This window comes from Theropithecus gelada, chromosome 7b (genome assembly GCF_003255815.1).
Source record: "Theropithecus gelada isolate Dixy chromosome 7b, Tgel_1.0, whole genome shotgun sequence".
NCBI lineage: Eukaryota > Metazoa > Chordata > Mammalia > Primates > Cercopithecidae > Theropithecus > Theropithecus gelada.
This window is the reverse complement of record NC_037675.1, coordinates 37,341,722-37,413,810: the sequence shown is the minus strand read 5'-3', so window position 1 is coordinate 37,413,810 and position 72,089 is coordinate 37,341,722. Positions and strand designations below refer to the sequence as shown.

At 36.9% G+C, this 72,089-nt stretch overlaps 1 protein-coding gene across 3 annotated transcripts; it reads left to right on the top strand.

Annotated features, from left to right (window-relative positions):
• Positions 1–47,991: 47,991 nt before the first annotated feature.
• On the top strand, positions 47,992–70,108 carry MBIP (MAP3K12 binding inhibitory protein 1). 3 transcript variants are annotated; one of them, XM_025392903.1, is made up of 9 exons: positions 47,992–48,220; positions 51,888–52,007; positions 53,787–54,011; positions 54,091–54,187; positions 56,696–56,761; positions 56,995–57,147; positions 60,554–60,651; positions 67,855–67,893; positions 69,481–70,108. In XM_025392903.1, the coding sequence occupies exons 1-9, from the start codon at positions 48,092–48,094 to the stop codon at positions 69,583–69,585; spliced, it is 1,032 nt and encodes a 343-aa protein (XP_025248688.1). In that variant the 5' UTR covers positions 47,992–48,091; the 3' UTR covers positions 69,586–70,108. The 3 variants fall into 3 exon arrangements, with proteins under 3 accessions (XP_025248688.1, XP_025248686.1, XP_025248689.1); XM_025392901.1 differs by having other exon boundaries at positions 69,478–70,108; XM_025392904.1 differs by lacking the exon at positions 60,554–60,651 and having other exon boundaries at positions 69,478–70,108.
• The last annotated feature ends 1,981 nt before the right edge of the window (positions 70,109–72,089 follow it).

Genomic DNA, 72,089 nt, shown 5'->3' with positions numbered 1-72,089 from the left:
AGCTGCCATAGCATTTATCCACTGTATTCAAATTTCCTTTCTAGACTGTGAGCTTCATGAGGGCAGAGATATTGTCAACTTTTCCATGGTTCTTGCCCTAGTAAATACTGTAATCCCTATATAAAATAGTTGGTCAAGAAATATATGGGTGTGTGTGTGTTTTCTTTTGAGACAGGGTCTCACTCTCTTGCCCAGGTTGGAGTGCAGTGGTGTGATCAAGGCTCACTGCAGCCTCAACCTCCCAGGCTCAAGTGATCTTTCCACCTCAGCCTCCTGAATAGTGCCTGGCTAAATTTTGTACTTTTTGTAGAGACAAGATCTCATGATGCTGCCCAGGTTGGTCTTGAACTCCTGGGCTCAAGCGATCTGCCTGCCTCAGTTTCCCAAAGTGCTGGGAATACAGACATGAGCCACCATGCCCAGCCAAGAAATAGATGTTGAATAAATGCATGAGTAGGTTTACTCACCTTATCACACTTAATCTTTATGGTTTCTATTATATCTCATTTAACAGATAAGAAAACTGAGACTTATACAATTACATAAACATTTCAAGGTTATAGGGGTAGTATACAATTTAGAAGGAGGTGTTATTTGAATTGGACCTTGAAGGATGAGTAGAATTGCAACAGGTAAAGATGGAAAAATGGCCTTCCAAGTAGACATAAGCACGTGAATATAAGCATGGAAATAGCAAACCATATGGAATATTTGGGGACTGGTTATTACTTGCTTTAATGGTTGTAAAAAGGTTTTGCAGTGATGTAGTGAAAGATAGGGCCAGAAATGGTGGTTGGAGTAACAGTGGAATAATAATAAGAGTAGATAACATTTATGAGTATTTGATACATACCAACACTATTCTAAGTACTTAAATGTAAAAAATAAATTTACAAATAGCTAATATAAAACCATGGTGAAAAAAAAAATTAAAAGAACAGAAGCATATGGAGTGAAAGGTAAGACTCCCTCTCATGCCTATATCTTTCCCTACCTCATTTCCCATTTCCTAAGGCAACCACTGCTATACTTTTTGTATATCCTTCTAGAGATACATCATATTCTGTGCATATGCAAACATATACATGTATATGTTTTTACACAAGTGACCATGTACTAATATACTGTTATACTTCTTGCTTTTTTCATTTTCAATGTATTAGAGATCAGCTCATACTGCTATTGTAGAGCTGCTTCATTTTTAAAACTGCTTCTTAGTATTCTATTCTACAGATGTGCTATAATCTATTTAACCACTTCCCTCCTGACAGATATTTAGAATATTGCAGATCTTTTGCTGTTACAACCAACTGTATTGAATATCCATATATGTTTTGCTTTGAATTCATGTGTGAGTATATATGAAGTTAATTCCTAGAAATGGAATTTATGAGTTAAAAGGAATGTGCTTTTTAACTTTTCACAGATATTATAAAATTGCTCTCCAAAGAAGTTATACTTGCCTACAATGTACTATCAAATTTTCTGATCTTTGTCAATTTGATCAGTCAAAAGTCAGCTTTCACTGTTTTAATTTGTATTTCTCCTGTTATGAATAAAATGATCATTACTTAATGTATTTTAAATACAATAAAATTTCAGTTCACAAAACTATAAATAGAAATTTATAACAAATATATGTATTTAAATTAAAAGAAATAATATCAAAATCTTATTAAAATAATAAAAATAAAATAAGCATTACTTGATGTAGTTTTCTTCTTTTCTGTAAAACGACTGCACTTCTTTTGTTTTTATTTTTATTTTTTAAATTTAAATTTAATTTGAACTTTTTTAGAGACAGGGTTTCACTCTGTCATCCAGACTGGAGTGTAGTGGTGTAGTCATGACTCACTGAAGCTTGAACCTTCTGGGTTCAAGCAATCTTCCAGCCTCAGCCTCCCAGGCAGCCAGGACTACAGACTTGAGCCACCATGCCCAGCTAACTTATTATTTTTATTGTTTTCAGATATGGGGTCTTGCTATGTGGCCCAAGCTTGTCTTGAACTCCTGGCCTCAAGTGATCCTCCTGCCTTGGCCTGCCAAAGTGTTGGGAATACAGACATAGGCCACTGTGCCTAGCCATTTTCTCTTTTTAAAATGTCACTTTGTTGTTCTTTTTCCTATTGATTTGTTGGCTTCTTTATATATTAGAGAAGTTAGTCCCTTAGGTGTTATATATCTTACAAATATCTTTTTTCTTAATTTGTCATTATTCTTATGATATTGTCTATGGTTTTTAAATGCTTTATTTTTACTTTTAAATGTTTTCATCAGAAAATTTCAAACATATACAAAATAGAAAGAATAGCTTAATAAATTCTTATGGTCCAAATACCTACCCAGCATTACCAAAATATATAAAAAACTTAATTCATTTAATACCCATCCCCCACTCCCACCACACCGCTTCTCTTCTGCTGTCCTGTTGAATTATTTTAAAATAAATATATCATTTTGTATCATTTTTATCTATGATCATTATAGTCCTGTAGCAATTTTAATTTTGTGTAGTCAAATTTATTAAACTTTCATTTTATGGTTTCTGGTGTTTAGATCACCCTGAGAATATACATAGTCATGACAAACTTTTGAGGTGAGCAATGTCTTAAAATTGAGCCACAAAGAAGCTAGAGTAACTTGCCTAAGGTGGCACAGCTTATAAAGGGTAGGAGTTAGGACCATGCCCTAGAGTCTAATGTAGGGCTCCCTCTCTTGACCACCACACCATACCTCTGCCCAGGGAGGCTATAACGGCCAAGCTAAGCAAGACAGACCTCAGGTTGGCACTTGCATTCATTCATGGCTGCTGAATGGTGAAATCATGCAGAAGTCTGGCACAGTGGCTGCTTCCATAAACCTTTTAAGTCAGAGCACTTTGGAGGGGCAAGGGGTCTGTCATAGATCCCCTTTAGAATCTCAAGAAAGCTCCTGGATTCTGTCCATAGGAAGTATGCATATTTACACATATAGACACAAACACACACATGCACACACACACACACACAGAGTAACACACCAGGCTGCAGGGACTTGCTTATCTTCATTCTGTTATCTCTGTATTAGACAAAGAAACAGGCCTGGATTGGACACTTACTAGAGGTTTTTTGCCATTCAGTTCCCTAGAGAACAGTGCAGTTTGATTATATTTGTATTTGTAGGCAGGTGAGGATGACCTATTTAATCAATACATCTAAGGGCTAAGAGATAAGCTATATTATTCAGGTTCTGTAACAAAGCTTATGCTAATTTAACTTGACACGTAGCGTGTTAGGTTAATATGATTTAGATTACATGTATCATTTTTAGAAATTGATGTTTTTGTTGCTGGTTTCTCCTGACATTTTTGAACTATAATATGGAATGCAATACTTCTCCAACAAAGAAGGTAATTCTTACTAGTGAATGTAATTAATGGTTATCTGATCATATTACAGCATAGAAATGATGTTTTTGCCACACAATAGGTTTCCTAATTGGTGATCCAAGGATGACCACATTGATTTTCTGCCCATAGAGATTTCCCACTGTGCATGGGATTATCTCTTAATATTGTGATAGCAGCAAATAATGGTTATAGCCAGTAAGAAAATTAATTTACAATGCTTCAACAATCATTATAAAAGACCTAATAATGCTAATTTAGGTGTAGGATGAGTCATCCAATTAGTTAATTAAATAGAACCGTGCTGCCTGTCTCCTATAATGGAGCACACTGTGTTGTAGGTGTTTGATAGAGATGAGCAATGCCAAGGGAAGGTAAAAGAGTACACGCTGGCCCCCACAAACGCATGTAATGTTTATATTTATGAAAGCACAAGCAAAGGTAATCACTTTGCCGAAAATCAGAAACAGCCATTTTTTAAATAGTTATTTTGCTCTTATCTTATGAAGAAAAAATTTTGCCGGTCTATTTGTTAGCTTTATAACTTCCAAGAATGTTTTTAAATCTTGATTTGATTTCTCAAGTCCAAAATGCTCCCATAAATTTATTACTCTTTGGTTTTTCTTAAAGAAAATAATAAAATCACTGCCATTGGGTTGAACACTACCAATATCTCCATCTATTTAACTTTTTTTAGTTGCAGTAACTTGCATCTAATTTATAAAACTCGTATACCCATGTGGGCCATAAAAAAAATGGGGGCTGCAAATTTTAATTAGCTTGTCTAGCTGGTGGTCCCACATAGCTTGGGATTCAGAGGGTCTAGTTATTTCTCCCCTTTCAGCTTTTGTTATTTCACACTAATAGGTTTTTGTATTTTTAGTCTGTCTTCATGTGAGAAGTACCCTGCCCCTTCAGTGAGTTTAGCTGCTTTTTCCTAGGCAATACCAGATGTCCTGATCCTCTTTGCGGGGAAGAGGGGGAAAGCATTGGTTTAACCAGAAATCACATATTTCTCATTTGAATACAATGTAATTGCTCAGAAAGAACAACTGTCTCTACCAAGAGAGTGAAATACTCCTTTTCTAACTGCCAGCTTGGAATAATTAATTTTAAATGTTTTGTGCTATAACGCAGGAAATGTTTTTTGTTTGTTTTTTTTAATCAAAAAAAGATATTGAACATGATTACAATAAAAGTTATCTAATGATTGAATGGAAGTTCAACATTTTCTTGAAGAGTTTACAAACCACAATAGATTTTCTTCCTGTCAATTCAAATATTCATAGGTCATACAGGCTGGCCTTCTGCCACAGCGTACCTATAATTCTTTATTTTAAAATACTAATTAACTTTTAAGCAAAAGTCTTTTAGCTCTGGATACAGTACTGCCTATATGAAGGAAATAACATCACTGAGGTGAAGAATGGTGTTTCTTGGAATGGGTATTGTTTGCCAAGCTCTATCCAAGAGCCCTACAGAAAGTAGAAAAAGACGTTATAGAAGAGTAAGCAGACATTTTTACAAGGTCACTTCATTCAGACTGGAAAGTGGCCAGCACAATGTCATTATTTACAACAGGATCTGGGAACACTTGAGGAAATTACAGACCATTTAGTTTTGATTCCATTGTAGGGGGCAACGTCTTAGGAAGTATTTTAGGAGATTAAATGGGGAACACTGAGAAAAGCACAGCTTGATTAAGGATAGCCAATGCAGTCTCTGGAATGAAAAAGTCATGCTTCGATAATTTTTTGACTTCTTTAAGGAAGTAAATGCCAAGAAAATCAAATGACTGCCTCAAAATTCTCTATTCTAAATTTCCAGGAGGTGTTGGTTAAAGTTTTGCTTGACAAATTAGCACACACAAAGAAGTGGTTCGAGAAATGCAGGGGACAAAGATTAATTGTGCATTAAATTGTCTTTAAAATGAGATGGAATCACAGGACCAAAAGAATTTTACTGAGACAAAGACATTATAATAGTCTGAGTATTTATGATCAGCATCAGCATCAGCATTATGTTTTTGTGCCTTTATGATGTAATTAGAATTTTTCCAGTGGAAGAAATGGAAATCTTTGATTTTCAAGAATACACGGTCTAATAAAGATAACACTGATTCAGGTTTATCTAAGTAGACAGAGAACTAGGCAAACATAACAAAAATTTAGTAAGACTACCTCTTAGATGGCTAATAGTGAGGAAAACATGTTGGTTTTTAAAATTCAGGACAAGCATTTACAGAACTTCTCTTTGGGCAAGGGAGGCAAAGCTGCTACGTTTGCCAGATGGGCAAACCTTCTAACCATCAAAGGAACAGCACAGCAGGGCCTTTTCTGGGCATGAGAGGGCTTTGTCTGGAAGGTTATCCAGGTTCCCAGTCTAGGTGGCTGGTAGGAGGGTGACCGTCCCTGAAGGATAAGCTTCAACTACACATGAGTCAGAAGTTAGCTGAAAATGAAGAGGGAGTAGACCAAAAATGAGCAAACAAAATTGGGGTACTGGATTATAAGGCATCTAAGTCCTTTCCAATTCTAAAATACTGTGACCTCCCAGGGGATCTTCAAATAATCTTTTCAGATTAGACAGGAAAGATTTCCTGCTGAATAAAGTGAACTAGGGATGTACATAAACATCCTCTAGAAGGCAAGTTTGCTGATATAATAATAGGGGAGAAGAGTTCACTATATAGCTGACATTTATTGAGTACCTACTCTTTCCCAGGTGATTTGCTAAGTATTTAACATACATTATCACTTATTTTAATCCTCTTTAAAATCCTAACAATAGGTAGGTACTATAATTATCCCCATTTTGCAGTTGAGGAAACTAAATTAGAGAGCGGATGTAAGTTGCTCTTCATTCAGACTGGAAAGCCCCATGTGAGTGGGGGTTTCACATGGGGCTGGGCACGGTGGTTCACACCTGAAATCCTAACACTTTGGCAGCCAAAGCAGGGGGGTCACTTGAACCCAGGGGCTTGAGACCAGCCTGGGCAATATAGTGAGACCTTGTTGCTATAAAAAATTAGACAAGTGTGGTGTCATGCACCTATAGTTCCAGCTTACTTGGGAGGCTGAGGTGGGAGGATTGCTTAAGCCTAGAAAGTAGAGGTTGCAGTGAGCACCACTGCACTCCAGCCTGGGTGACAAGAGAGACTGGTCTAAAAAAAAAAAGAAAGAAAGAAAAAGAAAATATTCACATGGCCAGTTAAGTGTAAGTTACTGCAGCCAGTTATTTCAAGCCAGTATATGAAAGTGTTTCAATTTGCCTGATCATAAGACTTGTCTGAGGCGCTTGACAAAAAAACAAAAACAAAAACAAAACAGACATTCTAGGTCCTTCCCCTGGAGTTTCTTTCTAGAGTAAGGCCTGAGATTTAACATTTTTACAAGCAACCAAAGTGGGTCTTATGATCAACCCTATTTAAGAAACAGTGCCGTAATACCATAAAAGCCTCCCAGAAAATCAGAGTTGGGTATTCCAAAGCCTAGCAGATGCCGGCAGCTAAAGGCTATATGATAGAAGTCATGGAGTATCCACCCTCTAAGAGGGCCAGGAGCCTACAGCCCCCACAGCAGCATCACTCCATGAGGCTGCAGTCCTCCGTAGGCCTGCAAGGTGCACACACCCTTCTGGCATGATCCCATACAAGGAAACTCTCTTTGGCTTAAAACAGATCCTCTTGATAAACCACAGTTCAGAGAAACAGATTGCAACATTCTTTTTCAAATTCTTATACAATGTCAAGACAATAGGAAAAACAGAACCATGTGGAATTATCTAGGAAGGAATCACTTCTGATCAAAAGGAAAAAAAAAGAATATGAAACAGAAAACAGAAGATTTTAAAATATCTAATTTTTGGTTGACTAGAATTGGTAATTACTTGGAACACCTGTTATTTCTCATCTCTGGTATCTTTGTTAACCGAATACTTAAACAGATGCATAGGTCTTTTTTTGGAATGAACAATGAATACATTATAATATGCAATCTATTTTCTTGGTACAAGAACTCTAAAAAGATAACACATTTAATTAAATGCACCATAACTTCAAAGAGCTGCTAAGGTATCAACACACTCTTGAAGGGATCCATGGGGAAACTACCAATTATACATCCAAATAAACATATCCATAGCAGACTCGGGCTTTTTAGTGTTCACACTTTAATCAATTCTACAAACATTTATTGAGTACCCTACTACGTGTCAGGCACTACGATTCTATGGGGAATACAAAAATGAATACAAAAGCCTCTATCTTAAAGAAACTTACAATCTAATACATGAAATAACACATACACACAAATGACTCTAGTGCAAGCTCTATATGTGATGAAAGAATATAAGCATTCAATGAGTTCAGATTGCTTCCAACTCTGCAAATTTCTCAGGAAGGAAATGACATTTGCGAAAAGAATGAAAGGATGGGCAGGATTTGACAGCATATAACGTTCTCATTTTGAACCATTATGTTCTTAATTGTAAAATAAGGATAATAATAATACTCACCAGTGACTCTGCAGTAATGTTTACAGGGTCAATCTAACATCATGAATAATTCATCAGCAGGAATAGTTACTGCTCAAGAAACGTGTACACTTGCTACTACCTATTGCTAACTCCTCTTTAAATGTTTCCGGTGTCACCTTTCAGAGGACTTCAGCATGATAAAGCACAAGCCTCATGGTGGAGAGGTTACCTTTTGTGAACCCCACAAAAGTATACCGTAAGTATGAATGTGCTGTGCACCTGTGTATGAATCCCTGGTTATTTGTATATTGACTATGCTATGTGTTAAGGTGAACCAGGTAGGTAAGCTCTGTTCTGAGTACCCAGTAAAGAACCTATCATCCTCTTGGCTTGTTTAACAATATGCCTCTCACATCTATCTTGACTTTTCTGCTACCACTGCCCTAGTTTGGTTCAGGCCCTTATCACTTCACCTCTAGAGTACTGCACATTTCCTTCAACTGATCTCTTGGTGTCTAGGCCTTCCCTCTGCTGTTCTTTCACACAAGGCACCGTCAGGTTGATTTTCTTAAGCGGTGGTCTGTTCACATCACATTGCTCAAAAGTCCTTCAGTGGGTCTCTCCTGCTCTCTAGAGAGAATCCAGACTCCAAGGCCTGCAATTCTGAACTCTACAATCTGGACCCAACACACTTCTCTAGCCTTAAATCCCATGACATTCCTATATCTGTACCTTTGCTTTTGTACCTCTTGCTGACCAAAACACCCAGTCTGCATCTCCATATGTCACAATAGTAACCATCCTTCAGTGCCTGCTCTGCTCAACTCTAGCCTTCCATTGGCTTTCTGTATAGACTGCTTGGTACTGTACATATTTGAATACAGGGCTATATTTATCAAGGTAAGTAACATCAGATGCTTACAATACAATACACTATACAACACAACAATATTGCTTCCTGCACAGAACTTTGCCTACTTCAGGCACTCAATAACTTGTTTAATTATACACAACATTTAATAATACTTAACATTTATTAATAATAATACTTAATATTTATTAACCATGTTTCAGGTACCATTTAAATTCTTTCCATGCATTTTATCTTCTCAAGAACCCTCTGAAGTAGGTACTGTTATTATCTCCACTGAAGGAAGAGGAAATAGGTACAAAGAGCAACCTGCCCAAAGTTACATAACTAGTAAGTTGGACACAAGTAGTTTTACTCCTGATGCTCGTAATGAACATGCAGTGGGGACTCTAATATTTTCTAAGGTCTTTTACAATCTATAAAACCTCACATTTACATGATTTTCATTTTATCTTCACAACAAATTAATGCGGTTGGTATTATTTTCCTCACTTTCCATAAGTCAAAACTGAGGTTTAGCGACAGGCTCAAAGGTATCTGTTGAGTCACAGAGTCAGGCTTTGAGCACTAAAGGTCATTCCTCCTCATTGCTGTTCTGTGTCACAGCAACATGTCTCCTCAATAAAAAACCAAGGTAAGCACATGCCAATAACTGGGAATGTGGTCCAGATCCTTTTCAAGATCAATGTGTGGCACTGGTGCACTCCTGGTGCCAAATGGCCATCTGGCAATGTGACACAAGTAACAAAACATGAGGGCATACTCAATGCGCTCTAAGCTTGCCTTTCTAATCTCCCCTGCCACGATAGGGGTTTAAAAGGGAAGCATTTATTCCTAAACTTCTAGGAAATGCCTCTGTCTTAGTTTGGGTTCCTGCCTAAGAAGTATTTGGGTACAGGTAGTTTACTTGGGAGATGAACCTGGGAGGCAGGAATAAAAGAGGAAAGAGAGCAGGGCAGGGAAGGAGAAGCTATCAATAAAAGGTTATCAATGCGTTTGCTGGGCAAAGGTGGCTGGACCTTTGAGAAATTACACCTGGACCTTTGAGAAATAAGCAGAATGCCTTCCAGAATGGCCCACCCAGTGGCAGAAAGCTAGAGCATTTGTCCACTAACCTCATGATTCACTGGTTGAGAGTGTCGTGACGGCATTAACTCCCCAACTTCCAGGCTTCCCTTGCAAGTGGGTCCAGCAAGCTCCTGTATCTTTGGAGAAGACTCTGGGGCAGAAGGCTGAAAAACACACAGTGCATGCTTGAAGTGAGACACTATCAGACTAAGACTAAACTTGCATCAACTGTCCACCACAGTCATGGCTGAAATAAGCTGAGAGGATACAACATGAGGTACCAGAGGCTTCTCTTATACCAAATGAATTTAACCTGAAAAATTTTCAAATCCCCATAAGCCACCTAGGGATTTAATTATTTGGAGGGTAACTCTTTGGCAATATCCTAAATAATTCTCCTGGAGTGCTAATACTGTCTCTTTCTCATTTAAAAAGCATAAGCAATATATCCTATACCAAGATAGCTCAGTCCTAAAGTTACCAGTATGGATATGTCAAGTTTATTAGATTTTATGATAAATGCCCAAGGACACTATTAAAAGATGATGGTTTAAAATACATACATATATAAAATACATATTTATAAACAGATATATAAATACATATATACACAAATAAATATATATACATATAAAAACATTTATATATATAAATATGTAATGTAGGAAGCAAAAATAAGTTAATCAAGACACTGAAAAGATTTCAATTAACACTAATATTTTTCATAACTGTAGACTGAATTGTTATAGTAGTGTAGTAAGTAATAAAGAGGACAAGTTTTAAAGTGAAACAGACCAATTAACTGAGAGTATGATTTTTAAGCCAGTTTATCAGTCAGCTATTGCTGCAATAATGTTGTGTAACAACTCCAAAATTTCAATGGCTTGTGACAATAAGCATATATTATTCATTCACCAAGTCTTTGGGCGGATTGTAGTTCTGGGCTCAGCTTGGATTAGGTTGGTTTGGCTTGGCTTCAGTCTCTGAATTAAGTTTAGGTCTACTCCACATTTTTCATTATTCTCCTCAAAATAGTAGCAATACAGGTAGATTCTTTAAACGGTGAACAGCAGAAGCACAGGATGAAAGAAGCTAATTCACACAAACATTTAACCTATGGTTCACATCATGTCTTCCCACATATACTTAGTCAAAGTAAGTTACATGACCAATCTCAACATCACTGCAGTGAAGAAATAGCCTCTGTTTTCTCTTGTGGGAAATATTGAAAAATCACACAGCAAACGGAGGCAGTGAAGAATTGAGGATGAGAGTCTTATCTACTTGATCTACAAAGGAGGGATAGTTACATTTATTTTAGCACGTGTTGTGAGGATGGAACTAGATAAGTCACGTAACATGGATATTACACTTGTGGCACATAGTAACTGATCACCAAATATTAATTCCCGCTATCTTATCCCCTTCTCTAACCATTAGAAGGCAAAAGGAACCAATGCTTAATTAGCTCTGTCTACAGGATACCACATTATTTCTTTAATTAATCAGAAAAATGGTCAATCATGTTGTGCACAGTGTAGGAAAAAACAACATTCTCACTACATATTTTTCATTCTTGAATAATTTTATGTTACTTCCTATCACATTTTCCTCTACATAATCGCAAAACAACCATCAAAATCAAGAAAATAACATTAATATACTGCTACCATCTAATACGCAGACCCCATTCAAGTTTTTCCATCTGTCCCAAGGATCCAGTTCAGAATAATTAAATGCATTTAGTTGCCATATTACTGTAGTTTTGTTTAATTGGAACAGCTTCTCAGTCTTTCGTTGACTTTCTAACTCCATTCATTTTCTATACTTCATAACAAATTACCATAAATTTAGCAGCTTAAATGTATTATCTTAACTTTTATTTAAGATAAAATATAACACACATTCATTATCTAAAATTTCTGTGGATCAGGCTTGACAGGGTTTTATGTCTTACCAGGCTGAAGTCCCTGTGTCAGCCAGTGCTGTGGTCTCATCAGAGCCTTGACTTAAAAAAGATCTGCTTCCATGCTCCCTCAGCTTGTTAGCAGATACTTCTTTGCTGCTTCAAGACTAAAGTTTTAGTTTCCTTCTAGACACCACCCTCAGCTCTTACAACCTGTCGACATTTCCTGGTCATGTGGGCTTCGCCAACATAGCCGCTTACTTCAGGAACTTATTTCTTCAAGGACAGTAAGGAGTTGTCTCTCTAGCACCTCTGTTAGTAAGCTAGAGTTATATATATATATATATACACACACACACACACACACACACACATATGTGTATATATATCACTTTTTGTATGATTTTACATATATAAAAATCATAATGTAATTATGGGAGTGACATTTATCACCTATGCCATATATTACTGGTTAAAAGCAAGTCACAGATCCTGACCAAACCGAAGGATAGGAGATTATACAAAGGCATGAACACCAAAGGGCAGGGATCACTGTGGGGGTTAGGGAGGCAAGAGGGAGGAAAGACTGATCATCTTAGGTTTTATCCACTATAGTGGCCTTGACACTTTTGAATATTACCTTCTAGAATCTTCCTTAATTCAGGTTTTTGTAAAATGTTTCTCCATTCGGATTTGTCCAAAGTTTTCTCATGATTCCTCATGCCCAGGTAAAGATTCTTTTTCCAGAATACCACAAAAAGATGTTTAGTTCTTCACACTGTATGGTGGCTTGTAATTTCAGTTTGCCCTATTATGGAGTTCATATCTATTATTTAAATGAAGTATTATCTACCAGGGTTTACTCTTTTTCTTTATGTAATTAATAAACGTTTGGTAGAAATATGCTTTAAAACTGTTAAAATCCCATTCCTCATCACACTTCCAATCAATCAATAAAGTTATGTATTTAATCAGTGTGTGTTCATGGTTCACTATTTAATAGTTTATAATCAATTAATCAATTTTTTAAAATTTTGGTGGTCAACTTATCCCCGATTTATCCAGTGGAAGTCCCTCCAGTTTGGCTTGTGTGTTCTTTAACATACCTCTATCATTCTTTGAGCAATTTCTATTTTTAGGCACATTAATCCAAGTAGCCTTTGCTCTTTGTGTGGATTTAAATTACAGTCTGAGGTCACTTACTTTCAGCATGAAGAACTTCTTTTAGTATTTCTTACAGGGTGGTTTGCTAGCAACAAATTATCTGTGTTTTTGTTTATTTTGGAAAGTCTCTTTTATCTTGAACTTTGAAAGATACATTTGCTGAATATAAAATTCTTGGTTGACAGGGGTTTTTTTGAGCACTTTGAATATGTTCTCTTATTGCCTTTTGGCCTCCATTGTTTTTGCTGACAAATCAGCTGATAATCTTATTATTGGCTCCCTTATAATTGATTCATTTGTTTTATCTTGCTGCTTTCAAGATTTTCTCTCATGTTTAACTTTCAGCATTTTTTACTGTAATGGGTCTGTTTGTGAATCTCTTTGCATTTATCTTACTTGGAGATTGTTGATCTTCCTGGTTGCACAGGTTATTATTTTTCAATACATTGAGAGAGCTTTCAGCTATTATTCTTTGGAATATTTTTTCTTCTCTTTCTTTCTCCTCTCCTGATATTCTCATTACTTGTACATTGGCATACCTAATAGTGTTCCACATTTCTTTGAAAATCTATTCATTTTTCTTTTTTCTCTGTTCTTCAGACTGCATAATTTCTATTAATCTATATACAAGTTCACAAACTCTATCCTCTACCAACTCAAATTCAAATCTACTTCTGAGCACTTCTTCAAATTTTCATTCTTATATTTTTCAACTCCAGAATTTGTTTGGTTATTTTTTATAATTTCTTTATTGATATTTTCAATTTGATGTGCCATTGTCATCACACCTCCTTTCACTTCTTTAATCATGCTTTTCCCTGGCTCTGTGAACATTTTTACAATAGCTACTTTGAAATATTTTTTGTCAGAATTTGATATTAGTTTTGAGCCTAGGAGGTCTCCTCTTGGCTATCTTATTCATCCTTTTCTCCTACAAACTAGCCACCCTACAGTCTTGTTTTATCTTCATTAGTTTAACAAATCTCCTCATTACCTTTTACCACAATCTCTCCTATTCTTCAGATCATGTGTAGGTTAAATTTTTTCACACTCTCTTGCAAATAAAGTCAGTTCCTTTGGGAAGAGTTTAGGAACAATCTGGTTTATGGGTCTAACTCTCAGGCAAAATCTCTGAAACAGGACTTTGGAACTGCAGGCAGGGAGAATAGTGCTTCTCTCTGTTTTACACTCCTGCTGTAGGAGCTGAGTGCTTGGTGGTGGGGGTCAGCCTGAGGTCCTCTCAGGTTGTCTGGCATGGAACCACCACTTCAGGAGCCAGAAATAGGGCTATCAGGGTCCCAGTAGTCTCAGCATGCCACACACAAAGTAGAGTCTGTATCTGTGAGAGAAAAAGTTTAATTTTAAACTGCACTCCTAGAACTTAGCCTCAGCAACAGCTGCTAAGGAAAGGATGAGAAATACCAAAATCCTGCTCCTTTCAGGATGTAAGCACTCTACCTGAGACCCAGTGGAGAGAGAGAGCCCTGTGTTCTTGGCTGGAGTAGAGTTTCAGGGGTACATGTGTAGGTGTGTTACATTGATAAACTTGGGTCATGAGGGTTTGCTGTACAGATTATTTCATCATCCAGGTACTAAGCCTAGTACCCATTATTTTTCCTGATCCTCTCCCTCCTACCACCCTCCACCTTCCAAAAGGCCCCAGTGTGTGTTGTTCCACCTGATGTGTCCATGTGTTCTCATCATTTAGCCCCCACACATAAGTAAGAACATGTAATATTTGGTTCTCTGTTCCTGTGTTAGTTTGCTGAGGATAATGACCTCCAGCTCCAATCATGTCCCTACAAAGGACATGATCTTGTTCTTTTTTATGGCTACAAAGTATTTCATGGTGTATACGTACCATATTTTCTTTATCAGGTCTATCACTGATGGGCATTTAGATTGATTCCATATCTTTGCTATTATGAATAGTGCTGCAATTCACTCAAAACCATACAATTACATGGAAACTGAATAACCTGCTCCTGTGTAACTTTTGTGTAAATAATGAAATCAAGGCAGAAATCAAGAAGTTATTAGAAACTAGTGAAAACGAAGATACAGCGTACCACAATCTCTGGGACACAGCTAAGGCACTGCTAGGAAGGAAACTTATAGCACTAAATGCCCACATCGAAAAGTTAGAAAGATCTCAAGTTAACAAATTAACATCACAACTAACAGAACTAGAGAACCAAGGGCAAACAAATCCCAAAGCTAGCAGAAGACAAGAAATAACTATAGAGTTTATAGAATATTTGTTTCTTCACTTGCCACTTGCCCTTAGGACCATTTCCAGATATTTTGAATGGTTGATTTTTTGTTTGTCTTTAATTTTTTTTTTTTTTTGAGACGGAGTCTTGCTCTGTGCCCCAGGCTGGAGTGCAGTGGCCGGATCTCGAATCACTGCAAGCTCCGCCTCCCGGGTTCACGCCATTCTCCTGCCTCAGCCTCCTGCATAGCTGGAACTACAGGCGCCCACCACTGCACCCGGCTAATTTTTTGTATTTTTAGTAGAGACGGGGTTTCACCGTGGTCTCTATCGCCTGACCTTGTGATCTGCTCGCCTCGGCCTCCCAGAGTGCTGGGATTACAGGCGTGAGCCACCGTGCCCGGCCTGTCTTTAAAATTTTAACCAGTTTCACTGGAAAGTGGGTCAGCAAAGCTCCTCATGCTATCATGCCAGTTGATTTCCCTAACTCAATGCTTAACTTCTTAACTGGCTACATTCTTTTTGAATAGGCATGGCCCATAGCCCATATACATTTCAGAGTTTCTAAATATGAGAGTTATTTTGCATTATCCACAATTGCAGCTTTTTCAGACCTTTGCATTGTCTCTTCTCTCTGTATAGAACTGCCTTTCCCTAGACAGTCACAGGGCTTACTCTCTCTCCTCCTTCACATGATTGCTCAAGAATCATCTTTTTAGCAAGGCTTTCCCTTAACACCCTATTTAACATTGAACTCTATTTCCAAACCGGCACTCTTATCCTCTTTTGCTTTTTTTCCCCCCATTCATCACTATCTATGATACTGTATATTTACTTATTCGGTTTTTGTCTTTCTCACTCCAGCAGAATACAAACTGTGTTTGGTCAGAGGCTTCTTTCCCCTAATCTCTTTTGCTCACTGCTGAATCCTTAGCACCTTCAAGGGTCCTGCACATAGTGGGCACTAAAAATATATTCAATAAGATAACATTCTTGGCATCTTACATGTATTAACTCATCTAATGCTGACCTATGATCACTAATAGTAACAACAATCAATGAAAATAATTATTAATAATGTTTCCTGCTCTTCAGACATGGAAACTGAGGTACAGAGAAGTTAAATACAATCAGACCATGGTAGAGGCAGGATGTGAACCCAGGCCACTTGACTATTAAACTTTCATTCTCATTCTCCTCACTCCCAGAAACTGGTTTCTTTTTCAGAGCACTAACTCAAGTATTTCCAGTTTACATGTTATGACACTGGTTGATATTAGTTAGAGTTATTAACACTTCAGAGTACTCATATTTTAATAATGCAATCTTAAGGCTACTCAGGAGGCTGAGGCAGGAGAATGGCGTGAACCCGGGAGGCGGAGCTTGCAGTGAGCCGAGATTGCGCCACTGCACTCCAGCCTGGGCGACAGCGTGAGACTCCGTCTCAAAAAAAAAAAAAAAAAAAAAAAAAAAAAAGAATCGAATCCCTTTAAATATCACGTGAGTCTATTTTTTTAAAGTTGTATTTCAGAAAGGAGGTAAGGAGAATTGTTTTTTGAAGAAAAGGAATTTGATTGATGCTTCTTAAATAAGCAGTGGCCTATTTTCCCTGCTTATTGGTATCCAGCAATTAAATTAAATGAGGTATAATAGCTGTAAAATATATAATTAGTGCTCACTCTTAGCTTCTAGGAATTATGTTAATGTAGCTTGGTGTTGCATCAACCAATCTCAATGGAAATTATTTTTAAAAAAACCAATAATGTACTGAAAAGCATCTCTTGGAATTTAAATTGGAATAGAAACTCTATAATGCATTAAAATCAACATTCTCATATCTGCAATAAATAGAGAAATATAACTTGCTGGTATTACTGTTCTACCTGACATAAATTAAAATGATAAGATTATAACATGAAAGGGATAATAAATATTATCAATGGATATATGCAGATGATGGAATTACGAGTAATTTAAAATTTTCTGTATTTTTTATGTATTTAAAATAAATGTATCATCTCTGGAATCAGAAAAAAGTGGTTAAGTGTTAGAAAAGACTAAGGAGCCTTGTGCTCATGAGAAGAAGCTTTAATTGCTAAACATGTAAATAAACCTATTTACTGCCATGTTATGGATGTTTCTGCATATGTAAATATTTTAACAACTTGTAGATTCATTTTATACAGGTACAATTAAGTGGATCTAGTACTTCTGAAACTTACTATATAAAGAATTTAATATGATGTATTAAGTATGATGATAATACTTTCTCTTTAATTTTTTGACACATAAAAATTATACATATTTATGAAGTACATGTGATATTTTGATATATGCATGCAATGTGTAATGATCAAATCAGGGTATTAGGATACCCATCACCTCAAATATTTTCTTATATAAAGACTCCTTATTATAAAGTTTGAGTCTTCAGTACTAGAAAAGGCAGCAGAGGTTTAGAGCTTGGGCTCTAGGGCCACACATCTCAGGTTTTAAACCCTAACTTCATCATTCTTGAGCTGTGGGACAGTGGACAAGCTATGCACAATCTCTGCGACTTGGTATCATCCTTCATAAAAAGAAGGCAATAATTACTCCTGTTTTACAGGATTGTTGTGGGCCTTAAAGGAATTGACAAGTTAAACTTAGGGCAATACCCTGACATGCATTTGCTAGCATGGTTATACTAAACTGTAAGCCTCTTGAAGTTAAGGGGAGTTATTTTATTTACCTCTGCTCCTTACACATGGAAAAACATCAATAAATGATTATACAACTAATGATGGAATTCATTCATTTGAGAACTAAAATAAACATGAGAATTACACAATCATTAAAACAAAACTGATAATATTTTGTGGACTCTCACATGTGAGCTCTGTCAGGATTTCTCTTTGGCTCCCAGTTAAGAGCTCTAGGAAGAGAAAGTTCTATTTTTTCACTATAAAAGCTAGAGATTTTTCTCAGGCTAGATAAATAAGAAAGAGAATGTTTTAAAGCTACGACTTTGTATGAAAGTAATAGAACCTCAATTCTAATTAGTTTATGTAACAGAAAAAAGGAGACGTGCTTGGCTTATGCAGCTACAACACAAGGAGAGGCACTGAAGCTGGCCTTTGGGATAACTAGAATCAGGTTATCCCAAACTAGAATTTGTGTCCATCTACAAACAGCAGAGCCCAGCTGTTTCTTGCATGCTTTCTCTGTTGGTCTTACTCCTCACCCTTTGCCTCTTGCTCTATTTCTCTCCTGCATGTTAGCTTTGTTGTTTCCCACTGCAGGAAGTTTCCGTGTACCATGGGCGACATGGTTGCCAGCAGCCCTACGCTCACATCCCCAGATCCTCTCAAAAAGAGAGGAGAGAAATCTTACCCAATATATCCCATCATAAAACATGTCAGGGAAGGCTTTTTTTGGCCCTGCTTTGGTATTTTGCCCATCTCTGGATCAACCATCATGTCTAAGAAGGAGGATCACATAAGATACGTACTTTTCTCCCTGCTCTGGGTTTTGTTATTGTTATTTGCTTCTTCATTTGGACTGGCTAGATTATTTTAGTGAATTCCTTCCCTTCTATGCCCCAGTGTTCAAACTCTGACGTTGCTCTTCAGGGAGGAAACCTCAGGGTATGCCCACAGTCACTCTTTCCATGACCACACTCAGATGTTAAACTCCACTAATGTCTAGAGGTGGGGAAGAAGTGGTTCCCCCCAAGACAAGTGGCAGATAGCCCAGACAGGCTGTTGCAGAAATGCCAAGTGTCAGGCAATCTTCTCAATTTGTGCCTACTATATGAAATAACTTAGATTTGGGAAGTTAGAGCCTATGTTAAATTATGACATTACTAAGGCAGGACACAGAGGCTTAATTGAAAATATTCCAAAGTAGAAATGTCTCAGCTCTCTGTGTGGGTTAGATGCAGGATTTATATGATCCGTTAACCTCTCCAAGTTTTTAAGATTAATGATTATGGTTATAGTACCCTACTCAGAAAGAAGGTAAAGCCCAGCAATATTTCCAACATCACTTACTATCCCTGATTTTCTATTAAAGCAAAAATGTTTCATATTTTATTATTAATGCAAAACAGAAATGAATGTCTTTAGTCTCTCTAATTCCAGAGTCTTCTTGGATTAGCCTGGGAAAGAATGAAGATTTTAGATTAATTTTTGTGTGAAGCATGGGAAGAACTGATGTACCAAAGGAATCCTAAGTTACAGCTAAGGCCAACTGAATGATGGCTTAAACTGGAAACAGTGAAAGCCTAATGGCCTTTTCACTCTTTAAATGAACTCACCATTTAATATGGTGTAGTATTAGTTTTAAAATATACACCTAATACTTAAATGTACATCAGGACTCTTTACATGTATAACATTTAAATATATACCAGAACTGTTTCCACATAAGTGTCTAAATAATGGCCCCATAACCTTGGATATTTACACTGTGCTGCCAGGCACTGCATTTTTTTTGTTGTTTTTTGTTTTTTTTTGAGATGGAGTTTTGCTCTGTTGCCCAGGCTTGAATGCAGTGGCGCGATCTCAGCTCACTGCAACCTCTGCCTCCGGGTTCAAGCAATTCCCTTGCCTCATCCTCAAGAGTAGCTGGGATTACAGGCGTCCACCACCATGCCAGGCTAATTTTTTGTATTTTTAGTAGAGACAGGGTTTTACCATGTTGTCCTGGCTGGTCTCAAGTGATCCATCTGCCTTGGCCTCCCAAAGTGCTGGGATTACAGGCATGAGCCACTGCGCCCAGCCCAGGCACTGCATATTTTAAGTGCAGTGTATAGATCCTATTTATACCAAAAACCTTATGTTTTTTATCAGATAAAAAAACTGATTGATTTCCTAGTCAGACTGAAAGATCTTGTTTTATTCACAATTTAGTATTTTATGTGAAACTCTTGATTTTTAATTCAAAGTCTATTAACAAAATATGAGACCTAGATGAAAAGAATTAAAAATTTCATGCTAACCGTATTTTCCTTCTTTATGAAAATTGTCTTAGAATCTGTAGCTTCAATTAAAATTGGAGAGGTCATTTGATCCAGCATTTCCACTAGCAGTGACAAGCAAATAAATAATCATAGACTTGGGAAAAAAAATCTAGCTACATGCATATTCATCACAGTATCATTTATAGTAGCAAAAAATTGAAAGGTAAATGTGCACTAATAGGAAATTCTAAAATATGATAGAAATAAAGTATGGCATATCCATGCACTAGAATATTATGAAAGCACTGAAATTGATGTTGAGGAAGACTATGTACTAAAAAGACATTATAAATATGTCATGAGGTTTGTTTTAAAAGATTATAAAATAGTAAAATTCCATTGCTTAAATGGGATTTTATATGTATATAAATGGAGAAAAAGTAACCATGATACACACAAAAATACGAATAAAGTGATTTGAGCCTAGGTAGTAGAAATATGGATTTTCTTTTTTGTATTTTAAATGTTTCCTAAATGTTCTATAAAAAACAAATCATACATTCATGTAAGAAAAATAAGAAATAAAAATTATTCACAATTGAGACTTTTGGTGTTAAAAATACTTGAACATTACTAAGAGTGGGTACTATGCGGAAACAATTTGTCATTAGCAGATTACCTATGCTCCTTTGGAGTGATTTCTCTGTGACTTTTTACACTATTTCACAATTCTGTCCTAGGCTTTTTATCAAAGTCCATGGACATCTGATTGAAACAAAAATTAACAGAAATCTGCAAAAGAGCTATTAGGGACATTACTCTTGTGAATAGATAGTCAGCACTCTGGGGACAGACACTGTGTTATCTTTCTCATCTTAAATTTCACTGCTGGGCTTCATGCTGCTTTGTGCCTACCAGTGCTCAATCATTGGATCAACGTTGAATGACTGTTAAACTCCTTGATGTCAGAGTTAATTGCTGACAACACCCTACAGGGTTTGCTATGAGATATATATAAATTGCAATCTGCCAAAATGGGAACCCAAAGCTGCTTCTGGGGATCAAAATTAAGGGCAACCCATCTTTGCTTTGCTAGCTGTGAATTAGCTTTAAAAGGAAAAACAAGCAAACAAAAAACCCAGAGTTGATTCCAGAACGGAATATGTGTAAAGAGTTCACATCTGTTGTATCTTAGTTGGTATTCCACAATACGATTTTAAATAGATCCTTCATTTTGATCTCATCTGCTATGAACTAATGTGAGTAAACAGGTTGGATAAACTGTCACTCTCCTAGAAGAAGGAAGCAGTGTAGAACCAATGTCTTGATTTTAAAGTAACATTCTTTTTACCTAACCCATTGTCCAGTTGTATTTCAAGTGAAGACATATTTTCTAAATTAAATTTATTTTTTAATACTATAAGGAGTCCTTATCTCCAGGCATGCTTTTGTACTTGCTATCACTTCAATAATTTGAATCACCTACACAAGTTCAAGGAAAGCACTGTGAACATAACAAGTCCTTATCCAAGTCCAGGGTATTTTGTTCACCTAGTTTACTGCTGTACCATCTGCCCTTTACTTCTGGAGGACTTTCAATAAAGCAGGAGCCAAAGTAAATGCAGATACCCCACTGCTATCTATTTAACTTTCATTAAGTGAGTTGGTGCAGTGCTCAGGCGCCTTCTCAAAACCAGCCCATCATCTAAGAGTATTTACATAAGACTCTTTGCATTATATTCCAACCTCTGCAACACTAGTATTAACTACTGACATCTGCCAACTCTGACTGGTAAGTGCTTTACAGTATCAATTCATCCCAAGCAAAAAGCATTTCTGAGTGCTGCAGTGCTCTTGTTAATGCCAATAAGAAGTATCAAGGCTTATATGACACCTAGAAGAAATTAGTACCCACATTCAAAGAAAAGTCTTTGTTATTTTCCAGAGTATTATGTGGACTTTATTGAGATGACTGCATCTGACACCTGCTGTAATATAAAATGCAGCTATAATTAGCCAACTGATGCTCACTGCAGTTTAGGTCGAATCCCTTCTGTGGGAATTATGCTTTAAAATATTCAGAACTCCAAGTGGCTCTCATTACATTTAATTTTAACTTAGAATTAGGTGGTCTAGAAAAAAAAATTTAGGATTGTAATAGCCCCCTGCTGAATGCCACACAGCAACGTGAAAACCCATAGGGTTTTTTCCCCTCTAAAAAAAAAAAAAAAAAGAAAAAAAAAATGAGAGCAGCAGACTACACTACAGCCTTCAATTGAAGTCTGGCTTTGCTTAATTGTACTTTTTGCACTCATCAGTCTCTCCTCTTCAGAGCAAGCTACAAAAATTGCCTGAATAGCCAAAGAAAAGTTTCCCACAGTCACTGGCCACAGAAAAACACTATTGTCCTTCCTCACAGTTTGATGGACAACATTTCTATAAATGGGTAGCCAGGCTGTCAATGGTACCCTCGCTGAAAAGGCAAAAGAAGAGAACAGATTCTGCCAATATCTGACAAAGCATGTTAACACATAATCAGGCATTCACTAGTCAGGCAGCTGCCCCTGGGACCTTCATCACACAGGTGCCTTTAAGCCATTTCCTATTCATAGATAAAGGAAACAAACAGGAGATACCTGGGAAAGGAGCAGTCTATTATGATTTGCAAAATGTCCATCTTTTGGGCTGTGTAAAACTAGAAAGATGAAAAAAAAAACAAAAACCTGTAGTTTCAACTGAGAAATGATAAAACAGCCAAACACTTACAAAATCTTTATATTAAGCTGTGGAGTTTTTTCCTTTCCTTTTCTCTGTTTTTTTTTTTTTTTTGGAGGGGGGAGTTGATTTCTGTTTGTTTGTATGGCATAACAGCACTCAAGTATAACAACAAAGGCCATCTTTTCCTTGGTGGCTTATCAAACGCATTTGTCCAGCCTTAGTGTGAAACACTAAGGCTGAAATAAATACTTACCTGGTCCAACTGAGTCACAAAAGGGTTTACTTTGTCACTTGAAGCCATTTTTCCTATACACTTACACATTCACTCTTTCTTCATTTCAAGATCTGGGATCAGTAATGCCAGAGGGGTAAGGGGTGAATGATTCTCCAGGAAAGCAGAAACTCTGGACCATTTCTTGAGGAACCACCAAAGTAAATACTTCAGAAAAATTAGCATTTTTTATTTTTTCATAAGTGCTCAGACTCAGAACATTATTTCCACACTGTGGATTTCTATCCAATCAGAGGAAATATCAGACCTTAATACTTCATTATGCTAATGGCCCTATTACCATATATGACATTAAAATGTGCATACTGGTATATGGCTGTTCTTAGAACATTTTCAAATTAAAATTTCATGATTACTACCTTTAGGTTGTTAAGTAAGAATTTCTATTTTATTTCTTCATTTTCATTTTAGTGATTATCACACTGTCAATTCTTCTATATTTAAAGTGTAGTACACATATGAGGAAGGAACCAGGAAGGCAATTTTGTGAAGTGGTGAAGTTCTTAGGAATCTCAGATTGACTAAAATATAGTTGTTAGGATACAATTTGAAAATCGACACACTCAAAACTACAACTTTTAACCTAAAAGGCAAGTACTATAAAACTACTGGGGAAAAAGAAATCAAGATAGTAGTTAATCCAAACCAGTGGCAAAAGTTGAAACGACTGCTTTTTCAACTAACTTTGTAAATAAGCAATTATTATCTTGTATAGCTTCCCCATCTGCAAAATAGGAGTGTAATGCTTAACATTCCTATTTGTTGAATACAATGCTTAACAAATGGAACAAAACCAATACAGGCTCACGAATACCTCAGAAATATAACAATGTATTCTCTGACTTAAGCTTTATTTTCTTCTTTATTTCTTTTTACATATTTGTTTAATAAAATATAAATAAAATTATGAAGTCAACTTTAGTTAATAAATAGCAAATTAGGATTTATTAAGTTTATAATCCTTATAAATATAAAGACATTAAGAAACCTTTCCTTAAATTTAATTCAATTAAATAATATTTAGAAACTGCCTATATATAATCATCATCATTACTGCCAGTATGCCTATTCTGTGCTAAGTATTTTATGAATGTTTTATTATTTAATCCTTACAACAACCATCTGAGTCAGGTACAATTATTTTCCCTATTTTACAGGTAGGAAACTGAGGTTTTGGGATATAAAATGAATTAACCTTCTCTACTTTTCTACTAAGTTGCAGAGCTTGGATTTGGAGTCAGGTCTGTATCCTTCTAAAGACCATACTTGTCCGATGAAACCATTGTTTATGTTTTAATAAACAGAACAAAATAAATTTGTATTTATGATCTGAAAATGCAACATGCTCTTTTATTAGGTAGCATGTGTACATTTTCTATTTTATGATATATGTGTGTATTTTTATCATTATGACATAAGTTAAACCAACCTCTTATCTCCAGGAAAAATAATCAAAACTTTTTTGGATAGTTGAATTAGGGTTTTGTTTTTCTTAACTATTTAAAGTGAAAGAGTTTCTCTCCATGACCAAATTTACACCTGAAAATTTTCACTCAAAGACTAAACACTATCTCCCCAACCAGACTGAAGTTCTTCAAGGTTGAAAAGGAACCCTGTTTTCAACTTTCTCAAGATTTGTGACAAAACACAGCCTCTTAGGAGTCTCATCTTTAGATGTACCCCATAAAACTCCTACAACTTAAAACACTTTTTTATTCTGGCTTTGGTTGAATCCAGAGTTTGTCAGTGTTGCCTACCAAAACAAATCTTTTCTAAACATCTGAACTTTTTAGCCTCATGTTTCAATTCATAGAAAACTTGATCTGAATTGATATGCCACTTCGATTCTAATCTCATCCTTGCCCAACTGAGCAAATCTCATCTCTGTTTCTTCCTTGCTCATTCCCATTTCTGGACTCTTAAGTCACTGTGTTTCTGACTAGAAATACTCTCTTTTCTTCTTTCTATCAATCTAAATCTAGTCTTTCGTGTCTACTTAATGGTGTACTTTCTCAACAAAATGTTCTTAACTGATTCCACTTAACACTAATCTTTCATGTAATTTCATCTGTCCTTATTTTTTCTTTTTCTGAGATGGAGTTTCACTCTTGTTACCCAGACTAGAGTACAGTGGCGTGATCTTGGCTCACTGCAACCTCCGCCTCACAGGTTCAGGTAATTCTCCTGCCTCAGCCTCCTGAGTAGCTGGGCTTACAGGCACCCACCACTATGCCCAGCTAATTTTTTTTTTTTTTTTGGCTTTTTAGGAGATGGAGTTTCAACATGTTGGCCAGGCTGGTCTCAAACTCCTGACCTCAGATGATCCACCCGCCTTGGCCTCCCAAAGTGCTGGGTTACAGACGTGAGTTGTCCTTATTTTTCCATTATGTGGCCTATCACCATTCACTTGAATGATATGATGGCTAGCCTCACCCTCCTAATTGATTCATGGAGCCTAGACCTATATTTTCTACCAAATTATATCCTCCTTGTGTGTCTGGAATTGGTTCCTTCTGGTGGATTGCTGGTCTTGCTGACTTCAAGAATGAAGCTACGGACCTTCTTCCCGGTGAGTGTTACAGCTCTTAAAGATGGTGAGTCTGGAGTTTGCTCCTTACAATGTGTCCAGAGTTTCTTCCTTGCAGTGGGTTCGTGGTCTCGCTGACTTCAGGAATAAAGCCACAGACCGCAGCGGTGTGTGTTACAGCTCATAAAGGTAGTGCAGACCCAAAGAGTGAGCGGGAGCAAGACTTATTGTGAAGAGCGAAAGAACAAGGCTTCCACAGCATGAAAGGGGACCCCAGCCAATTGCTGCTGCTGGCTTGGGTGGTCAGCTTTTAGTTCCTTATTTGGTCCTGCCCACCTCCTGTTGATTGGTCCAGTTTACAGAGTGTAGATTGGTCCATTTTACAGAGTGCTGATTGGTGCGTTTTTACAGAGTGCTGATTGGTGCATTTACAATCCTTTAGCTAGACACAGAACACTGATTGGTGCGTTTACAATCCTCTAGCTAGACAGAAAAGTTCTCCAAGTCCCCACTTTACCCAGGAAGTCCAGCTGGCTTCAACTCTCACTTGGGGGCAAAAGAAAGACCATATAAATAAATGAATGAATAGTAAAACAGTTGATCCTAATGCTTCATATACTATTCTCTCATAAATCCTTGAAGAGAGTTATCATCTATTGTTATACTCCTGGAGTTCTACAACTAGAAAAGGAAGAAATTCCACACTGAAATCTGGCTTGAACTAAGAATGGGTTAGAAGAGTTGCCATCTCTAATCTTTCCTATGGAAATTTCCCGTGGAAATCATTAGTGCACTAAACATTCTGGCTTTTTTCCTTCTAGGCACATGAGGGGATTACTCTTCTTGACCCCATTTGAAATTAACATGGCCATGTGATTTGCTTTAATCAATTAGTGTGATCAGAAGTGACAAATAGTCATTCTAGGGAGAAGATTTAATAGTCTGTGTGCTATTTGCCATTTTACTTGTTCTTTGCTGCAGTATTTGTGGAAGAATGAAGATGGAGCCCCCTCCTCAACCAGGGTCCTTAAATGAGGAAAATGTAGAGCAGAGTTCCTGGTCAACTTACAGCCACCATGTAAAAGGAGTAAGAAACAGACTTGCCCTGTTTTAAGCCACCAACATTCATTACTGCAGCACAGCCTCTCCAATGCTGACTAATAACTTCTTAATGTCAAGGTGGGACACAGTATGCCAAAATGGGAGGAGACTGAAAAACAAAATGATTGGCTAAATTAAAGCATCTTCAAATATGATCCAGAAGTATATTAGATTAGGCATTTCATTTCTGAAACTGGTAGGTAAAGAATTAAGCTCTATAGATCCTTCAAACATCTTCTGAGTTGTTCACAATTACATTTCTTTCTCCCCTTTGGTATGCATCGCCCCTTCACACTTGGCACATTAATTTGAAATTTTAAAATTGTATAAACCCCACAGACTCCACTAAAATCTTAAACCACCAGAAAATTTAGTGGTAGATTTCTGTAACTTTTGCATGTAATATTTCTGATTGAATATTAAAATATCATTTGTGTCCTCATAGATGCAGCTGTAAAATTATATGCCTATTTTGACTTTATTTTGCTGTTGGTATGTCCATTTAGTCAAGATAAGAAATCGCTGGTCTGGCTCTGCTGATCTATTTAAGAGTTGTTTTTACCTATTTATAGCATAAATAAATAAATGTTTTCATGTGTTTCAAAAAAGGAACACATATCTAAAGTTTCAAATATGAAATATGAGAACCTACTGAGTATACTTATTTTTTTACTTTTATTCTCTTTTATATATCAATATGCTGACAGATACATTCCTCTATGACTACATCCTTCACCACACATAAGTACTGTATAGTTACGAATAATGAAATGATTAAAAAGCATAATGAAAGAATGGCACAACTGTTGTTTTTTTTTAATTTCTCACTCTTGAGGACTCATTGCAATATTTCCTGCTCCATATTAAACTTGAGAGCTTCTGAGAAGTATTCTTAGAATTCTGATCTTTTGGAAAGAATAATGATTCAATTAGGGTTTTTTTAATCACGATGATTACTTTATGATAATGATCTTACACGGCTAAGACGTTGCACTTACATTGCACTTAGATGCAGCATTTCATTTTAGCAAATTCCAAGAACCATTCACAACTTTATTATTGTACCTGATTTTTACAAGTTCTTTATCCAAGAACCTCTTCATTCTTAGTCAAAATGGGGAAGCTATTTGAGAGGTACAGTGATACCAGCACCAACTGAAAAACATAACAAAATGAGGAACATCAGAACCATTTGAAAGCAAACCAGAAATCCTCATTTGTAGTCTTAAGTAATATGTCTTGGAAGTGGTTCAGAAATCAGTCTTTCAGAGGTCCTTTGAAATTGTCTTGAAGTTTTATTGGATAAATTGAGTCTTTTGTAACACATATTATATTAGACATTAGTTTCCTCCCACAATAGAAGGAAGGAACTAAGATGATATCACTATCACCATTTCTAACAATGTCTGGCTAGCTAAGACTGAAACTAGACAAATTTCTGAAAACTTCATTTGAGTGATAAGACATGAATAGAAATGGCATTTAAAATTGTTTGTTGGAGTTATTATACAAAAATATGTATATTGTAAAACTTTAATCATTTTTTTCTTTTGCCATTCTCATTGAAGGTATTCAGTTTATCAATGCTCATTCAACCAATATTTATTGAACCCTGATTATGTTAGGGAAATGAAATCTATGACATTGCATGGAAATAGAAAACAGATGCTATGGTTTGAATGTCCCCTCCAAAACTCATTAAATTTTAATTGCCATTGTGACAGTATTAAGCCATGGGACCTTTAAGTAGTGATGATGCGTTATCTCAGGAGTGGGTTAGTTATTACATGAGTGTGTTAGTTATCTCAGGAGTGGGTTAGTTATCACAGGAGTGGGTTAGTTATCTCAGGAGTGGGTTAGTTATCACAGGAGTGGGTGGAGTGGGTTAGTTATCATAGGCGTGGGTTAGTTATCACAGGAGTGGATTCCTTATATTAATAAAACAGATGAGTTTGGCCCCCTTCCTGCTTGCTCTTGCTCTCACACTCTGTGCCCTTCTACATTCCACTATGAGATGACACGGCAACCCCTCACCAGATGCTGAGAAGATGCCAGTGCCAGCCTCCAGAACCATAAGCCAGATAAAATTTTCTTTATAAAGTACCCAGTCTGTAGTATTCTGTTATAGCAACACAAAACAACTAGGACAGCAGGTAATGATATATGTCATAAGAATAGCACAGACAATGCTAGCTCTCTCAAGGAAGCTTCCAGTTACGAGGGGGCCAGAGAAAGCCTGGTGGAAAGGGTGAGTCTCAAGCTGAGTCTTAGAATAGGTGAGATTTTACCTATTTTAAATATGAGTAATAAAACAGAAGTAAAAATGCAGGGAGACAACATGGATGGCAAGGAAATGAGTATACTGTAGAAACTGCAGACAACTTATGCAAAATAGAACTATGAAAATAGGATGTTTCCAGTCAACAAGGCATGGTAGAGGTTTAGTTGTTGAAGCTGGTGGTGTATAGTGTGTGAGCATATGAGTATATGTGTTCAGGTATAGTGAAGATGTCCTCCTTTGGGAGAGACAAATCAAGTTCACAGAGGAAGCATGAAGGGATGGTATGAGTTTAGTCTTGGAAATAAAAAACACTTCTTCCTTTGACAGAGCAACAATCCTACTTTACCATGAAAGAACATCTGAGGAGGTCACAACACCTATTGCGTGCTTCCTTACTTTCCTTCTCCTCTAGCTAAAGCATCTCAGCCACTAGATCTATTTTTTCATTCATAGGTACCTTCATTTTAATATTTATTGGACACCTACTATGTATCAGGAACTGTTCTGGATATGATGGGTACGAAGACAATCAGCTACATCACTATTGGCATACCATTGCCTAGGATATGGTTGATACTCAATAAACATTTGCTGCTTTAAGGTAGAGATAACAGAAATGAGAAAGCACACACCAGTTACCTGTGAATTTCTCAGTAAAGTAGGATGGTTATTATCTGGTGAGAATGGAAAGGGTAAGTAGTGAATTAGACGTGTGAGCAATGAGAGACTTGAAGCATCGGCAAAGGGAAGTGTGCTGGGGAATAAACAGGAGATCAATATCAAGATAACCTAGCAGCAATGAGAACCCAGTTGGAATAGGAGAGATTGATTTTTGTAGTAGGCCAAGGTACATATGGTGGTATGACTTTCTCCAAGAATACTGTTTTAACAAAATTCTCTATTGTACAGGAAAAAGATCAGGGGAAACACATAGGTAGGGTAGTGGTGGAAGGTGAGAACTGGCCTGGAGAGAAGATAGGGATTTAATAAAAGGAAAGTGGAGTTTTACATTTTGCTAAAGGCAAGCCCTCTCTCCCCCAAATAACTTGATGCTACATGATATTTCCCTCATATTATTAACCCATAAAAAATGGATTACTGTCTTATAAACTGTTCTATTCTAAATTGCATTTCAACATGACTTCTGAAATAGCAGTAACATTACTAAACCTACTGCAGAATTCTTTATTTTTATCAGGATGTCCACAGAAGTGTCTTTTCGTGACAAACTCCTACCCTGAACTTCTGTAAAAGTATATAAATGTTAAATGCAAGGTGGTATAAAAATTAGTATTAAAGTAATAAATAATATTTACTTCTTCCATTGTGAGATTTTGGAAATTCCATACAACAAACCCTATAAATTCCCTTTTTGAATAAATGAGACCATTTTAGAGGACATTAAATCTATAAAAATTAAAGAACAGCCTCCACTGATTTAGCTACTATGATTTTTATTTATGCTGTTCATTATCTGCCTAGAATTTACATATTCCATGTGTCTGCATATTTGAAATGACTGTAAGAACATATGGCAATATGGCATTAGCTTATTCAAAAATGATATGATTGAATCTAGCACAATTTTAAGACTCTTTATGGCAGAGTTAGTATCTTTTATTTTATTTTATTTATTTATTTATTTATTTTGAGATGGAGTCTTGCTCTGTCGCCCAGGCTGGAGTGCAGTGGCCAGATCTCAGCTCACTGCAAGCTCCGCCTCCCGGGTCTACGCCATTCTCCTGCCTCAGCCTCCCGAATAGCTGGGACTACAGGCGCCTGCCACCTCGCCCGGCTAGTTTTTTGTATTTTTTAGTAGAGACGGGGTTTCACCGTGTCAGCCAGGATGGTCTCAATCTCCTGACCTCGTGATCCGCCCGTCTTGGCCTCCCAAAGTGCTGGGATTACAGGCTTGAGCCACTGCGCCCGGCCGTATCTTTTATTTTAACCAATCTTCTCACACCTGGATTTTCCTCAGTTTAAATGGATTCCTAGTTTTAAATGAAAATAAGCTGACTGACAGTGTTCTCAATTCCCCTATCTTAGAAAACTAGGTGGATGGGTCAGTGTAAGTTGCTGTGAAGTTCTCAGGAAAATACCACTCAAGAGGATAAGAACTCAGAAGCTCTTCAAGCACATGGAGTATCTTTTCCTTTAAAATTCCCAGGACAGCGCCAGACTCACACCAGACACTTGAATATTTGTGTGATTAGACTCTGCAGAACCCAAGAGTAGGGCTGTATCTGACTTGTTCACAGTTGAATCTCCATTGCCTACCAAAGCATCAGACATATAATTAATGTTGAGGAGAAAGAAAGCCTAAAGGCCCAAGACAGTTAGCTTCAGTTCTAAGTAACAACATTCTCTTAGACAGTATACTGAAAGGGCCAGGCACTGAACAAAACATCTGCACTTTAACAACTGTCTTAATAATAGCACATGTTATTAAACACCAAAGAACTTTTGGAACTACTCACATTAAAAAAAATTTAGAAAACTGCATTCAAATTATAGGTAATTTACATATGAAATTGCTTGCAGTTAATGTGTTGCTTAATAGGCACGTATTTGTTCGTATAAATTTTAGTATTTTCTTTGCCCATGATTTAACTAACTTACCTTTTCAAGAAAGTTGCTGTAAAACTATACTTTAATCTCAATAGTTTTTCCTTTTTTCTTTGTGAGGGAGATGATGCTGCTGTTTGGGTGTAAGGATAGGAGGTAAAGCCAGGTGAAAGGGTTTAAAAACAATAACAAAGGAGATAATACAGTTTATTTTCTTCAGGGAGGTTTTCCAAGCGTTTTGGAAACCTATTTGTATTGACAAAAATAAATGAGATGAAATTGATTGAAAAGAGAGCTCTCATTACAAAAGCTCAAAATATAAATTGTATTACCCTTCAGTTATTGATAATAACAAGAATTTACCTATTTCAGTTTATCTTTACCTTTCACCCACCAGACCCCTGATTGTCTCTCATTCCTGCAAGAGGTACACAAAAAGACACTTCCTGATCTTGAGGGTTGTTGTAGAATCTATACTTAGAGACTACTAAAAATCAAAGGGGAAAACAATTGGCAGAAGGAGCATGACTTATTGAGTACCCTTTTTCTTTCTTTCTAAAATAATAGATGGCTGAAAAAAGAAGAGTAAGAATGGGAATATAAATGAGGATCATGGCCAGGCACAGTAGCTCACACCTGTAATCCCAGCACTTAGAGAGACTGAGGCGAGCAGATCACTTGAGCTCAGGAGTTCAAGACCAGCCTTGCCAACATGGTGAAACCCCTTCTCTACTAAAATTATAAAAATTAGCCAGGCATGCGGTCATGTACCTGTAAACCCAGCTACTCAGGAGGCTGAGGCTCCAGAAATGCTTGAAGCTGGGAGGCGGAAACTGTAGTGAGCGGAGTTCATGCTACTGCACTCCAACCTGGGCAACACAGCAAGACTCTATCTCGAAAAATAAAAATTAAAAACAGCTGGGCGTGGTGGCTCACGCCTGCAATCCCAGCTCTTTGGGAAGTTGAGGCGGGTGGATCACTTGAGATCAGGAGTTCGAGACCAGCCTGGCCAACATGGTGAAACCCCATCTCTACTAAAAATACAAAAATTAGTTGGGCGTGGTGGTGGGTACCTATAATCCCAGCTACTCAGGAGGCTGAGGCAGGAGAATCACTTGAACCTGGGAGGCAGAGGTTGCAGTGAGCTGATATTATGCCACTGCACTCCAGCCCGGGCAACAGGGCAAGACTCTTTCTCAAATAAATAAATAAATAAATAAATAAATAAATAAATGTGGATCAAAGAAAGGAAAATAATCAAATGTCTTGAAAAAAGTGATAAAACAGTAGGCTTATTATATGTGCCAATCACTATGCTGAGAAGTTTTTTATGTTATCTAATTTTCATATTCACAATGCTATGAAGTAATTCCCACACAAACCAGGGAAGAAACTGACCAGCAAATGCATTACAGGGTACAGAAGTCTGCGTTGGGAAGGGGAAAAGATGGCTGGGCAAAAGTGAAATAAATGGATATATAAAATTTTTATTAAAAATAAACAATTGAGACAAGGGGAGCCCTAAAAAGATAAGCAATCAGAAATAAATCTGTCTTTAAAAACTGAATAAAATATAGAAAGCCATGAAAATTGTTTGTCCTTACTCAATACCTGTCTATTATACAAGTTTTTTTTTTTTTTTTTTCCTGTAACACTGGGCTAGTCACCATGGAAAAAGAACAACTGAAAAAAACGACATGATCCCTGATCTTATAAGCCTACAATCTTTTAGAGAAATAATAACAACAATTATTTATTTATTTAATTGCCTGCCATTATACACACATCTCATTGAATCCTTAAAATATCCCTGTGAGGCAGGTCTTATTGCTCCAACCCAAATAATTGGGAAACTGCCCCTTAAAGAGGCTAGGTAAACTTCCTAAAGTCACATGGGAAGTTAATGCAGGATCCAGGACTCTAATTCTAAAGTCCTTAAACACCACTGTCTTTTAGAAGACTTTCAAATGTGAAGTATTTAGAAAGGAAACAAGTCAAACAAAGTAGAGCATGAAATGCATTATATTCATTTATATTCTGTCTTGTTCTATATAATTGCTGTATAATCTATATGATTGCTATATTATAGATATAGCAATCTGACATGACAAAACAGACAATATAAATAATAAGTTATTTGGTACATTGCAAAGGACTGTAAGAATTAGTTTCTTGTTATATATGGACCTTGAGATAACCTTTAAAAGGACCGCAAGTCTTGGACTGGCAAAAAGTGGAGCATTCAAGACTTCAGGGCACAGCAGAAAGCAAGCCCCAAAGACAGTAAAAATGAAAGAAAGAGAGGGAGAGAGAGTGACATAGAGAGACAGAAAGAGAGAGAGAAGCTGCAAACTATCATTCTCAGCAAACTATGGCAAGAACAGAAAACCAAACACCGCATGTTCTCACTCACAGGTGGGAATTGAACAATGAGAAAACACTTGGACACAGGAAGGAGAACATCACACACCAGGGTCTGTTGTGGGGTGAGGGGAGGGAGGAGAGATAGCATTAGGAGATATACCTAATGTAAAAGACAAGTTAATGGGTGCAGCACACCAACATGGCACATGTATACATAGGTAACAAACATGCACGTTGCGCCCATGTACCCTAGAACATAAAGTATATAAATAAATAAATAAATAAATAAATAAATAAATAAATAAAACGAAATCTGAGCATAAAAATAAATAAAATTTGGTATCTCATTGCTAAAAAAAAAAAAAGAGAGAGAAAGCAAGCAGGCAGGCACAAGTAGTTCAGTCAAGCTACACTTGCAAATATATTTTGAGATAATGAGTGTATAGGAGGGTGCTTGAAAATTGGGTTGGAATGGTACCAGCAGTTATTTCAAAAATGCCACAGGCTATGCTTGTCTGGGCTAAGCTGAGAAAGTAAATGTATGACATCCATGGTTTATTAATGGCATTACCAGTAGATAGAAGCTAATGTATTTTACTAGCAAAAGATGGACTGAGACAAAAAAAAAATCACAGAATGGTTAAGCCAGTGAACTTGAAAATAAGTATTTTTAAAATTGAATGTCATATCCACGTAAGATTTTCTCAAATTCTTCTTTTAAAACATGAATTTATTTTTATACCATAAAAAGGATGTGCATAAGAATGTGAAAATTAAAATGTACATGCTTAAGTAATCTGCAGATTCAAATATGCAAAGGTAAATCAAAGATAACCTACACATTTAGAGGAAAATCAATCTACCCTCTTAACTGAACTGCTAGTCAGTCCCTTGGTGCCAGTGCTCTGCCCTCACTGATATGCACCATTAGGAGTTGCAGGAATGAGAGACAATCAGGGGTCTGGTGGGTGAAAGATAAAGCATGTTGACTTTCGAGGCTATATTTAGGAGAAAAAAAAGGACATGAAAATGTACCTAGTAGGAGGAAAGATAGCCATTATGAACTGTGTTGTTTTATAGTAAGATTTGTGGCAAATGGAGACTGTATTAAGGTGACATTTACCTGTAGCAGAAAGTTACTGGCTAGGAAAAATCAATAGGAAGAGAACTACCAGGTCTGAAACTGAGCCTGTTCCTGAATGTAGGTAAAGGAGGTAACTTCTATAGTAACAACTAGACAAGGGTAAAGTACCACATTGGCAACAGACAGTTCTCATATCAAAGCATTCATGGGCACTCAAATGCCTTCTGTATATTCTCTGTCATATCTAAATCCTTGGGCAATGGCTTCAGGAGAGAAAGTGGCAGGGCAGAGAAAATATCACTTTTACTACCTGAAAGCAGGACCTATCCTCCACATGGTCATTTACATGTGTTAGATCATGCACAGACAGGGTTAGGGCTGAATAAACTGGGCACATGGTTAGTGCTTAATAAATGTTACTTTATTGCTATTATTCCCCAGGATTACCACAGTGATTTCGACCTATGCATTTGAAGGACCTGTCAGGTGACTTTTGTTCATCACTAGGACTAGCATGATCACAGAAACAAGTTGTAGCTCCAAGATTTAAGGGGGTGACATTGCCCTATGTTCTTTTGCTGATATAGCAAGCCTACCCTCACCCCAGCCTTACCACTGTCACACTAACCACATCCCATAATGAGCACACTCCCTTTACATATGCTCCACCATTCTTAATATTCCAGGCAAGATTTTCTCAGGATGGCCTTTACCTTGAAGGCTGAACATCATTCAACACATTCTACCTAGTGAACTCTGTGATTAATTCATTATCAATTTCTGCTGCTATTTTGCTTGATTCCACGTATGTTTTGCTCTGAAAATACATACCATGCTTAACCTGTACAACTCCTTTCTTTATTTACCTAGAAAGATTACTGATCCCATAAAGCAACCCTCATCAGATATGACTTCAATTGCTATTCCCTGCCACATGAACTCGTGATTGCTGGTCTAATTACCAACATATTTTACTCTTCTAACAGAAAATTCTTTCCCCAACCTGAATTATGATTAGTCACATATATCTTAAGTTCTCCAAAAAGGAAATAAAAAGTCATAGCTTTTATTGGTGATTTTTGTGCAAAGCTTTTAATGTTGTATGCCGAAAAACACCATAATTTAAAAGTAACAATTGGATAAAGAAAATGTGGCACATGTACACCATAAAATACTATGCAGCCATAACAAAGAATGAGATCATGTCCTTTGCAGGGACATGAATGAATGGATGAAGCTGGAAGCCATCATTCTCAACAATGTAACACAGGAACAGAAAATCAAACACAGCATGTTCTCACTCATAAGTGGGAGTTGAACAATGAGAACACATGGACACGGGGAGAGAAAGAACACAGGGTGGAGAGCAAGGTGGAGAGCATTAGGACAAATACCTAATGCATGCAGGGCTTAAAACCTAGATGATGGGTTGATAGGTGCAGTAAGCCACCATGACACATGTATACCTATGTAACAAACCTGCACATTCTGCACATGTATCCCGAAACATAAAATAAAATAAAAAATAAAAATATATACAAAATAAATAAAATCTTTAAAGTAATGGCAACTAACATTGAGTGCTTACTAAGTGCCATGATTTCTAAGCACATCACATGTATTTAAAAAAAAAATTGGCTGGGCACAGTCGCTCACACCTGTAATCCCAGCACTTTGGGAGGCCAAGGCAGGCATTTCATTAGGTCAGGAGATCGAGACCATCCTGGCTAACAGTGAAATTCCATCTCCACTAAAAATACAAAAAATCAGCCAGGCGTGGTGGCGGGTGCCTGCAGTCCCAGCTACTCGGGAGGCTGAGGCAGGCGAATGGCGCGAACCAGGGGGGTGAAGCTTGCAGTGAGCCAAGATTGCCCCACTGCACTCCAGCCTGGGTGACAGAGCAAGACTCCGCCTCAGAAAAAAAAAAAAAAAAGAAAGAAAGAAAACAAACAAATTTACTCCTTACACAACCATATAAGGTCGGACTATAGTTATTCCCATTTTACAGGTAAGGAAACAGGCACAGAGAGGTTATCTAACTCAGCAGTCCCCAACCTTTTTGGCACCAGGGACCAATTTTATGGAAGACAGTTTTTCCATGGCCTGGGATTGTCAGGCGATGAGGGAAGTAGGGGACGGTTTCAGGATGAAACTGTTCCACCTTGGATCATCGAGCATTAGATTCTCATAAGGAGGGCGCAACCTAGATCCCTCACATGCATGGTTCACAACAGGATTCACACTCCTATGAGTAGTGAATGCTGCTGATCTGACAGGAGGTGAAGCTCTGGGGGCAATGCTCACTCACCCACTGCTCACCTCCTGCTGTGTGGCCTGGTTCCTAATAGACCAGTACTGGTTCACAACCCAGGGGTTGGGGAGCCCTGATCTAACTTACTTAAAACCGTACTGCTATTAAGTGTTAGAATTAGCAAAAGAAGAGACAGGAAAAATAAATACAACAGATAAACCAAAGGTAGACACTTACATATAGAAGAATGATACTAAGATGCTAAGTTTTAAAAAAATGGTTAGTGTATTAGTTTCCTAGGTCTGTTGTAACAAGTTATCACAAACTGGTAGCTTAAAACAACATACATTTATTATCTCACAGTTCTGGAGGAAAGAAGTGCAAAGTCAAGTTGTCAGTAGGGTTGGTTCCTTCTGGAGATTATGAAACAGAAACCATTCCCTGCCTTTTTCCTAAGCCATTGTCAATCCTTGGCATTCTTTGGTTTGTTACTACATATCTTCAATCTCTGCTCCCACGTTCAGAGGACCTTCTCTCTCACTGTCTCCTTCTTTTCTGTTCCTTATAAAAATACTTGTCATTGGATTTAAGATTTGCCCTAATCTAGAATGATCTCATCTTGAGATCTTTACCTCAATTAGATCTACAAACACCCTTATTTGAATTAAGGTCACATTCTGAGGTTCTGGGTACACATCTCTTTTAGGGGCCATAATTCAATCCACTACAGTTAGACTGTTTTATTCACCATCAGCTGCTGTAACAAACAACCCTAATATCTCAGATGCTCAACCAACAGAGATTTATTTTTTATTCACATCACAGGTCAACCTGGGTGCTATGGGCCCCTCAGGAGTCTGGTGAATGCTTTGGACTTGTTCTCAGGATGATTTTTTTTCTTAAGTATAAGTAAAATGCAGACAATAAATAAGATTATAATAAACAAAACACTTAGAATTACAAATGAAAACAATTATACTGAAATACAGTTATCAAAATAATAAAATAGCAATAGATGCTTCTTTATTAAAGTATTGAAATAAAATCCAGAAATGAATCAGTAATTATGATAATTTCAAAGAAGTAATGAATGCAATGATCTACAACTATCCTGTGATTTAAAAAAAACCCTGTGAATTCTGTTGATATCAAAGTTACAGGTACTAATTTGGTAGGATTTTTTTGCTTTCAATCATGACTGAAGATAATGCTAAATTTCAGATAAAAGATAGTGAAAATAAATATGTGATTTTTTTTCCGTAATCAAGTTTAGGGACTCTCTGATTTCTCTCCGTAAATTGTTTAGGGGATCTGTGGATCCTAGAATGGAAACTCCTAAATTGGTGGCTGTAGCATTCCTTACACCTCAAAGGCGTGTCCTGGATTCTCTACGTCTTGTCAGCAGACGGAGAAGAGATAGAACACAGAGAACCAAGCAGCAGGTTTTAGGAGCCAAGTCTGGAAAAGACGCACATCACTTCTGCCCACATTTCATTGGTTAAAACTCAGTCATATACCAGCATCTAACTGTAAGAGAAGGGGAAACTAAATGTCCAACACTGGAAGAAGTCCACATGTCCAAAGTCTGACGATACACCTCCACCTTTTTCTCATGCAAGATGAGGCTAAATCCCCTGAGAGACAACTGTGTTCTTACAATTCTTTTGGGGAAAAAAGCCCTTAAAGCAGGTGTCTTCACAATCAGAGGTTATTTCACAATCAAAAATAGAAAACCTAGGGCTGGGTCCTGTGGATCATGCCTGTAATCCGAGTACTTTCAGAGGCCAGAGTTCAAGAGCGGCCTGGGCAACATAGGAAAGACACAGTCTCTACAAAAAAAAAAAAAAAAAATTAGCCTGGCATGGTGGCACATGCCTGTAGTCCCAGGTGCTTAGAGTCTGAGGCAGGAGGATCACTTAAACTCAGGGGTTTGAGGTTACGGTGAGCTATGGATGCATCACTGAAATCTGGCCTGGGTTGTAGAGCAAGACCCTGTCTCTAAAAATAAATAAATAACCCAGTAAAGTCAAAGTATATCAGCAATAAAACACACAAAAAGTCCAGTTAAAAAAAAATAGAAGACTAATATCAAAAAATGAAAAAACAAATACATTTAGTAAATAGAAGAATTTACTCCAGGCTAAAGGTAAGAGAGTGAAAAGAATTTTTAAATGAATAATTTTAATACCTTCAGAAAGAGAAAAAGGAGGAAATCAACAAGCAGGCAAAAATAGAATATAATAAAACAGGAATGATAGGAAAAATAACCAATTAGACATTCTACAAATAAAACTCTATTTGAAATTTAAAAAAACTCAAAAGATAGGCTAAATAGAAAACTAAATACAGATGAAAAGCATATTAGTGAGCCAGAAGATGGAACTAAGGAAAGCTCCCAGCATCAACATATAAAAAGATATGAAATATAAAAGAAATATTATAAGACATTTAGGATAAATCTTTTCAGAAAGAAAGAATAGAGAGAATGACGAGAAGGCATATCTTAAGCAAGAACAACTAACAATTTCCCAGAAATTTAAAAAAAAGATTTCATCTTCATATTTTAAAAGTTTATCTCATGCTGAGCAAATTTAATTTTAAAAAGCTCCATATGGTACAAGAATCAACTCAAGATGTATTAAAGACTTAAATGTAATACCCCAAAACTATAAAAACCCTGGAAGAAAACTTAGGCAATACCACTCTAGACATAGAAACGCGCAAGAATTTCATGACAAAAATGCCAAAAGCGATTGCAGCAAATGCAAAAATCAGCAAATGGGATCTGTGTAAACTAGGCTTCTGCACAGCAAAGGAAACTATCAACAGAGTGAACAGACAGTCGACAGAATGGGAGAAAACTGTTTAAAACCATGCGTCTGGCAAAGGTCTAATATCCAGCAACTATAAGGAACTTAAACAAATTTACAAGAAAACAATCCCATTAAAAAGTGGGCAAAGGACATGAACAGACACTTTTCAAAAAAAGTCATACATGTGGCTAACAAGCATATGAATAAAAGCTCAACATCACTGATTAGAGAAATGTAAATCAAAACCATAATGAGATACCATCTCACACAAGTCAGAATGGCTATTACTAAAACGTCAAAAAATAACAGGTGCTCGTGAGATTGTAGAGAAAAAGGAATGCTTATATGCTGTTGCTGGGAGAGTAAATTAGTTCAACCATTGTGGAAAACGGTGTGGCAATTCTTGAAGACCTAAAAACAGAACTGCTGTTCTACCTAGCAATCCCATTACTGGGTATATACCCAAGGGAATATATATGGTCCTGTCATAAAGACACATGCACGCTTATGTTCACTGCAGCACTATTCACAATAGCAAAGTTGTGGAATCAACCTAAATACCCACAAATGGTAGCCTCGATAAAGAAAATGTGCTACATATACACCATGGAGTACTATGCAGCCATAAAAAGAACAAGATCATGTCCTTTGCAGGAACATGGATGGAGCCGGAGGGCATTATTCCTAGCAAACTATTGCAGGAACAGAAAATCAAATACCACATATTCTCACAAGCAGGAACTAAATGATGAGAAAACATGGACACATAGAGGGAAACAACAGACACCAGGGTCTACAGGAGGGAGGAAGGTGAGAGGAGGGAGGAGGGTGAGAGGAGGGAGAGGATCAGGAAAAATAATGGGTATTAGGCTTAATACCTTGGTGATGAAATAATCTGTACAATAAACCCCCATGAAACGGGTTTACCTATATAACAAACCTGCACATGTACTCCTGACAGCAAAACTTTTTTTTTTTTTTCTTAAAGCTCCATATGGGAAAAAGGGAGAAATGAATAGGCAGAGTACAGAGGATTTTCAGGGTGGTGAAAATTGTCTTTATGATAGTATAATGGTAGATGAATATCATTATACATTTGTCCAAATTCATAGAATGTACAATGCCAAGAGTGAACCCTAATGTAAAAATGGGCTTTGGGTGATCATGATGGATCAATGTAGGTTGATCAGTTGTAACATATTACCATTTTTGTGGGGGAATATCATTATATGGGGAAGGCTAAGTATGTGTGAAGGTATAAGAAAAACATCCAATAGACACAGACCCAGAAAAAAGAGATAATGTAACTAACAAAGAAAAATATTAAAATACCGAATACAAATATGCCCCATATGTTCAAGAAAATATGAGAAAACATGATAATAATGAGGAGAGAAATGGAAGACACAATTAAGATTCAAATGGAACTTTTTTTTCTTTTGAGACGGAGTCTCTCTCTGTTGCCCAGGCTGGAGTGCAGTGGCGCAATCTCCACTCATTGCAACCTCCACCTCCCGAGTTCACTCCATTCTCCTGCCTCAGCCTCCTGAGTAGCTGGGACTACAGGTGACCGCCACCACGCCCGGCTAATTTTTTTGTATTTTTAGTAGAGACGGGGTTTCACAATGTTATTACCCAGGATGGTCTCAATCTCCTGACCTTGTGATCTGACCACTTTGGTCTCCCAAAGTGCTAGGTTATAGGTGTGAGCCACTGTGCCCGGCCTCAAATGGAACTTCAATAGAAATATTTCTATATAATAACTATAATGAGAAAAGAAATTTTAAAAGTGCCTTTTCTCCTTGAATTTGTTTTCTTTCAGTTGATTTAGTCCACTAAAAGTAGTAATTCACACAGTCTTTCTACTCTTTCTACCAATTACTGAGAGAGGCGTATTAAAGTCTCCAAGTATATATGTGGATTTGTATATTTCTCCTCTTTCAGTTCTATCAGTTTTTGTTTCAAGTATTTTGAAGATCCGTTGTTAATACACATTTAGTATTAAGTGTCCTTTGGGGAATTAACTCTCTAACATTACATCATGCTCTTCTGGCAACTACATTGTCTGATATTAAAATGTTTACAGCTCTATTTTTACTGATGCTTGCATAGTATATCTTTTTCCATCTTTTTATAATACTTTAACCTCTGTCTTTATATTTAAAGTGAGTTTCCTTTAGTCAGCATAATCTTAATTTTAATGCAATGTGCAATCTCTGTTTAGATCATTTACATTTAATATAACTACTGATATGGCTGGATTAAAATCTACTTCCTTTTCTATTTGTCCCATCTCTTCTTCTGTTTCTGGGATTTCTTTTCATGACTTTTTCAATAAACTATTGTCACGATTCTCCATTATTAACTTATAATTTTTATCTCTTAAAAATATTTTTAGTTACTCTAGGTCTTACAATATATATCTTTATTAGACTACCTTCAATTAATATTATATTGCTATATTGTAGAAACCTTACAACTGTGTACTTACAATTCCTCCCTCCAATTTGTGTGCTATGGTGTAACATATTTCTTTATATATGCTATAAATCCACAATAATTTGCCACTATATTGCTTTAGACAGTCAATTATCTTGATGGCAAATAAAAATAAAAATAAATATCTCATGTGTCACTTTATCATAACCATTTCTTTTTTTTTTTTTTTTTTGAGACAGAGTCTCGCTCTGCCGCCCAGGCTGGAGTGCAGTGGCCGGATCTCAGCTCACTGCAAGCTCCGCCTCCCGGGTTCACGCCATTCTCCTGCCTCAGCCTCCCCAGTAGCTGGGACTACAGGCGCCCGCCACCTCGCCCGGCTAGTTTTTTGTATTTTTTAGTAGAGACGGGGTTTCACCGTGTCAGCCAGGATGGTCTCAATCTCCTGACCTCGTGATCCGCCCGTCTCGGCCTCCCAAAGTGCTGGGATTACAGGCTTGAGCCACCGCGCCCGGCCATAACCATTTCTTAAGATTTTTGTTTCATCATATAGATACAGGTGTCTTCCTCGTATCATACCCCTTTTGCCTGAAGAACTTCTTTTAACATTTCTTATAGGGCAGTTCTACTGGTAATAAATTATATTAGTTTTATTTTTTAAAAAATCTTTATTTATCTTTCATTTCCGAAATGGAGATGTGAAGTCTAATTTCCCTTCCTTTGAGTGTCAGCCAGACACAATTACTTGCTTCCAATAAATAAAATCCAACAATGTGTGACTTGAGAGACTAGATCCTAACAGATATGGCTTATGTCTTGCTAGTTTTTTTTTCAGAGTGGGTGATAATACACCAAGCAAAGCCACTCCTGAATTTCTGACCCACAGAAACTACGAGATAAGAAATGTTGTTTTAAGCCACTAAATTTTGAGGTGATTTGTTGCTCAGTAGTACATATCTAATATTGAGGTTCTCCAAACTTCCTGGATCTGTGGTTTGATGTCCTTCGCTATTTTTGGAAACTCCTGTCATCATCTCTTGAAATATTTATTTGCCCTGTTTTCTCTCTCTAGTCTCCTTTTAGGATTTCAGTTACATGTACCTCAGACTGAATAATGTCCGTCAGTGCTTAGACGCTCTATTTGCAGTGTTCAGTACTTCCCAAATCATTTCTTATGGTGCCCAACCATCTGTAGCAGAGCAACACCCTCTTCTCTGAGGGACTCCACAGGGCTGTTCTTCTAAGTTTCACAATTTTAATAATTCCTCTTTCTTTTGTTTCCCCCAGCCCTAGAGATTAAATGCTTCCTGAATGTACTACCTCTGTGATACTTTGTTTTCTTATTGGCTTTTCAGTTAATTAACCACTTACCATAATTAACAGTGTTTATAGTAAACTTTCTCTGTTCAGATAACATGTATGGCTTCTGTTTCCTGATTAAACCTCAACTGATACAGAAATTGGTATGAGATTTACTTATCCCAGTAAGCAAATCTTCAAAAATCGGAGTTTGAGATTGGTTTAGTTATGTCCTTGGGCTTGACTGCACTGCTAAACTCCTTGCTGACAGGACGATCTATTGCAGGAAATGGCAATACCATTTGCCAATTATTATCCCAATTTACTTGATCATGAACTACTTTGTTAAAATTAGCACCTTATAGACTAGCATTCCATAAAATACACTTTAGGAAATGCTTGCATAGCCATACTTCTCTATTTAATGTATCTTCCCTAAACATAGTAAGCATGTTCAAGTTGCTGTTCATGTTTCCTATAAATTCCTTGAGAATTCTTATTTATCAATTCATATTTTGATATCAAATTCATATTTTATCAACATCAATTCATATTTTACTTTAAGTGTTTATAGCTTTTCCTGATTCTGAACGCAACCCCCACCCCAAAGGAACTAATTGGCTGTACTGGCTGTATTACTTTATGCATACCTTTAATATGGCCATTGTCACATTACATGAATAGTTGTTTGTTTATATATTTACCTATCCCACTAGAACTGGAGCTCTTTAAGGAACAGTCCCTGTCTGATTCATCTTTGCAGGTCAATGTCAATTAGAGTGCCTCGTATATATTGGGTACAATTAATTTGTATGGGTAAAATTCTTGAGAATGGTTATGAAGGCTAGCTATATTTACTCCCTTAAGAAAACTTAGAACACTTTGAATTTGCTGCCACAAAAGAGAATAAACAGACATGTTTCATTATTTAAAATAAATTGTTGATAGCAGCCTATATGTTACAGTTTTCCTCCAACAACAGGCACTTGTCTACTTTTTTCCATTTTATAAATCTGTTCACTTATGAAGGCAAATAAATTCAGCTCAACAGGCATATACTGAGCAATTAACTCTGTGCCAGAAACTATGCTAAGCCTTACGTACACCAACATATAAATGCTTATAGTTCAATAGGGAGACAGATATAGTCAAATAAATTCAAGTATCACTGTGATAACTACAATAATAGAAGTATATACAAGTTGTAGGAGTAGTTTAGCAGAGGAGAAAATAAGCTCTTTATGAGGAGGGATTTCCCAAAGATTTTCTAACTGGAGTTTGAAAATGGAAAAGGAGTTTCTCAAGCAGACAACAGGCATAGGGTAAAAATCAAAGCATGGAGGCAAGAAATAGTAAAGTGCTGAAGACATAAAAGCAGTTTCAGCAGAAGAGTTAAGCACCAGATGGTTTGTGGCAAAAAACGAGGCTGGAAATTTAGGCAAAGGCCAGATCATAAGAGCCTTAATGTCACTCTAAAGAACTTGGACTCATGCAGCAGGTGATGGGGAGACAGGGATGACAAATACCATTTATTTTTACTCTTCTGCATTGAAATAAAATCTGTATTATTATATATGCAACAAACATCAGTTGAGCCCTTATAATACCTCAGGTATTTTGCTGGGAACTGGGTTATTTAATAGAGCTGTGCCATAAAAGCTCATTATAAAAGACATTTTTGTTGATAAGGTAAATAGCCTAGATTTCATTTATAGTCTCTATCCTCCCAATTGATTCTTGGCATAAGCCTGCAGGACAGTATTTCTAACTCTGTTGCTAACGCCAACACCAACACTTTGAATCATTTCTGCCAGGCAGCAGATTTTTCAGCAACCCACTTTATAAACTGTAATTAGTTTTCCATAAAGAGAAAATTATTCCCTTTATTCCCTTTCTAAATTTCATAGTTTGTATTATACTTTTGTTATACATACATACACACATACAATATCTACACATTTCTATTTTGAGTTAGCCCAGAGGAATCCAAATCTTTCAGGCTACAAACTCTTCTATTTAAAATAGAATTTTCTATTATAAAACAAGAAAAAGAGAAAAATTTCCAAAATGAAGGTAATAGGCATCAAGAAGGAATAAGAAAGGTCCTTAGAAAGAAGAAAGAATGCACAAAAGAGTTAACAAATTCTAAGTATTACTGGTTGAGTATCCATCCCTTATCTGAACTACTTGGGACCAGAAGTGTCTCAGATTTCAGACCTTTTTTAGATTTTGGAATATTTGCATACATATAATAAGCTATCTTGGGGATGGGACTCAAATATAAACACAAAATTCATTTATGTTTCATGTATACTTTACACACACAACTTGAAGGTAATTTTATATAATGTTTTAAATAATTCTGTGCATGAAACAAAGTTTTGACTACATTTTGACCATGACCTGTTATGTCAGATCAGGTGTGAAATTTTCCACTTGAGGTACTGGTGCTCAAAAAGTTTCAAATTTTGGATCATTTTGGATTTTGAATTTTCAGATTAGGAATGCTCAACCTGTACCTAAGTAAAGAATACTAAGATACAAGTGCAGGTCTGGATATCAAATCATAGAATTACATGGAGAAGCAATACACAAATCAAATGGTCATCAGTTAATTATATATTAGAGGCTCAAAAGAACAAGTAAAACTTGAAAATTCAAAATCAGTGATGGCAAAGAATGAGCAGCACCTTGTTAAAGACAACATTTTTTTTAATGTACAAAGCATATTCCCAAATGTGTTGCATATCAGTGTTCTCCATATTTGAAAAAATATGAAACACCTCAATGCAAACAAGTGATCTGAAACTGATTGCTAATTTGGTGCAGAACAAAAACTTACAGTTACCCCATTACAATTATTCTCTATTAACAAGAGAACCAGAAGCAAACAAAACATGCTAACATGGCAAAGAATCATGAATTTAGGCTAGATATGGGGATGAGTGGCTTGAATAAGAAGGTTGCTCAATTTGAGATTGGACATTGCGAAGTATCTTTCCGGCTGTAGACATAGGCTGGAATATCAGTTGTATATCTTGCTGCCAACAAGGGAACAGAAAAGATTTTCCAAGATTCTGTCAAGCCTGGTGATCCCATTTGTCTTTGGAAATGAAAGCCTAATTAAGAGACTCCCTAGGGACAGGTCAAAGGAGTTCTTTTATCTCCATCGTCCTTATCCTAGTTCCTCGATGCGTTAGTCCTTCCCTTTAATGTAGTCTACCCTAAAACTAAAGAATACGCATTGTGCAAGTTTCCACCTTTGCTTTCTCTACTGTAAATGCATTAGACTATTAACAGAATGAAGAGTTTTAAATCCCACCTTCCTTATCTCTAAGCTGATGTTTATTTCTTAAAGTGTTTTTGAATAAAATTTAACACTAAAAATTCTTGTAATACTTTTTTAAATTGGATAACACTTTTTAAAAATATTGGAGTCTGACTAAAAGATTACAAAACCCCCCACGAACATCTTTATAATAAAGCTATTAAGATAAATAATACTTTGTAAAATTTCAATTCGGTTTTATGTCCTCCTAATTTCAAAGATTGTGGTTGCATATTATTTATCCAGGTTAAATTCCTGTTGGATTATATTGACAGTGTTTCATTTCTTTGAAACAATTTTAGGGTTAAGAGTCTCTACAGTTATAACAGAGAATATCAACTGTAGTCCCAGTTACTCAGGAGGTTGAGGCAGGAGAACCGCTTGAAACTGGGAGGCGGAGGTTGCAGTGAGCTGAGATGGCGCAACTGCACTCCAGTCTGGGCGACAGAGTGAGACTCTGCCTCCAAAACAACTTAAAACTTGAAGAGATGAAAATGTTCTATCTAATCATGACAATTCCGTGTGAGTTTTCCAGTGTTTAGAAACACGTGTGGGCACCACTCCATCCCTGACCAGCAAGCTTCCTCCAGACCCACTCCACACCGCCATGTTAAAATGTCAACTTTTAATTTGGGGACTCAAACTACAAAATTTAACTATGTCTCCTCTTACCAAGATTCACAGTGAACATCAGGGAGTCAAGGTAGGCTTCATAACGCTAAACAGACCACAACGCTAATGACCACCTCAAATATAGCCTTCCAGCCTAGCTTTGGTCTGCAATTACCCACTTCAGAGCCTCGGCGTAATGTCACAGTTGCAACTGATTGGTGTAACGTGCTTGTCAGTCACATAGAGAGGGTGGGGCCTCAAAGCCTGATCTAAACGAGACGCCTTGTCGTACGTCATCGCCAAGCGACTAAAGCTGGAAGGGAGGGAGCGGGGTTGTGAGCAAACGGTGGTGGTGGTGGTGGTGGTGGTAGTGGTGGGGCGGCCTGAGAAGGCATCATGGCTGCTGCCACGGAGCTTAGTCGCCCGAACAGCGGTGACAGGAGCCTCGAGCGAAGATGCAGCCCCAACCTCTCCCGAGAGGTGCTCTACGAAATCTTTCGCTCCCTACAAACCCTGGTTGGACAGGTGAGAGGTGGCCGGAGGGACTGGGAATATGGAAGCCATCCGGCCCATCCCTCCATTCTTTTCCTCTAGCAGGGGCCGGGGGCAGCTAGGCCTGCTGAGGTGTGGGATGCGGTCCCTGAAGCCGAGGTCGGGGAGGAGCGCGGGCCCAGCCGCCTCGCTCGGAGTGAGGAGGACGGCGGTACCCGTTGCCGAGTAGTTTACCTTGCAGCTGTCCTCCCCAAGAGTGGGTGAGGTTGGTCTAAGTGAAAACTCGGCTCCGAAAGAGGCAGGCTTGGGGAGAATGAATGTGGAAAAGCTTCACTGCGAGTTTAGGAGGCGCCTAGCGCTCAGGGTCCTTTTTCCTCCAACTTACTCTTTATGGGAATTAGTTGGTCAGTAGGCCTGAGATTTATAGAAAAGCGCGCGCTTATTAGCTTTTTCTTGGCCGGGGGGAAGGAGTAATTTGTTCTTATGAGTTACTTGGTTTTGTTTATTTCTTTTTTCCTTCGGGCTGTTTTGGGCATCTATAACCCTTTCAAATGGGGAGGAAAGTAAAAGGAATTCGTTTAAAATACTTCTAGCGTAAAGTTGGATGAGTTATCCATCGTTGATGCTGTTTGCGTTAGAACTGTCGTTAACTATTAACTAGTTTAACTGGCTGATAAATCGCTTTTGCAGAAATGTCATAGTAAAATTGGTTTTGAATTTAGTGGGCTTCTTCGATCAAGTCACTGTTTCGTTTCACGGTGTAAAATTCAAAGCAAGTTTTAAATGAGAAACAATTTAAAAGTACGCTTGTTTACCTGCCTTTTAAAAGGAAATATTTTCTATCTTACATAGACCATTTTCTAGCCGTAAAAGTTTGTTTTGAGGGTGGCACTAGCGCATGTGGACACGGCAGGCATTTGTGTCTAAGATAATGGTAAATTCTTATGAAAATAGAACATTTGTCTGATTTGTGAAAATTATTTTTAAAGCCTTGAGTAGATGGAGAATCAGCTTTTTAAAAAGTTACTATTTTAAAAAATCGTAGTGTGTTGTGTCTTACAAAGAACATTACTGTAAGTTAAACGGTGTTATGTAATAACGCAATTATTAATGGAGTCTGCTTAAACATATAACTTTTAAATTCAGTTGTTTGCCAAGTGCTTACCGAAATCGTTTTTTAAAGGCTTGGGGTGTTTTGTTATATATTCCAGTCTTAAGACCCAAGACCTTTTAAATGGTTTAAAAGTTAGAGAACTTTTTATGGCGACGTTGGAACTTAAGTTTGTTTATTTTCTAATGTCAAGGTGAAAAAAGTTTATGCTCACCTATTAACAGAAGATGGAATATTTTTAAAAAATACTGAGCAATGATTTAAACGTTTCTTTTGAAACATTTTGCATACTGAATTTTTCAAACTCATTAGAAAATTTTAAACATTCAAGTACTCTACAAGTAAAGAAGCAATTACAATTTATTTGTGTCACCTGTCAAAAATGTTGACAGTAAATATTTGGTTACTTTACCATGACACAGTGAAGGGACCTCCTATACAGGTGTCAAAAATATGATTGTTTCATCAGTTAAATGCAAACTGTTTTCATAATACTCTATATTTTGAGAAGTATTAAGAGTGAAAGCCAGAGTTCCACACTTACAAAATTGCCCCCAGAGAAATCAGTATTTTCTTTTGCAATCACTTTAAAAGATTTCTAGAAGGTATGTTGTAACATGCCTAACTTCATCCTGTGACATCCCTAAGTATCATTGTATTATTCGATCTCAGTAGGAAACATAAAACTGAATGTTAAAAAGAATTTTTTACTTAAGATCACAAAATTTACTAATTTTAACCTTTTTGCTTGCCTCTGGATGGTCCATCTTACGAAGCTAAACACTTATTTATTTTTAGCTTGGATTTTTGTATTAATTTAGTAAAGTGTTTACTGAAAATATTTATTTAAATAGTCTATATTAATAGCAGACTAATAGAGATTTTCGATTGAATGGTTTACTCTTCCAAGTTCTGTAGGGCAAAATGCATAGAATTCATATTACTAATAATGAGTTTGTTGAATGAATAGTTAGATGTATTAGAATAGTTTTAAAATTAATTTGTGACATTATTATGTGATTTTCTTAAAAGACTAGTTATTCTTAATTGCACTTGAAGCTTATGTAATTCTGCTGAATTGAAGTGACACTATGAACGAAACATTAAGACTTATTTTTCTGTAAGTTATTTTCTCTAGAAAATGTGATACTTTGCTTTGGTTGAGGATTTGCCTGCTTTATCCCCAAGCTGTATTCTTAAGTTTTCTATGATCAACTGTAGATCTCTTTGAAGACTATGAAAGTACAATAATAGGTTACTTCCGTACATAATACAGGTTGCTGTCTAACAAAATCTTTATAGGAATTAAAGTAATGTAAATTAATGCATTCACTTTAACGTAAAATCTTAACATATTCTAATCTTTGCCAGTGCAGCCTACATGAAATTTCATGTATCTTTACGCTTGTCTAATATGGACTTCTAAATGCTTCTGTTCTCATCTTCAAAGGGAGTACATTTCTGTCACAAAGTATTCAATATATTATCTTTTTATTGGTAACCTTACAGCTTTTTGATCTTTGTACAGTGATTCATCTTTTTTATTATAATTATGACTCATAAAATCTGTATTTGAACTCATGTAACACCTTTATTTTGTAGAAAAGATGACTCATTTTGAATAAATTATGTTAACTTGATTCCACTGTGAAGTGTATTCTTATACTATGCTATAAACACATGTCCCTAGAAAAGTTTGTGATGGTTCACTTTTATTTACTCAAAAGACTGCAGATGGGCGCTCTCATTGTAAACTTTTCACTCATTTTGATGATAGTCTTACATTCAGGTTGTTGGTAGTTTTCTGGGTATGATTTTATTCTATTAGATCACCAACTGATAGAAATTTCCATATAATGAGCACTCATATCTTAGCATTTAGCAAAAGATCTGGACATTTCATCCAGTCTGGCAACTTATTTCACTATAGTGGAGAAGTCTTTGTTTTTCAGCTTCAGACTTCCGTAGCTAAATAATAGTTTTTCATTTGAAATAAACATGTTGCCATTTATCCCTACACTTAATATGTATGAATAATCTTGACTTTTAAATTAGTTTAAAAATTGGTTAAAAGTTAAAAAACTAAAAATGTGATTTGGAGGACATCAGAATAATGATATATTTCTGATATGTATTTGTGTACATACTTAAAGAGAAAGATGCATGTTAAAACTTTCACAAAACAGTTGTACTTCCTCTGTTTAAGGCTCTGAGCTAGAAGTAGTAGGATTCTGAATAGGGCAGGCCTATATTGGACTCCATCCAAAGGTTTGTAGATATTGAAGTATCAAAAGAGCCTTCATCTTTTCATCTTTCATGAATGGTTTTTACCTCTAAAATGGTCGCATTACACAGACCCAAGAATAGAATTTGAATGACATGTCATGTTGTTTTTGTTTTTTATGAAAATCTGTAGCTTTCTTGGCCTCTTAAAATGGTAACTGTGTAGAGCATTTCAATGTATTATTAAAAACTTGATAACTTAGAGCAAAATAGACCCGTTACTCTAGAAATCTTATTTTTGTGACAATTCATATGTACAGCTTAATTGTGTAATTTTTGTGATGTTGCTGGTTTGCCCCTTTGAAGCTTAACCTCAGAGATGATGTGGTGAAAATTACAATCGATTGGAACAAGCTCCAGAGCCTCTCAGCATTCCAGCCTGCATTGCTCTTTAGTGCACTTGAACAACACATTTTATATTTACAGGTAAATTTCTTGCTAAAATGATAACCCGATATTGAAAATAGACATTAATTATGGTTAAATTAGTTGAGTATTTGACAGTTCTAAACACTATATTAATAGTGTTGCTAACAAAAGGTTATTTACGTCCAGATTTAATCTAAATCTGTTAATTTCAGTAGTGATCAGGACAGTTAAGGGAATATAGCCCAAAAGACCAATGTGGGTATGAGAGTGAATGAATGCAATTCTATTCAATTCTAGACCTGCACTGAAAATTCAATACAGTTCCATCTATGGTGGGTTATAATTAAGCAATAAGACACGGCAGGTGTGTGTCATGCTATGATAATGATTCCATGCCTTGGGTGAGTTTGGAGGCTCATGGAGTGCTTTCAGTGGTTCAAGAAGGGGCATTATCCCAGCATGACACATCCTGGAGTGTCTACTGCAATTAAACAGTTTCAGCATAGTTTTTAAAAAGAAAGTAATTTCTGTGACATTAATGTCTCATCTTTGTAAGTAGCCAGTCACTATTTTATCATTTCTTTTCCTTAACAGTTTGAAATAATTCATTCTTTATATTAGAAGTTAATATTGAATCTGTATTTATAATAATGTTGTTATATTTTTAAATATTTCATGTTAATAACTGAACAGTATTATGACCTTGCTGGTTTCTAATTGAACATCTTTGCAATTATAATTGATGTAAGTTTGCAGTTTATCTCTAATCAAAGTGTAAAATGTGAAGTGTCAAAAAGACAAGTGGAAGAACTGTTTGGATTGGTCAGTTTACTGTGATTAAGGTGTTACAAGGTTTCAAAAGAGTAGTATAGCAAACAATGGAAGCAAAATTGTGGGTATGAAAAAAATAATTGGAACATTATCAGTGTTAGTGTGTTTTGACTAATGGAATAGGCATTAATTTTCAGCCCTCCATTCATTGACTTTGTGGGAAATTTTAACTGTTCCATGTTAAAAGTAATAGTTAACCCTGTTTTAAAGGGCAGAGCAGTGAGCTGTAGAACTCAAATGAGGCCTAATTGTGGGGAGCGGGAGAGGGGAACAGTAAATGGGTAATATAGTTTATAGTCTACAACAGGGGTTTTCCCCTGTAGTATAGCGATAGGCCTCTGCCTGTTTTCAGCTATAGATCTTTTTGTTGTTGTTGTTCATTTTCTTTTTTAAAATTTAATTTTATGACCCAAGAAGAGATCTTGCCATGTCAGGAAATGTCTGAGTGTTCACTCAACCTAACACCTATATATTTCATGTCTATCTTCCTCATTCACATTGGCCAACTGCAGTTTCAAGTGGAGAATCTCCAGTGATATAGTGATAATGCAGGGCTTTGCTGAGTGAGAGCACTGGCTCTCGTGTTAAGGAGGAAAAATACTAAGCCTTAGTGTTCTGAGGAGGCATTTGAATGACATGTTAATTAAGTGGCATTGGTGCCAGAGGCTGAAGGCTTTGATTTGGCACAAAATAAAAGATGAGTGACAGAATGATTCTCTCAAAGAAAATTTTAAATTTCCTTAGGTTTTCTTTTCTTTTTTCTTTTCTTTTTTCCTCTCTCCTTTTTTAAAACTAATTTATAGCAAATGATAATGGTTACAATAGCAGAGAATAGTAAATACTTACATGTGGTCAGATCTATGTGTCTTGGTATACCAACTTTTTATATTTATTAACTGATATTAAGTATTTCATTTACTTAGCAGAAATTTATGTAAATATATTAAATGTGTAATTAATTTTGGTCAGTTTGAACCTCAGCAGATGGAATTGTGTTGTTCTCAGCCTTTTTTAGCAAAACTTCAGTCTCCAATTAAAGAGGAGAATACAACTGCTGTTGAAGAGATAGGAAAAACAGAAATGGGGAACAAAAATGAAGCAAATGACAAATTTTCCATTGGTGACCTACAAGAGGAAGAAAAACACAAAGAAAGTGATTTAGGAGATGTGAAAAAGACACAGATCCATTTTGATCCAGAAGTAGTTCAGATAAAGGCTGGAAAAGCAGAAGTAAGTTTTTTTGGCGGGGGTGAGAGGGTATTATTTTTAAAAATCTTATGTTTACACTGTTAAAACTTGTTGTTTGTAGATTGACAGACGAATATCTGCATTTATTGAAAGAAAGCAAGCTGAAATCAATGAAAACAACGTCAGGGAATTTTGCAATGTTATTGATTGTAATCAAGGTAACTACCTAGAAATTAATTTTCATAGGGTTTTAAGCACAATTTTTATAGTTGCTCTAATCTTTTATTTATTTTTTAAATGAATAGCTTTAAGAACACAATTCAAGTTATATCACGGGTTTAGTTAGTAACTAAGATAGAGTTTCCTTCTGCTTAATAATAGACTATATTGCAAACTGGTTTTCATTTTGGTTTCACAGAGTAAATGCTAACATTAAAAGTGTTTATCACTGGCGAAGATTATTTTAAAGTTCCTTTAGGAAATGAATGTGAGGTATGAGTGACAAGGTTGATCAATCCTACTAGTAAAAGGAACTGAGCTCTATGAATTTCAAACCTATACATGTACTGTGAAATCATGATGTTAATACATAAGTGAACTTAAAGTTAATATTCCTCCAGAGGGAGCAGTTTTCTCACTACTCCTGAGCTGTTTGAAATGTCCTATGTCACAATACAACCAATTTATCATGAAGACTATGGTGTCTTGCTTTTTTCCTTTCTGCCATAGTGCATACGTTTGCTGTTTTTCATCAGATTCTCCTTTACCTCTCTACTTGATGCTATAGTACATTTACAAATCTGCAGTTATGCTGCAGAATACAAAATATTGCAAAGCAGTGCCATAGATCATACTCAGTCACCATAGTAATAATCAGAACAACTAGTTCTTAGGAAAAATTATGGAGAAGAATTCATAATTGGGATGAACATGTTTCTTGTTGCCTCTAATATCTCATGACTAATTATTATGAACATAGAATTGTCACATGAACCTGAAACTGACTCATATCACATTGGTACACTGATTCTCTTAATAATGAAATAATATAGGCTGGTATTGGGTCCTGAATTTAGCTGTGTGCTACTATTAACATTACACATGTGCATCTCTAAATTTGGTATATTTTCCTATTAGCTTTTGAGAACAGGTGCAACAGTGGCAAAATCTCAGGTACTACAACCAGCTATAAGCGACTATGAGAAAGGGTTTGTTGCGAGAGCAAGCACATGTGTCACTAATGTTATTCCTCTGTTCTCCCTGCTAACTCTATTATTATAAACCACCAGGGGATAGAAATTGACAAGAATTGAAATGCTCAGCAGGATTCCTTGGCCCATTCAATTCCTTGCTGGCTCAAAACAGTGCTAGAAAGAATTGCTGTGGAGAGTGACTAGCACTCATATACTCACACCATGCTGAATTTCTCACTGATGGGTCAGTTAATCTATATGTTTGGAATATAGTTCAGGAATGGATGATAGCTTCCTTTTTTAACCCTTAGCCCCATGAAATGGCAGGAAGAGAATGGAGAAAGGATGGCCTTTTAAGCATATTTTGAGGTGCCTCCAGCCTCCAAAAAAAAAAAAAAAAAAGGAAAGATGACTGTTTAGTCTCTGGATATAAAAGCTAAGTGGATTTGGAATTTTATGCATACTATTTGATTTATCAACAGAACTACTAAGGAATGTTCAACGAAAAAATATAAATGTATTTTAATATGTTAGTGTGTTCCTTTTTATTAAAAGGAATTTTAATAGTACAAATCTAACTATAAGCAGTGGAATTTTTAAAAATCAAATTTCATGATGGTGGAAGGAATTTTTTTTTTTTAAGAATCTCATTTACCAGCCATTTTTTTACAAAATATTCAAGGGAATTTTACAGGAGACTTACTGCCAATGTGTGGCTTTTAAACATTGTTTCAAACACAAGTATATATTATTACTATGTAGTATCATATGTTAATATATAACAATTATGTTAATATATTAGTTGTATTATATGTTAACATCTTTCCAATTTTCCCCCTTTGTAATTTATGCATTGATATCTAATTTGAAAGAAACTATACTCTTCAGCTTGGAAAAAAATAGGAACAAATTTTCACAACAGACCTTTCCTAAAATTAAACTTTCTTGAAAGTGGTAGGATGAGAAGTAGTAGATGACTTTTGTGATGACGGATTTCTAAAATGAGCACTGGAAATCTAGGTAGAGTGGAAATGTGTGTTTACTTGAGGTTTTGAGGTCATCTTTATGTGGAGTTCTGAAATAAAAATGTGTTAAATACATAATTCTTTTTGTTGGGTGTTCACTAATTTGGCATTAAAATAAAACATGCTGAATTAAAAGAATTCTAGTAAAAATGATGAGTTTTAGTTCTACGATGAAGTAGAATTTAAATACTCTACAGTAGATTATTTTCTCCAGAGGCCCGAATAGTGACATTGGTTTTCAAAATTGTATCAATTTGTGCCACTTAATGTTGATGGCTTTTCTGTATATAAATCTGAATATTAGGTAAGAATATTAGATATTATAATAAATTTTGACAGGTAAAGAAGGTCACTAAATTCTATCCTGTGTGTGATGGTAATTTATTGTTACTATTATTAAAATTATTATGAGTAAAATGTTAATATGAATGATTGGAAGTTTATTAAAATCTCATACATTTGAAGGGAAGAATATATTTAAACTTATATTTATCTAAATTTTCCTTAGAAAATAGTTGTGCAAGAACTGATGCGATTTTTACTCCTTACCCCGGATTTAAAAGTCACGTAAAAGGTAAGTAACCACCACATGACATCTGAGTCACTGACAGAAGTCTAGATTATTAGCAAAATGGAATAGAAATAACTTTCCCATCTAAATTTTATTTTAAAACAAAAACATCTTGCCATCCTTCATACTTGTGGTTAGATGGTCTTTATGAAAAAAATACAATGTGCTGTTAGGGAATAAGAATTTCTGATTTTTGAAATATAAATGTATATAGGCTCAAAAGTTTGTTAATTTAGTTTCTAGAGTTGTGAATACATACGGACCACAGACTAGACCTGAAGGAATTCCAGGGTCAGGTCATAAACCTAACAGCATGCTTCGAGATTGTGGTAATCAGGCTGTAGAAGAACGACTACAAAATATTGAGGCCCACTTGCGGTTACAGACAGGTAAGCAGAGTGCTAAGTGGACCTCATAATGAACGTTTGCAAATGGTTAAAAAATTGCAGTTCATTTAGTCACCAAATTTTCCTTTAGCTCCTAACATTGTTTGAACGATAAGTGCCAGTCATTCAGAAAGTGTTATGTATATGTCAGTTCACTTAAAAGGTCATAGTACCCTTTTGAGGTGTTGGTGCTGTTATAATTGTACAGATAAATAAATTGAAGTTTAAAGAGCCCAAGCAACACGCCTCAGATAGTAAGTGACAACTCTTTAAGAAAAAAAAAAAGGAAAAGAGATAGTCCAGTCTTGCCTAGGCTGGACTTGAACTCCTAGGCTCAAGTGATGCTCCTGCCTCAGCGTCCTGTGTCAGTGGGACTACAATCATGTGCCACTGCACCCTGCTCAAACCTAAATCTTCACTGGGTGCAGAGCCTGAGTCTCCCTCTCCATTTAGTCACCATGTCTGTTGATTCTGTTTTCTGAATAAATATCTCTCAAATCTGCCCACTTCTGTCTTATCTCTACTGCTGCTACTAGAGTTGAAGCTGCTGTGATCTCTTGCTTGGACTGATGGAAGGATATTTACTGGATTCTTTGCCACTAGACTTCCTCTAGATCATTCTCTATGCTGTGGCCAGATTGCTTTTTCTAAAACTCAAATTTGATCTTGTTTCTTCCCAGCTAAAAATTTGGAGATTGGGATTGGAGGGGGTTGTAATTTTAAATAGTATTGTCCACATCTGTAGTTCCAGCTACACCTCTGGGCTTCCCATCTCCCACTCATTTTGCTGCTTTAGGATCTTTATACTCATGCCCTTCTGTCCATGCTTTTTCTTCCTAATCCTAGACCAGTGCACATTCACCTTTTGTATAATCTTATATAGCACTTGGTATTCCCTGCTGCCCTTTAAAGCAGTTATCATGGTTCTGTTTAATGTCTGTCTTCTGCTAGATAGTCCGTGAGAGTGCAACTATGCCTGTCATATTCATTACTTTGTACCTGTTACAGTGCCTGGCACAAAACAAGTGCTCAAATGTTTATTGAATGAACAGTTGCTCATTTTACCTTTGCGGATATATGTAGGAGGGATAGAAAGTTAGTGTTTCACTCTCTCAGGGTAGGTCAAGGGATGATGGCATCTTTGTGAAGTGACACTTGAGGCCTTGAAGGATTACTAGGAATTTTCCCAGAGCAAAGCATTCCCAAAAGAGGGAACAGCAGAAGCAAAGCATTCCAAAAAGAGGAAACAGCATTTGCAAAAAAGGACAAAAACACAAAATATGGTTCAGGAGATATCTGAATCCAGTATAGCTGGAGTATACTAGCTATCTGAAGCTATACTAACCAGATGAAGGTAGAAGAAGAAAACAGAATGAGTAAATCTTTGAGAGTAATAAGACATTGGCATTAAGAATTAATCTCCTCCCTCAGAAGTGGATGGGTTTAAAATGCCACTGTATAAAAGGATTGACTGGTTAAGTCTCAATAATATGAAATAGTTAATTTTTTGGAAAAACATCTGTTGAATGCTTACTATGCTCCAAGCACTATTTTAGACACAAGGGATACTGAGATGATATAATCATAGTCCCCAGCTTCAAGGACTTTATAATCTGATGAGAGAAAGATTAATAGTGAAGTAGAGTTTTAAAGGAGTAATGAAAGGCTGGGTGTAGTGGTATGTGCCTATAATCCCAGCTCCTTGGGAGGCTGAAGTGGGAACAGAGCTTGAGTCCAGGAGTTTGAGACCAGCCTGGACAATATAGTGAGAGTCCGTCCCAAAAAACTCAGGAGCACTGAAGAATGCAGGGGGGCACAAGGAGCCTTTATGCGAATGAAGAGGTTTAGGCAGTGCCTGCGTCACCCAGTGAAGCTTGAACTGGCTCTTGACAGATACAGAAGTAAGGCAGAGGACATTGTAGGTAAAGGGAGCAGCAAGAGCAAAGTCAAATGAACAAGTTACTTTATTCAAGAACAAGAACAACCCGGGTCCTAAGATTTTTTTAAATCCTCAAAAAAACTTTCTAGAATTTTTATACATAACAAGTTGACAATTTTGATATAAAAATGTACCTGTATTCTTGAATTGCATAATGATTGGCTAATCATGTATTCATTCAGTCAGTAAATATTAAGCACCAGCTCTTTGCCAGGCATTGTAGTCTTACAAACTAATGCTTCCTCGGTTTGTGCAGTGCACAAGCTGCACAGCCCTACCTAATGAACAAAACAGATAAAACTGTCCTCTTGGAACTTACATTAGAATGGGGAAACAAACAATACGGAAAGAAAATATACTGAATGTTGGGTGGTAGTAATGGAATGGAGAAAATTAAGGTAAGGAGGATAAGGGAGTGCTGGGTAGGGGAGTCATAGTACTGGTGTTTTTAACAGGATAGTGAGAGAAGGCATTACTGATAAGGTAACTTTTGAGCCAAGACTTGAAATTGACTTGGGATTATGGAGGTGGAGGGAACTAGCTAAAGCTTACAGAGTGCTTGACCTCGCTGAATAACAGAAAAAAGTAATGAAGTGGCTGGAACCATGTGGGCATAGGGAGAATGTCCAAATTGTGTATGGCCTTGTAGGCCATTGTGAGGGCTTTGGTATTTAATCTGAGTGAAATGATCAGATATTGGAAGGCATTTAATCTGGGTGAAATGATCAGGTATTGGAAGCAGAGAAATGACGTGATCTAACTTACATTTTTAGAGGATCACTGGCTCCTGTGTTGAGAATACACTCTATGGAAGCATGGCAGAAACAGGGAGACCAGTTTGGGGGTTGCGATAATCCAGGGAGAGGTGGAAGTGGTCTGGACCAAAAAGGCCACAGTGTGGAGGGGGTGAGAAGTAGAAGGATTCTTGATATAATCATAAATTTAAAATTTGAGTGGCCATAATTTACTGTTCCCCTCCTCAGAAAGTTTGTTAGTTTAAAATTATGGTAAAGCCCCTTTTTTACATTCTTTTAGGCCAAAGGAAAAAATATGGCATGTAGGAAGAAGTATTAATTGAAGAAACTAATATGACATATTGCAGCCACTGCATTGAATTATCATCATTTGTCACTATGCATTTTTGTCCTCCCATGTTATCAAAGCATATCAGAAATATAAATTGTTCTCTATGGAAGCTATTCACAATATCTTGTAAAATGAATTTAACATGAAACTCCTAGAATATAGGAAGCATAAATGGGGTTTGGAGAGAGGAAGTGTAGTACAATATGTCCAATAGTGTATAATATGAAAATATGACCTAAGGACTTCATTCTGTTTTACTTTTGTTTTTTATTAAGTATTTTCCATTCCTTTGCATAAGTGTCTTTGCATGGTATTTTAAGAATAAAAATTGTAAGAAGAAAGAATTATTCAACAGTATCTCAGAATTTTTTTTAATGTATTTAGGTGGTCCAGTGCCAAGAGACATTTATCAGAGAATTAAAAAGCTTGAGGATAAAATCCTTGAATTGGAAGGCATCTCTCCTGAATATTTTCAGTCTGTAGTGAGTATAAGTGTCTTTTAAAAATAAATTAAAATGTTATTCTGGATTCGTTGTGGTTTTACAGTCACTCATTGATCTATAAGCAAAACTATTTTAATAATTCAAAGATGAATGAACATAGTCCTGTGTAGGGGATATATCTAGTTCCTTAAAAACTCTGGTTCTGAATATTTTTAAAATTTAGAATTTTTAAAAAGGGATACTTCTATTATATATTACCCACATTCTCAAACTTAGGCCATTTTCATGGCATAGTAAGTCAAACTGGGTGGTGGTTGGGCCTTTTACTCTGAACTTGCTACCTTGTAAAACAGAGGCTTCCTCTGGAACCTTGCTCTGTCAGTGATCCCTCTGCCTCTTTAATCTCTCTTCCCCAACAGGCTCCTTCCCTCAGCTCACATGCAGTTAATACTAAACAAACGCACACCTCAAGCTGCCATTCTTACTCTTTACCTTAACCACCAGACTTTCTATGTTTTTGTAATTCCTTAACTCTAGCATTCATTCATTCTTACCCCTTTTTCCAAGAACATTAAGAAACAGTGTTGTGCTAGTAAGTTAGTATCTTTGGCACATCAGCTTTTTTCAGAAAAATGATCCTGAGCTCATTGTGTTTTCCTCAGTCTTCTGAGGTGATCATATATAATACCTGCCTTCTTTAAGTTTTTTTTTAAAGCAGTACCATATTGGAACTAAAATAATATCAAAGTGAGATTATACCAAAACTCCTATTTCTGAAAAATTATGTGAGATAGCCCATTTTAGCATGGATCATGCAAGTTAGTGGTGAAAATGTATTTAAAATTTATTTTAGGTATGACAGCAATCTTCCAAAGTTATAGATGGAGTATTAGATGAGTTACAGAAAAGAAGTATTTCCAGAGGAAGAAGGCAGGTCACGTAACAAAAGGGAGCAGCAAGTCTTAAATGACAAAATTTCAGAGAAGAGTTTTAGTGATTTATTGCTCTCAAATGTAAAATGAGGTTTATAAAAATACTAAGGGCTGAAGCAAAGATCAAATGAGATAATGCCAATCAAACACTTAGCATACTGCTTACCACATGGTAAAAACCTCATTGGCATTTATTTAGTTTCAGAACTATGAAGTAGCTGTATAAACCTGGAAAAGTCACTCTATTCCTCTGGCCTTCAAGGTGTCTAATTTTAGAAAATGTGTTGGTTGTACTACATAATTACAAAGGTCTTTTCACTTTTAGGATTATTCTTTGAATGTCTTCCTAGGAAACTTCATAAAGATTTTTAATGACTTTTCCTACAGTAGTCTACCATAAGTTTTTCCCATTCTAGTAACCTAGGAAAGTTATTTTTCTAGTTCAATTTCATACCTTGTTAATATAATTCTTACTAACAATAGAATTGATCTTTCAATAGAGTATGGTAGTATCAGATGCCTCCAATGAGAACTTACTGCAGTATCATTCATCTCTTTTCTCTGATTCTGATTTATAAAAATTTAACATAGGCCAGGAACAGTGGCTCATGCCTGTAATCCCAGCACTTTGGGAAGCCAAGGCAGGCGGATCACCAGAGGTCGGGAGTTCAAGACCAGCCAGACCAACATGGAGAAACCCCATCTCTACTGAAAATACAAAAAAAAAATAAAATAAAAATAAGCCAGGCGTGGTGGCACATGGCTGTAATCCCAGCTACTTGGGAGGCTGAGGCAGGAGGATCACTTGAACCCAGGAGACTGAAGTTGTGGTGAGCCAAGATTGCGCTATTGCACTCTAGCCTGGGCAACAAAAGCAAAACTCTGTCTCAAAAAAAAAAAATTAATAGATTTGTTTAACAAAAGAACAAGCCTTCCACATCATAATCTTTTTGTTTTGTTTTGATCTGTTACACATAGGATAGAGTGGGTAAAAAGGTAAAGTAGCCAGATTGTTAGGACCTTAAGTGCTGTGCTCAGAAGGTTAAAATCTATTTTCCAGGCAGGGAGCAGGGGGAATCTACTGAAAGCATTTGAGCAGAGAAGTAATTTGTGAACATGATATTTAGAAAGATTTATCTAATACAGTTGTGGGAGACAAAAGAGAGAAACTAAGGACAAGGAGATAGTGTTATGCTAGCTTAGATGCGAAGTTAGATCCTAAAATAGGGACGTGAGTGAGAATGGAAAAGATTTATGCAAGTTGGAAAAAAATGGACAAATATTGATGATTGGATATGGAAATAGAGAACAAGGATAGAGTCCAGTTTCTGGTTGGAAAAATGATACCATTGATAGAAATAAGAAAATCTAGAGAGAGAGATACTTTTGGGGGAAATGTGAATTTGAAGGCAGAGGAGGTTATGAAGGTAAAAATATCAGGTAAGCTTTTTGAGATATAGCACTTACACTTGGGACAATTGGGAGAGTCTGTGTAGTGGTGAGAGTCCATCGATGGATAGGAACACTGAGATTGTCTGAGGCCTGAAGTCTGAAGCTTGGTGACTGCCTAATTTCAGGGGCAAGAAGCATTTGTAAATGTAAACAGAGGATTGGCATATATGTATTAAGCATTCAGAAAAGGATGGATGGTGGCAACCTGTGATAAAACAGGTGCTTTTTAAAAGTGTTTCCAAATATGTTTAAAAAATCTATATATCTTTTAGAAGAACTGCTTCTGGATTAGTGTTGGAAGTGACATATCAAATTAGTAGTGAGCTACAAGGAAGAACAAAACACTGGAAAGGTTTAAATATTCAGACTCATTCTCTCCTTTAGGCCTGTGAACATACATGACACAAGCCCTATGGGAAAGAAGATTTCATACTCACCCTTCTATAATAGGATGAATGAGCCATCTTTAGGAACCTCACTTGGAATACAGCTAGCTCTAAGAGTGTCCTTGCAAACAGGAGGAGTTGAGCACATACCTTACAGAGGACATAGTACATTATTCATCACCCTCACCATCATGCTGGGAGTACATATATGGTAACTGCATAATTTTACATATTTATCCCTCAAAAGTATACAGAAGAAACTACATATGTAGCACAGCCCTATAGCTTCTAAAGATAGAAAAGTTGAGCCCATTAAATTTATTAAGGATTGAACTTTTGTTGGAACTCCTGAAATCTGAAAAGATTTTCGTTGAAATGTGTTTATTCAGATTCACATGTAGATGAATTCTAAACATGGGGAGCTTCTTACAGTTGGATAGAGATTGATTATCGTGGGTAACATTGAAGGCTGGCATAGAAAAACAAATATTTGTCGGGAAAAAAGATGTCATTTATATTTGTTTTATAAAACGTAATCAGATTATATAAAGTTCTCATTTTATGAGCCAGACATAAAACTCCAAAATATGTTATAATGTGTATAGAACAGGATTTATGGCAAAAGTTAATAATACTTGTTGGACATTTTGATGTAAGAATTCTAAAGGTCTTTATTCTTCGCATTAGCCATGGAAAGCTTTAAATGTAATGTTTTCAGAAGTTTAAGGGCATGGCCTTAACAGTTCATTTAAAATATATGATCTTTCAGTATTTCCAAAGACTTACTGATTTTAAAGTATGATACTTGAAAACAGTAAGTACCAACATGCTTTTATAAGTGTTTTGTTCATTTTATAGCATTTATTACTTATATGTTTATACATGTTTTTCACTTTATATTTTGAAACTCTCAAGGGCAGGAACTGTGTCTTGTTCATCTTTGAGATACAGAATGTAGTAGATATCAAGTAGATGTGCAAATGAATGGATAGGACTTGGCTGATAGCTCATTACTGGACTTTGAAGGTGTGTTAACTTTGTTCAAAGCACTGACTCGGTGTAATTCTTAGTCTGTAACAGTAACTCCTGGTTCTTAAGGAAGCATCAGGGGAGGGGAATGCTGAAAACCAGGTCAACATCATGTACACAGGCCATGTGCGTGTGAACATGTGCTGGGTCTGAAGCATGAGTGAACAACTGGATTCAGCTAGAAAATTAGATTGTAAACATATTTCAGGGGGCCTTGAAGGTCATACTAACCAGTTTGCACTTCTAGTATCATTGGAGCACAATTAAGTTTTAGAGAAAGAGAAACCTGTAATTTAGGTCCCTGTCTGGTGGCATTATAAAGTCTGAGTTGGAGAGAAATTGGAGTCAAGGAAACTAGTTTAGGAAACATGTCATTATCTAAGCCAGAGAGAAATGAAGGTCTGAATCAGGGCTCTGGGACTAGAAGGGAAGAAAAACATTTTAGATACTGCACGTGTAGAATCAGTTGCCTTTTACAACTGAAAGAAAGAAAGTAGCCAGTCATGGAAGAGGCCTCCTTACCCTTGAGATTCCTTAGAGCACTGGTTCCCTGGATTTGCGTGTGTGTGTGTGTGTATGACAGTCATGCTCTGCATAAGGATGTTTCAGTCAACAGTCAACTGCATATATTACAGTGGTCTCATAAAATTATAGTGTGGTATATTTACTGTATCTTTTCTATGTTGAGATGTGTTTAGATACACAAATACCGTTGTGTTATAGTTGCCTACAGTATTCAGTACACAAACATGCTGTACAGGTTTGTATGCTAGGAGCAATAGACTATACCATATAGCCTAGGTGTGTACCATCTAGGTTTCTATAAGTATACTCTATGACGTTCAAACAATGACAAAATTGACACATTTCTCAATATATCCCCATCATTAAGCGATGCATGACTAGGAACATACTAAGGTAAAATAATGGGTGAGGAGAGACAATTTTGCATTACCTTTCTCCAGCTCTTTCTTTAGTGTGCTGTGCTCTCAAGTATTTTCTCTCAGGTACCAACACCTGTTAAAACGTCCACCTTTTATTTATACTTCTATACAGATGGGGTTATGTCCCAATAAACTCATCAAGAACTAAAAATATTATCAAGTCTAAAATGCATTCAATACCTCTAACCTACCAAACATCATAGCTTAGCATAGCCTACCTTAAACATGTTCAGAATGTGTACCCTGACCTACAGTTGAGGAAAGTCACTTGGCAGCACAGTACACTGTAGAGTATCGGGTGTTTACCCTCATAACCACATGGCCGACTGGGAGCTTCGCTCACTGCCACTGCCCAGCATCACAAGAGAGCATCGTATCACATGTCACTAGCCCAGAAAAAGATCCAAATTCAGCATCTGAAGTACAGTTTCTACTGAATGTGTGTCACTTTCACAGCATTGTAAATTTGAAAAGCCTTATCTAGCCATCGTAAGTCAGGAACTGTACTGAGATTTCCTTACACCTAAAACAAATAGTAAAGTTAATCTGGTGTATCCATAGTAGATATGGTATTTCTAAGTGTTCTTCTTATCAAAATATTCTGCTCAGGCGTAAAACAAGCCCAAAAGGCCACATTTTACTGTTTTTAAGTCATTGAACCACTGATGACCTTACTTTCCTCATTTTGATATTTCTTGCTTTGGTTCTATGATACAGTAGTAATCTGACTGTTTAATAGCATAGAAACTATCGATATATTATAGGTTAAACAACTAGGAGAACAAGGGGAATTTTTTTTGTTTTGTTTTGTTTTGTTTTGTTTTGTTTTGTTTTAGACGGAGCTTCGCTCTGTCACCCAGGCTGGAGTACAGTGGTGCGATCTCGGCTCACTGCAACCTCCACCTCCCGGGTTCACACCATTCTCCTGCCTCAGCCTCCCAGGTAGCTGGGACTACAGGCATCTGCCACCATGCCTGGCTAATTTTTTGTGTTTTTAGTAGAGACGGGGTTTCACCATGTTAGCCAGGATGGCCTTGATCTCCTGACCTTGTGATCCACCCACCTCGGCCTCCCAAAGTGCTGGGATTACAGCCATGAGCCACCGCGCCTGGCCAAGGGGAATTATATTTGCATTAAGTGTATACAAAGCCACCTCTTAGGAAGTCAGGAGACTGATCAATTGCCAAATTAAACATTGATTCCTTATTTGCCCATAGGCCCTACCACAGGTATGCAGCTTGGTTTGGCAAAGGAAGGAGCATAATTATCTGAACTCTATTATTTCATAATTACTAATTCTAATACTTAATGATTTCCAACTTATTGTAACTTGATAAGAAGCATACCTAGATGTTCTTTGAATCAACTTTTGACACAAAGGAAAATGTGAGTTTTAATGCTATCTTCAAAATCTCAATAGTCAGAAATGCTCATGAGAACATTTTGTCTCTGAGATTCAGTTTGTCAAATATACTAATTTACTAATTTGCCATTTAAAAGCTAGTGCCTGTGTGAAACTAAGAAAAAGTCTAGGAAGAATTCATTAGACCAAGATTTAAAAGGCTCATTAGTGGATCAATGAGAATGTTGTCAGCTTCAACTGTAAGAAATTTGAACTCAAAACTGGCTTAAACATTATGTAAACTATAAAATAGGAACTCCATGGTAGCACAAGCTTCAGATTTAATTGATTCAGTGACTAAATCATAATTGTAAGAAAATAGGTTTCTTTCCCCTCTTAACTCTGCTTGGTGTTACCTTCTTTTCCAGGCAGATGGCAAGATGGCTACAGCACTTTCAGGTGTCTTACCCAGATACAGCAGTATCCTGAGAAACTGCCTTCTTTGAGGGCTTTCTCTCAAAAGACGTGAGGAAGCTTTTTCCAGAAGTTCTCCTCTTAATCTCCAGCAGTCTTCTCCTTTACTCATTGGCCAGAACTGGACCCATGCCCATTTCAGTCACTGATAAGACCAGGAAGCTATTGGCTTGGGCCACACAGAGAAGCAGTGGATAGGTAGCTCCTTGCATAAACAACCACAGTGTCCATTATAGTCAGTCCAGGGTGTGTGTGTGTGTTTTCACCTCTTGGCCTCATATACCAGATTACATTTTTCCTTTGTCTATTGTCACTTCGCTTTTTCAACACCCTGGGATGGAAAGGTTATGAAAAAAAACTAAGCAGAAAATCCCCAGAGCACCTCTTTCCACAATCACCCAGGCTCATTAGAAGCTGGTAATTGATGGGAAAATATGTATTGCCAAAGATAAGCATGTTGCTGCAGTATTACTATTATATATTGTTAATGTCATCCTCTTTAGAGGGTAACTTGCAGAATATAAGGTGGATGTTGGTTACAGACAATAATTGGTATTGGTAAATTGGTTGGCTTTCTTTCTGTCAGAGTTCCCAAGGCTGTACATAATTTGTACGATATTTTATAAAGAAAAAAATAATGCTTAGATTTTTTTAAATGTTGATTACTTTTTTTTAAAATCTAGAGCTTTTCTGGAAAAAGAAGAAAAGTTCAACCACCTCAAGTAAGTTACTGCATTTTCATTTTGGTTTCTGAAATAGTTTGATTAGTTTTATACCTTTCTTATTAATAAAAGTTTCTACTATGGTTGCTTTTAGGTCATACCCTGGTACAATTTACGACTGAAGAAAAGGGCAGTATAAACTAATAAACTTGAATAGAAAATTTCTTTTAAGGGCATGGAATGACTCAGATAGGTTAAATAAATAAAACCTTTGTCCTGCTTTTAGTAGTACAAGGATGTGTCATTCATCAAGTGCTTAAAAATAGTAAGTGCTCAAGTAATTTCAGTCTCCCCCCATCCCTTCCTTTTGTGAACACTTCTGATTAGCAGCACCTACATCAAAAAGGGTGTTTGGCAGAGTTTGACTTCAGCTGGCCCTGTCTAAAGTGCTACTTTACTAATTAGTTGAACCTTAAATAGTAAGGCTTTGCTAGACTTTAATAGTGGTAATGTGAATTTAAAGTTGGAGAAGACTTTCTAATTTTTAAGAGTAGCATTTTTTTTCTTACAAAATTCCGAGTAAATTTTTTGATAGCAATTATTTTTTCCAGAAGTAAATTATTGTAGTTGATCCCTCAAGAGAGAATTTCTAGGTATTTTAAGCAGTTATTTTTAAAGTTAACTTTTTTTACTATTGATTATGAGAATAATCAGGTTTTTAAAAGTTACTCTCTTATGTAGTAAACTGTAACACTTTGTTGCTGCTTTAAAAATACAATTCACATAACATAAAATTCATAATTTTAAAGTGGCTATTAGTAAGTTCACTATGTTGTGCAACCATCACCACTAAGTCTAGAACATTTCCATCACCGCCCCAACCCTGTACCTATTAGCACTCAGTCCCAATTTCCCTTTCTCTTTACCCCCTAATAGTCACCACATAATACTTGTGTCTAAATTAGAAATATTAATGTAAGTGAGGGTGTTCACATAGATAGACTTGAACAAATCCAATTTTTATTGGAAAGCAAAAGTGTTTTCTTCACTGTTTTCCACTTCAGGTTAACCTTAGTAATCAACATAGAAAGTTTTCTATTAAAAGGGATAGCTGATATCTCAAATGATTTTTTTTTCTCCTGGTAGTAGCATAATTAGCATTTTTCTTCTTCTTTCCAACTTTTACTTAAGCTCAAGGGGTTTTCAGGTTTGTTACATGGGTAAATTGCATGTCACGGAGGTTTGGTGTACAGATAATTTTGTCACCCAGGTAATCAGCATAATACCCGATAGGCAATATTTCAGTCCTCTCCCTCCTCCCATCTTCAAATAGGCTCCAGTGTCTAATAATCAGGCTTTTTTTTTTTTTTGTAAACTTACTCTTTCAAAGTATAAAAGGTTCAGGAGAGCTTAATCATTAGAAAAGAGAAAAAGAAATAGTTAAGCCTTGTTATTTTATGCCTTTAAATTTATGATATAGTCAACATATATAGTTGCGCAGTTTTAAGATTATTCTCATGAGGGAAAAAAACCCATTTGATCATGCTTTTGAATATTTTAAATATTTATAGTTCGTTTGGCACTTTATCTGCATTAAGATACTTCAGAATCTTATTCAGCAATTTGTGTCGTTATTGTTTACAGCAGAACTATTCACTGGCTGAACTTGATGAGAAAATTAGTGCCCTCAAACAAGCCCTCCTCAGAAAATCAAGAGAAGCAGAATCCATGGCAACCCACCACCTTCCATGAAAAACTCCTCTCCATCCTTGTCATTTTACTTTTTTGTATACATATGTGTAACTTACACTGTTATTAATTCAACGGATATATATTTATCAATGTAGACTTCTCTGTGAAGTCAAGGTTTATTTTCACAAGTCCAGCTTGCAGCAAGTCATCTTCAGATATTCCAGTAAGTTTTGAAATAATGAATGTGTTGAAAATAGCATTGTTGGAATTTATTCCCTTCTGTTTTAAAGGAGGTATTTTGGAAATTGAAAAACTTAATTTAAAAGTGCTGGTACATCTTTTTTCTTTTGTGGACCACAGAAAGGAAAATTTATTTTGATATTGATACTTTAAAAGGACTTTATATTTGTAACATTGGTGTTAACCAGTTTATTAGTTTAAATCAGTACTTTGCATATAGTAGGCATTCAACAAAAATTTATTGACTGAAGTGAATTTTAAATGGATGTATGAACTTGTTTTTTCTTAATTTCTAAGATGTCAGTATTCATGTAAATAAACAGTAGATCCAGCTTTATCCCTTTATTGACTGTGTGACTTTGAACAACTTACTTAATCTGTCTTTGTCCTCATTTCCCAGTCTGTGAAATGGGAATGACAGTAATAGAAACTACCTTATTGTTATGAAGAAGAGGTGAGATCATGTATGTTTGAAACTGTCCCAAGGGAATTGCTCAGTAAATGTTAGCTAATATAAAACCAGGTCTGGTTTTGGACAGCAATTAGGATGTTACAAAGAAATTATAGTACCTCTCTTTTGAGAGCCTCACCTTTACAATACCCCAGTTATTAGGCAGTACATACATTATTGTGTCCAGAATTGGTGGGTTCTTGGTCTCACTGACTTCAAGAACGAAGCCGCAGACCCTTGCGGTGAGTGTTACAGTTCTTAAAGATGGTGTGTCCGGAGTTTGTTCCTTCAGACGTTCAGCTGTGTCTGGAGCTTCTTCTGGTGGGCTCATGGTCTCGCTGTCAGGAGTGAAGCTGCAGACCTTCGTGGTGAATGTTACAGCTCTTAAAGGCAGCGCGTCTGGAGTTGTTCATTATTCCCAGTGGGTTCGTGGTCTCAGCTTCAGGAGTGAAGCTGCAGACCTTCGTGGTGTTATAGCTCATAAAGACAGCATGGACCCAAAGAGTAAGCAGCAGCAAGATTTATTGCAAAGAGTGAAAGAATAAAGCTTCCACAGTATGGAAGGGGACCAGAGCAGGTTGCCACTGCCAGCTTGGGCAGGCTGCTTTTATTCCCTTATCTGACCCCACCCACATCCTGCTGATTGGTCCACTTTACAGAGAGCTGATTGGTGTATTTACAATCCTTGAGCTAGACACGCTAGACAGAAAAGTTCTCCAAGTCCCCACTAGGTCAGCTAGATACAGAGTTAGCTATAAACAGAGTACCAATTGGTGTAGTTACAAACCTTGAGCTAGACACAGTACTGACTGGTGTATTTACAAACCCTGAGCTAGACAGAGTGCCGACGGGTGCATTTACAATCCTTGAGCTAGACACAGAGTGCTAGACAGAAAAGTTCTCCAAGTCCCCACTAAGCTAGATACAGAGTGCTGATTGGTGTATTTACGATCCTCTAGCTAGAGGTAAAAGTTCTCTAAGTCCTCACCCGGCTGAGGAGCCCAGCTGGCTTCACCTAGTGGATCCTGCACTTGGGCTGCAGGCAGAGCTGCCCGCCAGTCCCAAGCCGCGCCTCCCTCCTCAGCCCTTGGGCGGTGGATGGGACCGGGCACCACGGAGCAGGGGGCGGAGCCCATAGGGGAGGCTCAGGCCACACGGGACCCCACTGCAGTTGGGGGGCTCAGACATGGTGGGCTGCAGGTCCAGAGCCCTACCCGGCGGGGAGGCAGCTAAACTCGGTGAGAATTTGAGTGCAGCCCCGGCGGGCTGGCACTGCTGGGGGACCAGGCGCAACCTCGGCAGCTGCTGGCCCCAGTGCTAAGCCCCTCACTGCCCTGGGCCAGCGGCGCCAGCCAGCCGCTCGGCATCCGTATGGGGCCCCCGAGCCCTTGCCTGCGCCCGCCGGAACTCACATTGGCCTGCGAGTGCCCACGCAGCCCCGGTTCCCGCCGGCGCCTCTCCCTCCACACCTCCCCGCAAGTGAGGGAGGCGGCTCCGGCCTCAGCCAGTCCAGAGAGGGGCTCCCACAGTGCCGTGGTGCGCTTAAGGGCTCCTCAAGCGCTGCCAGAGTGGACGCCGAGGCTGAGGAGGCACTGAGAGTGAGGGCTGCTAGAACATTGTCACCTCTCATTACCACGGTTACAAATTAAACATTTGAAAGATGCAGCTACTGTTATGTGGAAATTCTTTCACGGAGCAGTTGTTGAGGTCAAGAATTGTTTGGTGGTTCACTCCTGTAATCTCAGCACTTTGGGAGGCTGAGGTAGGAGGATTGCTCGAGCCCAGAAGGTCGAGGCTGCAGTGACCCACTGCATTCCAGCTTAGGTGACAGAGTGAGACCCTGTCTTAAAAAAACAAACAAAAAAGGTTTGGT

Excerpts from the sequence above, each read along its gene's own strand:
- MBIP (XM_025392901.1), top strand. The coding sequence starts at position 48,092 with ATGGCTGCTGCCACGGAGCTTAGTCGCCCGAACAGCGGTGACAGGAGC. Across the intron at positions 52,008-53,786 it reads AACACATTTTATATTTACAG|CCTTTTTTAGCAAAACTTCA; the intron begins GTAAATTTCTTG and ends TGTTGTTCTCAG. Across the intron at positions 60,652-67,854 it reads CTGAATATTTTCAGTCTGTA|AGCTTTTCTGGAAAAAGAAG; the intron begins GTGAGTATAAGT and ends TTTAAAATCTAG.